General features: G+C 45.9%; 2 long non-coding RNA genes across 2 annotated transcripts in view; one reads left to right on the top strand and one right to left on the bottom strand.

The window, feature by feature from the left end:
* LOC110124274 (uncharacterized) overlaps nucleotides 1–3,577 on the top strand; it is an 8,479-nt gene extending 4,902 nt beyond the window's left edge. Inside the window, exon 3 of the long non-coding RNA XR_002309737.2 lies at nucleotides 3,515–3,577. This is a non-coding gene — a long non-coding RNA (uncharacterized lncRNA). The remainder of the gene's footprint in view (nucleotides 1–3,514) is intronic.
* A 23,995-nt stretch (nucleotides 3,578–27,572) lies between these two features.
* Nucleotides 27,573–48,656, bottom strand: LOC139038738 (uncharacterized). Its single transcript, XR_011491889.1, has 3 exons — nucleotides 48,519–48,656; nucleotides 46,792–47,127; nucleotides 27,573–35,863 (listed from the first exon to the last, which is right to left on the bottom strand). It is a non-coding gene; the product is annotated as an uncharacterized lncRNA (long non-coding RNA).
* Nucleotides 48,657–64,523: the final 15,867 nt, after the last annotated feature.

A 64,523-nucleotide genomic window follows, 5' to 3' on the forward strand; every position in this document is an offset into this window, starting at 1 on the left:
TCCTCCAGGGCCCCTGGCCCATCTCCTCCCTTCTTGCTCCTATGAATTCTCAGAGATCAAAGCAGCAAGTTAGCCGAAGCTTTGTTTGCCCTGCATTCAGAGAACACCTTAAATTCCCAGCTTGAAAGGAGGCCAAAAGAAGGTCAAACATACCCTATTGTTGAAACACTTGCAAACAGGAAGACATGACCAACCTATTAGCAGAGGAACCTTCGTGATTTCTCTGGGCTTCCTGGTCTTGGGAAGGGAGGGACGTCCCCCTGCAAATTTAATATAAGACTCTGATGGGAAGGCCACCAGAATTTTCCTTGGAGGTCACTCTGAGCTGACTCAGGCAGTACACTGATCCTGAGATGGAAGCTGGGAGCTCCTGCCACAACCCAAAGGGTCAGTCCAAAGGTTAAAAGGAGGACTGAAATGCCCATTCTGGATTGTTCTTCTGTTTCGCTCAAGCCCATCTTCTGGACTGTTCCTCCTCCCCCTGGCTTTTGTTCACAAACTTATATGACTTTTTAGAACTGAAAGGTCATCTAGTCTGGAGATTGTCAAACTTCTTGGCAGCCGATAACGTTTTTCCAAAGAAAACCTTAAAAGAGACCTCAATGTAAAGCAGAGTCAGGGGCCCTGGGGAGGGCGGGCTGGGGCAAAGCCTGGACTTCCACCCACTCAGCCACCCCTCCACCACTGTGGCTTTGGGCTCCCACAGTTGGAAAAGCCTCCGATGAGTCCACCCCTTCGTTTACACGAATGCCGAGAACCAGAGATGGAAAGGGAGCCGCCCAAGTGTCTGATGCTCCACGTCTTCATCCTCACTGAGAGCTTGCGCTGTTGCTCTGCTTGTTTAAAAAGTCCCCAGAGTGGTCAATCCTGCTTTCAAAAACGCCCTTTTTCGGTTCTCACCATCTCTACCTCCCCTACTGGGAAACACCTGGGTCAGTCCTCACTGTCAGCCCACCTGCTCCCACCCCCAGACCCTTCAGTTGTGAGATCTTGTTTCCTAAACCCAGTTAATCATTAGAATCACCAGGGAGCTCGTTAAAAATATGGATTCCTAGGCTCAGCACTAGACACAGTAAATTAGAATTTCCAAGGGTGGGTCCTAAAATCTGTAATTTAAAGAAGCACCCCAGGTGATGTTGATGACTGGCTAGCTTTGGAAAGCACTGTATTCAATGAAGCTGGATTCCTTCTTCAATCAAAGGTTAGGAATTCTTCCATGAAATCCCAGCCCTTGTTGCCGGTAGGACCATGATTTCATACAACTTTCTCCGGACTTCCTTTTCAAATAATGGGGGAGAAAAATCTCTACAAGTCCTTTCACCCCAGTATTCTAAACAAAGATACAGCCATAGACTTGTGAAAATATTTTTCTGTGGGGATGCAAATCACTGTACTAATAAAACAGAAATGTTCAACAATGAGATGATCAAGTCTATGTTGGCATGTAAATATAATATTATATGTTTACTAAGAAATAATGTTTAGAAGATTAATAACATAAATATGCTCACAATATATGTGCATATACATGTTACATGTATGTTACATGTTATGAGAACAAATGTACAGTAGGATTCCATTTTTCATATGCATAAAAAGCTAGAAATTACAAACAATAAAATGTTAATATTCTCTCTAGAATGATGGTGGAATTAATGTCAATGCTTCTTGCTTTTATGCTTCCAAAATTTCTATAGAGAACCTGAATTTTGAAATCTTAAAAAAAATTATCTTAAAATGATCTTTGGGAGAGACAGAAAAGCAAGAGATGGAATCAATATTATGATTTAAGTTATTAACTACTTTAACTCTTGCCCACATCTCTTAAAATAATAAGCAATAGTTTTTTGGGTTTTGTTGTTGTTAGAATAAATTCATAAAAATGCTGAAAACCAAGAAGGCACACCATAGAGAGACTAGATACAATAAGAAATTCCTAGAACGTAGAAACCAAATGAGGTCCCTAGAGACTTAAGGAAAAGAAACCATGCGAAGGATAAGACCTAAAACAAGATATCTAAGTACATAAGGAAAAAAGTAGGTTTTATATAAAACCTGTAGTTATATACATTATAAACCTATATATAAAAGGTAAGTTTTATAGGTATATATAAAACATATATATATAAACTATATATATATACAAAACATATATATACATGTACATATATATATATAAAACAGAAAAGTTAAGATATTTGAAGAATCTATCAAAGAGGTCTAACTCTACTTGGAGAGGAAAAGAGAAAATGAGAAAAGGAAAAAAATCAGAAAACTAATAGAAAAAGTGCTCAGTGGAAAAAAGAATGAGCATTTAGATTAAAATAGCTCATTGAGTAAAATGAAGTAAATAATACAATGCCTAGAAAAACTTGTCTCTTTCAGAGCGAGGCACTGGGCTAAGTGATTTCCATACAATATATATCTTAACCCTCATAGAAAACCTGAGTTTAGAACCAGCATTTTCCCCATGTTACAAAAGAAGCAACCAATTAGAAAAATGCTAACAACTTTTCTCAAGTACTTACAACTAGCAATTAATGGAGCTATGTGCCTGATTAAATTTTAGTACACCTATGATCCAAAAGAAAAAAAAATTCCTTGAAATGGCCAGAAAGGAAAATTATCTTTAAAAGATAAAGACACAAGAAACAGACTGACATAAAACTCTTCTTCAACAACACTGGATTTTGGAAGACAAAAAAACCAAATGAACAGAGAAAATTATTTTGAACTTAGAAGTATAGATTTACCAAAACAACCATAAAATAAAGACATTTTTAGTCATTAAAAGCTGAAATGAATAGTTGCTATTTCAAGGGTAATTGTTTTTTGGTCCCAAAAGCAAATATTTTCCAGCATAATTCCAATCAAATACAAGAAACTATCAAAGCCTTTTGTTGAACCAAAGCGGAATTTTACTGTACTGAATAGTTGAAAAACAAATAGAAATTTAACTAAAAAAAAAAAAAAAATTGCATCAAGACTTCCACTGAAGAATTACTCAGGAGTGCTAAAGGGAAAAAACTGAAAAATTAGTTTAAAAAGAAAGATGTGCAATTTAAGAAATAATGTTAAACAAATAAATGAATAAAGCTTATAATTTAGTCTAAATAAATACTGAAGCAATACTGGAAGAAGAAAAAGAAGTGGAAGAAGAAGGAGAAGAAATAACAAACTCTCTTGGTAATAAAAACATGAGAGGAGAGTGATAAGGAAGAAAACAAGAAAATTTTTAAATATTAATAAATAAATGATAATGAAGATACATATCAAAACTCATGAGGTATAAATAAGGCAAGTGTTACAGAAAAATATATAGCTGTGTGTATGTGTTTGCATAATACTCATTTATATCTATGCATACAATTTAAAAGTAATTAATATAAGGAGTATTTATCAGTGAAAACAGTGAAATAAGGACCTCTGAAATTCCTCCTCTCCTTTAAAGAATCTTTAAAGATCTTAAAGAAATTAAGATCTAGAAAAAAATTGTTAAAATTAACTTTTTCAGAATTCTGGAAGTTAACCAAAGTCTGGTAGCAGTCCCTGAGGAAGTTATTCAAGAAAAATGGCTAAATCTCGGTAAGAACAGTGAACTTTGTGGTATTTTAACCTGCCCTATTCCCAGCCCCTTCTCCCCAGCCTACTTGTAGGAGCCTTGAAAAGCAACACTCTAGCAATCACAATGAGAAACAGCAGCCTCGCAGCCCTTGGAAAAGATAGAATGAAATTGGAACTCTTCCAAAGCCCTATTCCCAGAGAATTGTCATAATTTGTCCTATCTGGTCCTCTCCTGGAAAATTCCACTCACAGGGTTTTTCTTTATTTGACCTGACTCAGAGCTTGCTCAGTACAAATAGGATTCCCCTGAGCTTTTATTTAGGAAAAAATAATCAGCAGCAATTGCTTAACATTATAGCTGCCTGAGGCAGTAATAACAGTGGCAGCAAATAACGATCTGATCAAAAAAAAATCTTAATTAAAAGAAAAAGTTTTGGAGTGAGATGTCCATTGGAGTTTTCAGTTCAGTTCAGTTCAGTCTCTGTGTCATGCCTGACTCTTTGCAACCCCATGGACTGCAGCATACCAGGCCTCCCTGTCCATCACCAACCCCTAGAGTTTACTCAAACTCATGTCCATTGAGTTGGCGATGCCATCCAACTGTCTCATCCTCTGTCGTCCCCTTCTCCTGCCTTCAATCTTTCCCAGCATCAGGGTCTTTTCAAATGAGTCAGTTCTTTGCATCAGATGGCCAAAGTAGTTTCGGAAAGGTTTTGGAAAGGCCCGAAATATTCTTGGGGTGCTGAAGGGTCCCTTGCACGCACAGCTCTACGCATGTGCCTGTGAACAGTCACACATCCATGAAATACCTAAGAAGGCTAAAAGTTCTCATTTCTCACTGAGTCTGGTGCTCTGCACAACAAGAGGTGAAGGCTAAGGCAGAGCCATAAACTGCCTACCTGAGTAGTGAAGTGTGCTCCCAGAACAACCCATTGCCCTTTGGCAAATACTGGGAGATTTACTGGTTTCAGACGTTTAAGAAGATCTCTATCCAATCATTAGGTGACTGCTAAGCTAACTCAGTACAGACTTCAAAGACTACACATACAAAGAAAACAGATTTTACAGAATGAGATCCAACAAACAAAATTATTACAAGTAGGAGGGAAAAAAAAGTCTTGGGGAAGGGAAACATCATTTCCAAAGCTGTCACATTATGTGCTTATAAATGTCCAGTTTTTAACCAAAAAAAATCACAAAACTGCAAACAAAGTATGGCCCAATCACAGGAAAAAAAGTTAACAGAAATTGTACCTGAGGAATCCCGATGTAGAGAAACAGTCTTTACATATATTTTATTTTATTATTCTTAAAGAATCTGTGAGTTCTGTGTTTTTATTTTATTTTTTTTACTTCTTATTTTGTATTGGCGTATAGCCAATTAACAGTGTTGTGATAGGTTCAGGTGAACAACAGAGAGACTCAGCCCTCTGAGCAATCAAATCCCTTATGATTATACAATGGAAATGGCAAATAGATTCAAGGGATTAGATCTGATAGACAGAGAGTGCCTGAAGAACTATGGCAGAGGTTTATAACATTGTACAGGAGGTGGTGATCAAAACCATCCCCAAGGAAAAAATGCAAAAAGACAACATGGCTGTTTGAGGAGGCCTTACAAACAGCTCAGAAAGGAAGAGAAGCAAAAGGCAAAGGAAAAAAGGAAAGATATACCCATTTGAATGCAGAGTTCCAAAGAATAGCAAGGAGAGATAAGACTTCTTAAGTGAACAATGCAAAAACTAGAGGAAAGCAATAGAATGGGAAAGACTAGAGATCTCTTCAAGAAAATTAGGGAACATTTCATGAAAAGATGGGCTCAATAAAGGACAGAAACGGTATGGACCTAACAGAAGCAGAAGATACTAAGAAGGGGTGGCAAGAATACACAGAAGAACTATTCCAAAAAGGTCTTAATGATCCAGATAATCACTCACCTAGAGCCAGACATCTTGGATGTGAAGCCAAGTGGGCCTTAGGAAGCATCACTATGAACAAAGCTACTGGAGGTGAGGGAATTCCAGCTGAACTTTTACAAATCCTAAAAGATGTTGCTGTTCAAGTGTTGCACTCAATATGCTAGCAAATTCAGAAAACTCAGCAGTGGCCACAGGACTGGAAACGGTCAGTTTTCATTCCAATCCCAACGAAAGGCAATGTCAAAGAATGTCAAAAAATGTCTAAGAATGTTCAAACTACCGCACAATTGCACTCATCTCACACGATAGTTTGAAAAGTAATGCTCAAAATTCTCCAAGCTAGGCTTCAACAGTGCATGAACCAAGAACTTCCAGATATTCAAGCTGGCTTTAAAAAAAGCAGAGGAACCAGAGATCAAATTGCCAACATGCACTGGATCATAGAATAAGAAAGAGAATTCCAGAAAAATATCTACTTCTGCTTCATTGACTATGCTAAAGTCTTTGACTGTGTGGATCACAACAAACTGTGGAAAATTCTTAAAGAGATGGGGATACCAGAATACCTTACCTGCCTCCTGAAAAACCTGTATGCAGGTCAAGAAGCAACAGTTAGAACTGGACATGGAACAAACAGCCTGGTTCCAAATTGGGAAAGGAGTACGTCAAAGCTGTATGTTGTCACTTGCTTATTGAACTTATATGCAGAGTATATCATGCCAAATGCTGGGTTAGATGAAGCATCTAATGTAGATGAAGCTACAAGCTAAAATCAAGATTGCCGGGAGAAATATCAATAGTCTCAGATATGCAGATGACACCACCCGTATGGCAGAAAGTGAAGAAGAACTAAACAACCTCTTGATGAAAGTGAGAGGGGTGAAAAATCTGGCTTAAAGCTCAACATTCAAAAAGCTAAGATCATGGCATCTGGTCCCCTCACTTCATGGCAAACAGAAGGGGAAACAGTGGAAATAGTAACAGAATTTATTTTCTTGGGCTCCAAAATCGCTGCAGATGATGACTGCAGCTATGAAATGAAAAGATGCTTGCTCCTTGAAAGAAAAGCTATAACCAACCTAGACAGTATATTAAAAAGCAGAGACATTACTTTGCCTACAAAAGTCCATCTAGTCAAAGCTATGGTTTTTCAAGTAGTCATGTATGGATGTGAGAGTTGGACTATAAAGAAAGCTGAACATCGAAGAACTGATGCTTTTGAACTGTGGTGTTGGAAAAGACTCTTGAGAGTCCCTTGCACTGCAAGGAGATCCAACCAGTCCATCCTAAAGGAAATCAGTCCTGAATATTCATCAGAAGGACTGATCCTGAAGCTGAAGCTCCAATACTTTGGCCACCTGATGCAAAGAACTGACTCACTGGTATATATCCTGTTGCTGGGAAAGAAAGAAGGCAGGAGGAGAAGGGGACAACAGTGGATGAGATGGTTGGATGGCATCACCAACTCAATGGACATGAATCTGATCAAGCTCAGGGAGATGGTGACGAACAGGGAAGCCTGATTTGCTACCATCCATGGAACCACAAAGAGTTGGACATGACTGAGCGAACAACAACAAAACTAATTCAAATACACACAAAGAAATACACAGCACTGATAAAGGTAACTACAGATGTAAATATAAAGGACAGTATAAGTTTATTTTGTAAGACTTTTTTTCACATGTATGATTTAGGAGACAATTGAATAAAATAATTTAAAAATGTTTCTATAAATTATGAAAGTATATTAAAAGTTTTTCTAAAAATTATTATGAATGTACTATGCTGATGGTCATTAGTATATCTAATTTGTGATTATAGCATAAGGGAGGAAGGAGATATAGCTGAGGAAAATTTGTATTAAGATGGTATTAATCAGAACTGCTACTGCTAAGTCACTTCAGTCGTGTCCGACTCTGTGTGACCCCATCTCTGGGATTCTCCAGGCAAGAACACTGGAGTGGGTTGCCATTGCCTTCTCCAATTCATAAAAGTGAAAAGTGAAAGTGAAGTCGCTCAGTCGTGTCTGACTCTTTGCGACCCCATGGACTGCAGCCTACCAGGCTCCTCCATCCACGGGATTTTCCAGGCAAGAGTAGTGGAGTGGGGTGCCATTGCCTTCTCCAAACTAGATTGTTATAAATTAAGATATTCTGGTAAGTCCAGGCAACCACTAGGAAAGTAACTCAAAAAATATATAGTAAAGAAGCAACAAGGAAATTAAAATGGTACAGTAGAATATATAATTTAACACACCAACAGGAAAATGACCAAAGAATATGAATAAGTAATATTCAAAAAATGAAAGTGGATGATAAATACATGAAAAGTGACCAGCCTCACTAGTAAATTGGAAAAAGTTTAAAATGGTGGCATGTTTTAAATTCATCAAATTAATAAAACTGAAAGACCATGTTGACAAAGTATAGGAAAATGAGGACCCTTGCACCATAGATACGGGAGTAAAAAATCAGTGCAGCCTTTGGGGAGGCATTTTGACTGAGTACATAAAAGTTTAAAAGTGACACGTTCTTCGACCCAGTGAGAACATGGCCTTGAACAAGACATATCTCTGAGTGTCCTAAAAAATTTGTTCTGATAGCTGATTAAAATGAGAAATGTACAAATATTTTATAAATTCCTAACTTTTATAAACAACAATATATGTCACAGCAGTCAGTAGAAGAATCCTTGTGGGCAGATACTCACCTTCTTTGAGAAAAAGTGAAAATTCTTTGCTTAAAATGTTTTAAGGGTAGGATCTGAGCTTCTCAAACATGAATGTGGACAGACATCTGCTAACAGGATAAAATGTTATAGAGCAGAAGGAAGAAGAAAGGAGGGGCAAAATAAGGGGGACAAATTTATGAGGGGCTTCCCAGGTGACACTAGTGGCAAAGAACCCGCCTGCAAATATAGGGGACATAAGAGACTAGGGTTTGATCCCTGGGTCGGGAAGATGCCCTGGAGGAAGACATAGCAACCTACTCCAGTATTCTTGCCTGGGAAATCCCATGGACAGAAGAGCGGGGTGGGCTACAATCCATTGAGTCGAAAAGAGTTGGAGACAACTGAAGCGACTGAGCACGCACACATGCATCTTTAAAAATACAGAAAAAGTTCAGGAATATAATGGGCTTTGATAGAGGTACCATGAAGTTTGGTCAGGTTTGAATTTCTTAAGGCTTAGATTATAACGTTGGAGCTCCTGGTCATGCCTTGTTACCTCCCTTTAAGTGACCACAATGCTAAATTCTATATAGATCAAATCATAATTCTCATGCTTAATTTTAGAGTGTTACTACTTAGTACCTCTAAAGATGGTAATAGCTCAATAAACACCCAGGCATCCGTAGTGTGCTTTTTGTGCATTGTGGTGTATGGCTATGGTCCATGGGTCTCAAGGAGACACAACTGAAGCAACTCAGCATGCACATGCATACTTTATGGTATGTCCCTTCTCCAAGACTCTTCACCTGCTTTTCCCCTAAAACCTCAATAGCAACATGACTGAATTCATCTGAAACTGTGGATCCACCACAATTAATTCCTGTGCCCTATATAAGTCCTTATGCATCCCTAGGCTGTAAGCCCATCTCACACACACACACACTGCCCCGTGATCGACCCACCCACCAATTACCCAACACACATAATATTGGTTCTCACTTAGTTAATAATCTCATAGACCACATGGAGTTTCCAAAGGCCAGATCATTCCCATCATAAAGAGACTGCTATAAAAATAATGAAAGATCCCTCTTCTGGTGTAGCAGAATTCTCTTTATTTTCTGTGCTGGTAAATTATTAACAGCTGTAGCAAATCAACATTAGCTGGCTCCAGAAGACAGGATGCTCATATCTGTGACATCATCCAGTGGCCTTGGGCTTGATCCACGTGGCAATGCAAGGTCAAGGTCATCTGCACTGTACAGAACTGCTGCTGCTGCTGCTAAGTCGCTTCAGTCGTGTCCGACTCTGTGTGACCCCATAGACGGCAGCCCACCAGGCTCCCCCGTCCCTGGGATTCTCCAGGCAAGAACACTGGAGTGGGTTGCCATTTCCTTCTCCAATGCATGAAAGTGAAAAGTGAAAGTGAAGCCGCTCAGTCGTGTCTGACTCTTAGCGACCCCATGGACTGTAGCCTACCAGGCTCCTCTGTCCATGGGATTTTCCAGGCAAGAGTACTGGAGTGGGGTGCCTTTGCTTTCTCCGCTGTGGAGAGCTGTTCGATGCCAATTCTCGGCTGGCTACGAATGGCAGGAACCATTACCTGTGGGACCTTGAACGGGTTACTTCTTTCCTGAGATTGGAATGATAATGCAACGAAATGATGTAGGTTGAACAGCCTCATGCCTAGCATAGGGAAGATACTGAGGAAAATAAATATATTTTTGCTTAATAAACAAATAAGCAACCTACTTAGTAAATTCACTTAGGACATTGCATGAAGAATCAAACTGTTGGCATTAGCACCAGTTTGTATCAAAATGTAAGGTCTTCTCTTGGAAGTATCAAAAGGTAAGGTCTTATTTATCCTGGAAGAAAAAAAAAAATCTCAGAGAAAGATTCAATTTTATCTCAGAAGATAGGGACTAGTCCATCAATGATGGAAATCTAAACTGTGGGGAGGAGGAGAGAGGCAGAGAAGGGTAGAAAAAGGAGGAGGGGAAAGAGGACAGAATGGTGAGGAAAGGAGAGTAGAGAGAAGGACGAAGGAGACCAAGAAATAATATTACATGAAACATTTCCACTGTACCTCCTGCGTGCCAGGCACTGCTCCAAGTGCCTGATATATATTATTACCCCATTGAATCCGTACAAAAGCCCATGCATCAGGGACTCATGTTATGTCGATTTCACAGATTGGTCAGTTGAGGTACAGAGCAGCCAAGTCACCTACTCAAGAGGTACAATGAGCCAGAAGTTAAACTGCTTCCCTGCAGCTCCAGAGTCCAGGCTCTTTGTCACTGCACCACGTTGCCTCTCAGAAAAATGGAATATGGAGAAAACTTCCAGTTCTTCCGTTGTCCTCCCAGAAGATGAAAACTTCCTTTCCTGTGCCTGCTCACTCATGGCTCCGATGGTACTTTATTGGAAATCTCGGCTCACGGGTCTACCTCCCGCTAAACTACTTCCCTGCAGGCAGAAATGCATCTTCCATCTGTGCAACAGGATTTGCCACAGGAAACTCCTGCCTGCGTCCTAACACCTGCCATTCATTAGACACTGAGTTAGTTCAGTGGAGCCGTTGCGGGGTCTGGAGTCTTTAGACCGCCAGCACTGCATTTCTTGGAGGCTGCTGTGTTTGGAATTGTCTTGTCATTCTGCTGGAACCCTCTAGCTTTTCCAGCTGTTCCGGAGAGTCACCGTTCAACAATGCAACACTCCTGACCCCAGTCCCAGTGCAGACTTCATGATTCCTTAGGATGGTCCCAATTTCAGAAAGCTGACTTATGTTTAATCAAAGCAATTTACTGAAGTGTTTAAGAGTTCTAACTGTGATTTGTTAAATCAGTATAAAATTTCTGAGATATTTAGATAAATTCACAAGTGGGAGAAAATCCTTCCTTAGTCCACAGATCTTTTCTCAGCCACTTTGCTAACAATATTCAGGAAGCCATATCCTTAAAAGTCAGTTTTATATATATATATAGAGAGAGGGTGGGAGTCGGGGCAGGGGGGATCTTCCCTAGTGCCTCAGATGGTAAAGAATCTGCCTGCAGTGCAGGAAACCCGGGTTCAGTACCTGATTCAGGAAGATGCCCTGGAGAAGGGAATGGCAACCCACTCCAATACTGTTGCCTGGAGAATCCCAGGGGCAGAGGAGCCTGGCAAGCTACAGTCCACGGGGTCACAAAGAATCAGACATGCTTGAGTGACTAACACACACGCATGGAGACAATAAGGAGTAGACAGACAGAGTTGAAAACACATTTTTAATGTTTTCATTTTTTAATTACAGAAATATTCTAAACAGGAAAAAAAGAACAATAAAAAATAGGAAAAAAAATAAGCAAAAAAGAAAAGGGAAGAAAAAATCCCCTTCAAAAAGTAATTACTATTAATACTTTTAATATATACTCTTTCAGATATTTCTCTGTACATGCATATCTTTACAACTGAGTGATTCTACATGCAACTTTTAACCTGCTTTTTCCCCTTGATGTTGTGAATAACATTGTTCAAGTTTTTCCTCCTTTTTCCCATTGCTCTGACTGCACTTTATTGCAACTTTCCATCATTCTTTATGACCTCAAAGTATTCTACAAAATGAATGTATTCTGTTTACTTTACCAGTTCCCTCCTCTTAGACATCACATTGAATTCAATTTTTTGTTTTTCTTATAAATAATTCCTTAATTGTCCCAACATTCTGAACAAATGCCACTCATCTAAAAGAATGGAACCCCAAAACTACACTACCAGTGGTGGTCTGAAACTGTATGGAGTCCACTCTTGTCCCAAATTTCACTTTCTTTCTTGACTTTTTATTTCTAGAGCCCTTCTTTCCTATCACCAGACCATTTTTACCCATCCAAACACTCCCCGTCTTGATCCTTCACTCCCTTCCTGGCTACTAGCCTACCAGTTTTCCTGACACAAGTTTGTCTGTTTTATTAGCTCCATTTCTGCATAGGTTGTCCTTTGCTTTCATCCACTCACCCTTTGATCCTTTTGGCCCAGTCCATCCTTTGAAGACTGCTACACAAAAGACACATGCAAAGCCCTGTAGGGGTCAAGGGCTGAATTCAGCACATCCCCAGCCCTAAAGGAGTTTGGAGATGCAAGGTGCACAGGCACAGTGGTCTCCCAGTAAACTGGCTCTCCGGAGGGTTGGGGGGCTGGGGGGTTGGGGAACCTTGATGTTTAGGTTTACCAGTTTCTACGCCATAAAATGGGCTTCTCCAGTGGCTCAGTGGTGAAAGAATCTGCCTACAGTGAAGGAGACATGGCATACGCCATGGGAAGATCCTCTGGAGAAGGAAATGGCTAACCACTCCAGTATTCTTGCCTGGAAAATCTCATTGACAGAGGAGCCTGGTGGGGCCCCAGTCCATGGGATTGCAAAGAGTTGGACATGACTTAGTGACTAAACACACATGCCATAAAATTTTCCTATCATGACTGAGCTACTAATATGACATTCGTTACAGAGCCCAGAGGTTGGAAGAGATAGATTCAGATAAACCATCTCCAGAACATGACTGCATGTGCATGAAAAGCTAAAATATATACGTGCACATACATATGTATCCTGGAGTAGGAAATGGCTACCCTCTCCAATATTCCTGCCTGGAAAATTTCACGGACAGAGGAGCCTGACGGGCTACAATCCATGGGGTCACAAAAGAGTCAAAAATGACTTTCAACTAAACAGTACATATGTATGTGTGTCGTAGACATGTGTGTATATACACACAGTGTATGGATTTCAGTTTTTCATATACATGCAGTCCTGTATGTATGTGTTTACAACCAGACTAGACAACCAGAGCACATATTTGTGAGTAGACAACTGTGTCAACATCTTCTTCATCAGTAACAATTACTGAGTATTTGTAATGTGTCCAGCCCTGTGTTCAATGTTTTACATGCATTGCCTTATAGCACACTCCTAGGATGAGGTATCCTTACTTACTATTGCCAGTTTTACAACTTTACTCTTGCAAAATGGCAGCCTTGAAGAGGCAAACCATTTGCCCTTAGACATTCGATGCAGTAAGTGGTGAAACCAGGATGAAATCAAGGTTCATCTGATTCCAGAGCCTGGACTTTGATAACTGCACTCTCCTGCCACTTCCTGTGAGAGGGCCAGGTCTCAGGGCCCCACGCTATGGATTCCAAGAGGCCAACTGGCCATGAGTCCAAAACAGCAGACTGACGTTTCTGTCAAGTCACAAGACCAAGCTTGCTTCCCCGTTACGTCGTTCCTCTTCTCCAGCCACCGTGAAGCCTGATGGGTAATCCCCAAAGTTGCCCTGCAACTGAATACATCATCCTCTCTTCCTTTAGTTCTCTTGTATTTCCTCCTGACGTCTTTTTTTTTAACTTTTGCTTGTTTGTGCTTATCAGTTTACATTTGTCTCCTGAGCTCTTTTTAAATATCTATCTTCTTCTCAATTATCATTGATAATTCTTCATTACAAAATCCAGGGAACAAAGCTGGAATGACTAGAAGGAATGCATAGACATAAAGAGGCAGATGAAAGGCCCAAGGGGGTGGCCTGCTCAAGAACTGTCGGCAGGATAAGGCTCCATCCAGAAGGCACACACGTGTATAAATGGGTGTGTCGGTAAAAGAATTCTGCAATGATTCTCTCTTTCCTCAGCCTTGGGGCATGAGTCTAGCACTGCTTCAGAGGGACTTGACAAAATTGGAGAGGATTCAGCAGAATACCACAATAGGATTAAAGAATTGAAAAATGAGACTAACAATGGCCAGTTAAACACACCCGGAACCATCCTGCTGATACAGTAGGCTGAAGGGAGAATGAAAAATTATTTTCCATTGGAGGTAGATGAAGATTTCTTGAGTAGCTACCTTGTGCTGAGTACTGTGTTTGGTATTATACCTACATTTTCTCAAATGACTTTCAGTAACACTTCACAGTCAGCTTGACTAAACTCATGCTTTCACGTCAGTCATGCCGTGTCCACGGGGTTTGAGAACGTGTTCGCGGCTACACAGCAGACACAGGAAGAGTCAGAAGGCAAACCCCTGTCTCGTGGGCTGAGTCCCCTATTTTTTCTGCTTTGAAGTCTGCCTCCCATTGAGGTGGCAGGGTTTCTCCACTGTGGCACTGTTGACGTTTAAGACCAGATGATCATTCTTCGGGGTGGGGATGGTGCTGTCCCATGCACTCTAGGATGATCAGCAGCAAACCTGGCCTCCACTCACCAGATGCCAACACCCCCAACCCTCACCAGCTGTGACAACCAAAAATACCTCTTGGCATCGCCAGAGGTCCCCAGACCACAAACTCAACTCGGGCTAAGAACCATTAAGACTGAAGTGGACGTGCCTGGTGGCTCAGTGGGTAAGAATCAAGCTGCCAGTGCAGGGCACACTGGTTCAATCCCAGTCCGAAAAGGGCCCTTATGCCACAGAGCAGCTAAGCCCGAGCGAGCTGTGCTCTGGAGTCCGCACACCACAACTGCTGGGCCCCGTGCCCCTCTGGAGCCTGTGCCCCAAGAGAAGCCACCTCAGGGAAAAGCCCGTGCTCCGCAGCTAGCAAGGAGCCCCCGCTCTTACAACTAGACAAAGCCCACACACAGCAGCCAAGACCCAGTGCGGCCAGGAAGAAATCTTTTTCAGTTAATTTATGTACAGAAAAAGACTGAGGCAGCTGACACTTTACCCAGTGTCTACTGTTCTCCATTTCCCTTGGGGATTTCAGGCAGTCGTTTTGGCCAGAAGGAAGTAAGAACATACTGACCTCGCAAGCTGTTACCTTCAGCACATCTTACCATACAAGGTTTGGGCTTCCTGAAAGCTGCAGGATGGACAACATGACCTATAAAACCCTTTCCCTCTCAAAGATAATCTTTTTAAATAAAGCTAACACACATATATATACTACTGAAACTATACTGTTATTGCTGCTAAGTCATGTCCAACTCTTTGCAACCCCATGGACTTCAGCACGCCAGGCCTCCCTGTACCTCACTATCTCTCAGAGTTTGCTCAAACTCACGTCTATTGAGTCGGTGATGCCATCCAACCATTTCACCCTCTGTCACCCCCTTCTCCTCTTGCTCTCAATCTTTCCCATCATCAGGATCTTTTCCCATGAGTTGGCTTCACATCAGGTGGCCAAAGTATTACAGCTTCAGCTTCAGTATTAATCCTTCCAAAGAACATTCAGAGTTCATTTCCTTTAGGATGGACTGGTTGGATCTCCTTGCAGTCCAAGGGACTCTCAAGAATCTTCTCCAGCACCACAATTTGAAAGCATCAATTCTTCGGCGCTCAGCCTTCTTTATGGTCCAACTCTCACATTCGTACATGACTACTGAAAAACCACAGCTTCATATGGAAATTCGTTGGCAAAGTGAAGGCTCTGCTTTTTAATCTGCTGCCTAGACTTGCCATAGCTTTTCTTCCAAGGAACAAGCGTACTATGTATAAAATAGATAACTAGTGTAGCACACAGAACTCTCCTCGGTGCTCTGTGGTGATCTGAATGGAAAGGAAATCCAAAAAAGAAGTGATACATGTATACATGTAGCTGATTCACGTTGCTCTATAGCAGAAACTAGCACAACATTGTAAAGCAACTATAATAAAAATTTTTAACTAAGTAAAATAATTTTTTAAAAATTAAATAGCTTTAATACTTACTGAGCAATTGGGTCAGGCTGGCACTATACTAGGTGCTGAGTATGTATTAACACATCTAATCCTGATAACAGCCTATGAGGTAGGTAGCATGAAGTGAAGTGAAGTCGCTCAGTCGTGTCCAACTCTTTGCAACCCCATGGACTGTAGCCTACCAGGCTCCTCCGTCCATGGAATTTTCCAGGCAAGCATACTGGAGTGGGTTGCCATTTCCTTCTCCAGGGGATCTTCCTGACCCAGGGATCAAACCCGGGTCTCTCACATTGCAGGCGGACACTTTACCAACTGAGCCACCAGGGAAGCCAAGGTAGTATAAGCATTCTCATTTTACAGACGAGGAAACTGAGGCAAAAGGAACTAAGGAAATTGCTCACGGTTTTACAGTTAGCAATAAATATCTATGGGAGGAATGAAAGCAGGAGGGAAGGAAGGAGGGAATTGGTATTAGACCAACCGAGTGACAAGTGAAAAACAGAGGTTCCAATGAGCCTGACCCCTGACCCTCATATAAAACAGCTGATGAATCCCAAAAGAGGGTTTTTCTCCTGCAGCAGAGGCTCTAGTGAGACCCGCCCCTGCACATCCCAGCACTAATTGGGAGGCCTGATTTTTTCCTCTGCTTTTCTTAGATCTTACAGTGATTAATGGGTGGCTTTATCACTAGGCAGTTAGATCATATAGGAGCATTCAAGACTTATTTGGGGATTTCTGCTCAGATGACAAGATATATGCAAATAATCAGGGGCTTCCCTGGGGGCTCAGATGGTAAAGAATCTGCCTGCAATGCAGAAGACCTGGGTTTGATCCCTGGGTCAGGAAGATCCCCTGGAGAAGGGAATGGCAAACCCACTCCAGTATTCTTGCCTGGAGAATGTCATGGACGGAGCCTGGGGGGCTACAGTTCTCGGAGTCTCAAAGAATTGGACATGATTTAGCAACTAACACCTTCCCTTTTTCACTTTCGTAGTTGCTTTATGATGTTGCCTCACTTCATTAGTTTCTGCTGTATGAAGAAGTGAATCGGCTATCTGTATACATATATACCCTGTTTCGTGGAAGTCCCTCTCACCCACCCACCCACCCCACCCCACCCCCCCATCTAAGTCAGAAAGAGAATAACAAGTATCAAATATTAATGCATATGTGTGAAAGCTAGAAAAATGGTACCAATGAACCTACTTGCAGGGTGAGAAAAGAGGCATAGAGAATGGGTGTGTAGACACAGGATGGTAGGTGGGTAGGATGAATTGGGAGGTTGGGGTTGACATACATGCATACACTACCAAGTGTAAAATAGCTAGCTAGTGGGAACCTGCCCTATAACACAGGGAGCTTAGCTCTGTCCTCTGTGGTGAACTATACTTTTTAAAAATTTTTTACTTTGTCTTGGGGTATAACTGATTAACAATGTCGCGCTGGTTTCTGATGAACAAGGAAGGGACTCAGCCATATGTATACAGGTATCCATTCTCCCCCAAACTCCCCTCCCACCCAGGCTGGCGCAGAACAGTTGCGCAGAGTTCCCTGTGCTGTACGATAGAGCCGTAGAGGTTTTAACTATAAAAGGCAGAAAAGAAAGACACGGCCTGGGGCCGTCACGGCCCTGTGTGTACCAGGACCCGTGAGCCTCCTCCTTGGGGCTCTCCTGGCCAGAATGTCAGTTCCTTCCTGACAGGGTCACGGGTCCCTCCTGCTTCACACTGAGGTGCGGCTGTGGGGTGGGGGAGGCTGGCCTGGGCCGGAAGCTGCCTGACGGGAGCTTCTGGGAGCAGACAGTCCATGGCCCTGGCCGCTCTGAAAGGTACTCTTCTTTCCTCGCAGTTCAGAAGCCGGGGCTCCCTCTGAAGCCACCACACACATGGCAAACCTCTCCTCCCCGAGCCAGCCCCGCGTGGTTCCCTCCAGCGCGCCAGGCCCGGGGCCTCTGTGTTTACGCCCTGACCCGTGGCTGAGGCCTCTTTTCCCTCCCAGGCTGTGACCCGACCTCCCAGGATGCCTGCCCTGCGTCTGTTGATTTTTCTCCTTCCTGTCTTCTCACATCTTCCCCATCTGCAAATGGCATTTCTGGGGATGCGAGAGCGGCCCCAGGCCACAGGTATGAGCCCTGTCCTTGCTGGGCCGCAGCCCTTTGCAATCAAAGGCAGACGCCTGCGGTGCCCTGTCCTGGCGGGTGCACAGCCGTGTCCTGTCCTGGCATGCGGTCAAAGGAAACTTTGTGCTTGGGGGGCTGCTCTCTCCTTCCCTTTCAGTGCTATGGGTTCAGAAAGACCACCTCCCCTGTCTGGGGGCTCCTGCCCTGCCCGGGCAAACAAGGTAGTGCAGAGCTGGAACTCAGCAAGTGAGTTAGAACTCAACAGCCACGGGTTCGAATCCTACACATCATTTCTTTCTTTTTGTTTTTTTAAACTTTTTATTTTGTGTTGAGATATAGCCCAATGGGACTTTCCAGGTGGCACTAGTGGTAAAGAACCCACCTGCCAATCAGGAGACGTAAGAGACACGGGTTCGATCCCTGGGTGGGGAAGATCCCCTGGAGGAGGGCATGGCAACCCACTCCAGTATTCTTGCCTGGAGAACTCCATGGACAGAGGAGCCTGGTGAGCTATAGTCCACAGGGTTGCAAACAGTCAGACAGGACTGAAGCGACTTAGCACACAAGCTCGCATAGCCCAATAACAATGTTGTGATAGTTTCAGAGAGACAGCGAAGGGCCTCAGCCATACATATACAGGTACCCATTCTCCCCGACTCCCCTCCCATCCAGGCTGCCACAGGACATTGAGCAGAGTTCCCTGTGCTGCACATTAGATCTTTGTTGCTTATCCATTTGAAATGCAGCCGTGTGTACATGTCGATCTCAAACTCCCTAACTATCCCCTCCCTCCCTCCTTCCCCACCAGCCTCCCCAGTAACCATAAGTTTGCTCTCTAAGTCCGCCACACATCCTTTCTTAGCTGCCCCTAACTCCCCTCCTCTGGGAGGCAGGGAGGCTGCGTGTGGATGGCAGGGATGCAGGGCCGCCCTGGCAAGGCTCCGGTCAGGATGCAGCGGCAGAGTCTGCTGGAAGTCCCAGTGCCTGGGGGGCACTCCATCATGCCAACCGCCTTCCCGCCTCACCTCACAAGGCCTGGACCTCCCCCAGGGCAAAAAAGCATCAGGTACCCGGTCCCTTGTGTTCCCACGTGACCTGCCACTCTCCGAGTGAAGCTCCATCCTGGGGAAGCTGCCCCAGAAAGGAGGCCCCACCTCAGTCTACATGAACCTCTGGTGACCCAAATTTCTGTTTCTTAACAGCATCACATTGTCACATTTTATGTTGAATAATAAGGTCCTGTTTTTTTTAACCAGAAATAGAGATATAACAATTTGTAAATAGAAATCATGTTTCTGCCCAAACTAAGTATTTTCTACTTTGGGATTTGAAAGGTTCAGAGTCAACAGGATCCACAAAGCCCCTACCTGCTCTGCCAGGAAAACTAGACTAACACCCTCTGGATAGCCAGGAGGGGACACATCTTGTTGATGACACGTGATCATGGTGGGGTTACATCAGTACTCCCCACCTCAAACATTCCCTCCTTTCCCCCCACCACTCCTCCTCCCCCCCTACACCCTACCCAGTGCATTTCATGATGCATCTGCCCCTAATACTTCTGAGAGGCTCCTACTGGTGGGAAAAGCCCCACTGTTTGAGTTCAAGCCCTTCAGGTTCAAATTATAGCATAATTCCTTACTGGCTATGTGACTTAGGGAAGTTGCTTAACCTCTCTGAGCCTCAGCACCCCCATCTGCAAAATCAAGAGAGCTGATGGCAACGTACTCCTCTTGGGGCTGATGGGAAGATGGGGTGAGATGTGGCTCAGAAAGACTCTGGTACAGGGTTGGAACTGAGCAGAGGGTCGCCTCTATCATCAGATTCTGCACTCTGTCCCCATTCCAAACCAACAGACACTGCCCAGACCAGCCCCTCCAGCAGGGCAACCAATGTCCCAGGCGGCAGGACCCACCGGATCCTCAGACGCTGTCTGTCCAGCCCTGCAGGCCTCCCCCAAGTTAGCCCAAGGCAGGACTAGCCAGGATGGCCCAAGAGGGGCCGGGGAAGGTTACCTGAGAAGGATGGAGTGGGCAGCTGAAGGAGATGGGGAAATAAGCTACAGACACAAATTCAAATTTTCATTAACTCTTCCCAATTTTAAAAAGTAACGCTGTGTGGGAAATTTAGGAGGGTATTACAGAAGATCTACAAAGAACAAATGAAGTAAAATTAATGTTTAAAAGCTTATGATGTTCCCACGCTGAGAGCAGCCTTGTGGGGGGCTGAATCCTTTCTCACATCTTGTTCACTAGTCAATGACATCCCGTTGTCACCCAGCTTTGCATCCTGACTTTGGACCCTGATGTTAAATGGTCCCAAGCAGGAGGAAGTGATGTTACTAGTTTCCAATTCTGCTGATAAAGCTTTCCAGGCTCCAGAGACCTTGGCCAAGGTCACTGAAGTCAAGGTCAGATGGAAGAGCCACTTACATTCTATCCACCAGCTGCTGGTCTTGGTCTCCACCTCTGGAAATAACCCCCAAAAAAAGCAACAGAATTAGCAGTTAACCCCTGGCTTTGGAAGAGGGCTTTACTTTTTCAGAAGGACTTTTGTGCTGCTGTTTTTTCCTGTCCTTCCAACACCCCTGCAAGGTACACGGGGAGGCTACCGTTATTCCCACTTCACAGATGAGGCTCCAAGAAATTAGTGATTCTGCTGTGGTTACAAAGATGGAGGTGGAGATGAAAGCAGACTCAGGTTGTCCCCTGGAAACTGTGGCAGCCCCAGGGTACTCCAGGGAGCTTAGGCAGAGTGAAAGAGGGAGCAAATCAGGAAGGCAATGTCCTCAAAGAAAACGCAGAGTGAGGACCACGGATAAAACATCTCTGCCCACAATTCTTCCTCCGCTGCAGAGTCCCCAGAGGCAATGTCCTCAACAGACTCTGAGCTCCCTGCTGCCAGAGTATAAGCAGCCCCGCCCCTCCCCTTTGGGCCAAATATGCCCCCATAAAGCCTTTTTCCAGGTTAATTGATTGTGGGTCACAACCTTAATCAAGCTCCCATTTCACGGGAACCATTGGTGATTTCAGTCCCATGCTGTAAGCCTTCCTTTAAATGCAGGGGGCCTTGACTTGTTTTTTCAATTTATTTGGCTGTGCAGGGTCTTAGTTGTGGGAACTTTTGGTTGCAGCATGCGGGATCTAGTTCCCTGACCAGGGATTGAACCCAGCCCCCTGCATTGGGAGTGCAGAGTCTTAGCCACTGGATCTCCAGGGAAGTCCCATCTTGACTTTTGAAATGACAGCTTCCAGGGCGCTTTCCAGAGACACTGGCATGTCCTCGAATTCATGTTGTGCACCTGGCAATGAATTTTGACTTGTGTTCACACCTGACTCTGGCCTCCAGCCAGGGACGCTGGAAAGGATACGCATCCGGTCCCGCACCAGGAAGATCTCGCGAGAGCAGGCAGGCCACACCCGGCTCCTACGGGAAGAAGGCGGTGTCCTCCTGCCCTCATTCCCGACCAGAAACCTGACTAGGGAACTGCAGGGACGGGGCAGAGTCACGACTGGCCAAGAGACCCTCTCCTCCATGAAAAGAGTCGCTACCCTTCTCAGGCACTTACTCAGCCTGACACTCAGCTAAGAGCTTTACTGTTTTTCATCATATTCCTTCAACTGTAACAGAAGCTATTGAGAAGTCACCGGCTCAGGTGACCCGCAGGCCCAGGGTTGGTCCCAAACGGCATGAACAGTGAGTGGTGTCATCAGACGCTCTCTTGCGCACACTCTCTTTCTCTGTGTGTCTCTGTTTCTCCTTCTTTCCCTTCAGTCTGCCTTGCTCTGTGTCTCTGTCCCTCTCTTATCTCTCTGTCTCTATATATCACTCTCCGTGAGTCTCTCTGTGTCTCTGCTTCTCTCTCTCTCTCTGTCTCGTATGCTCAGAGGTATTTATGCTACATGGATGTTTGCACAGTATTTTCACATCTGAGTTATCATCTGGGATTTCTATCAGACTCCATCTGTTTCCAGAACTGTGTGCAAACAGCTCAGAAAAGGGGGGATATAAAGCATTTTAATTTGCTCTGACCTGAAAAACCGTAAGATCCAGAATGTGTGAAAGGAAACCAGGAAAGGGAAGGAAGAACAGATTGGTGGGCCTGTCACAGTCCACAGGAGCCTCTCAGACGCAGTCGGACATAAAACCAGCCCCCAGCACACGCCGCCGTGTGCAGCATGGCAGCTTTCTGAACCGTCGCGCCTTCCTTCTCAGAAGCACACACTCGCCTGGGGTGAAATGCTGTGTCTGCAGCTTTCTAGGGTGTGATCTTGTGCAAATGACTACTGCTCTGAGCCTTAATTCCCTCCCCTGAAAACAGGGCCAGTCATTCCTACTGTGGTGGAGTGTTGTGAGGGTTACACCCATGTGAAGCCTTTAGCATGGGGTTTGGCATGTAACAAGGGCCTCCGTGAAGGGGATGGTAGTGGTGGCTGTTGATGAGATGGCCGTGGGGCCGGGAGTGGAGATGGGGGTGCTAGTGATGGTGCTGACGGCAGTGATGGTGGCTGTGTTAGAGACGATGATGAAAACGGATCTGTTGGTGGTAGTGGTGATGGTGGTAACGCGCTGGTAAGTGCAGGGGCAGAGGAGAGGTGGTTAAGATGATGCTGGGGGCAATGGTCCTAGAGGAATCTGCCTGTTCATTCCTCTAGTTTCTACAATGCACTTGTGCTTTAGGAAGACCAGCTGTGTCTGTGACTGAGCTTTCTTGCCTGCAAACTCACTTCTCCATAAGGGACTCCCAGAATCACCAGTCAGCATGCCAGCCCTTTCCGCCCAGTTCCCACGGTCACTAAGCCGGAGCCACTCAGCTTGGTAAGTACTAAGCTCGGTCTGGCTGGGCCCTGGGAGGGCCAGTATGGATGAAGACACGCTTGTCTCTCTGTCTTTCTCGCCCCCTCTCCCTTTCTCTCTCTCTCCCCCCTCACTTTTTCTTTCCCTGACTCTCTTTCTCTCCTTTTCTTTCTCTCCCTCTCCCTCTCTCCCTTTATTTCTCTCTGTCTCTCATCTCTGTGCTCATCATTTCCTGCCTCTTAGGCACTTAGCTTTCCAAGCACACTGTGGCTTTTTTACCAGCTCCCGCTCCTTTTTCTGCCCATTTCCCTATCTGCTCTGAAGACCTAATTCTTGATTTCTTGCTGTGCTTGAGATCTCACACTAGGGAAACACAAAGTAAAGTCCCCCAATACAGATTTTCCTCTCAATACAAACCAAGAACTACCTCCTGTCCTGCCCCCAAAGTTATCATGAGGAAATTCCTCAACATTCAGAAAACAAGCTCTGAGAACCTAGGTGAGCCTAAAAATGGCAGAACCAAACTGGACATGGAACAGATGCATCAAGAAATTAGTAGCAAATTGTAAGACACTATTGACCCAAGAGGCATTTTACCCTTAAGCCATTGAAGGTTCTGGAGAGATGCCATCCCAGCAAGTGTTACAGAAAACACATTGTCTATGAGGATTTCAACAAGGTTGATAAAAGGGGAGGAAGCATCAGGCCTAGAACCAGAAGCCTAGGTTCAGGTCCTGACCCTCTCACTCTCTCCCCCGGGCCTCAATTTCCACGTTGCAAACTGGAGATAAGCATGAAACCGACCTCCATCAGGGTGAAGGGACTGGCGTTTAAACCAGCTCTACAAAGATGAACCTTCTTTATCCTCCTAGTCATCTGAACATCTTTCTACAACAACCCAACTTTCATCCTTCAGGTCGGGGCTGTGGCTCCCTGCTCTCCCAGGGCAATTATCCCTAGTCTCAGTCTGTTTTGAAGCCCCTTCCCCAAAACCTAAATTGTAATGAGGTCAGTGATCAGCTCCTTTGCATGAGGGTTGGGGCTAAATTGCACTCAATTGTGATCTGGGATGAGCGTTATTAACAGAAACCTCTGGTGCATTGAGGATGGAGATCAGCACATATTTTGCATCCGCGTGTGTCTTCCGGGCCTGGCAGTCTCTTCCTGGGGAACTTTCTAGGAAAACAAAGAATGGAGTGACTTTTTTTTTTTAATCTACTAAGCTGTTGTCTAACAGTTCCATTCCCACCAGCCTGGAAATTTGTATAGAGTAAGGTGGCTTCCCAGCTGGCTCAGCAGTAAAGAATCCACCTGCCAATGCAGGAGATGTGGGTTTGAGCCCTGGTCTGGGAAGACCCCCTGGAGAAGGGAATAGCAGCCCACTCCAGCCTGGGAAATCCCACGAACAGCAGAGCCTAGCAGAACTACAGTCCACAGGCTCGCCAAAGAGTGGGACATGACTTAGCAACTAAACAATAACAAAGGTGGCAAGAGTAAGCCGAGTCACACCAAGTATTTCAACTCAGGCCCACTTAGAGAACATTATTGTAACCCAGCATGAAGGGCAATGCCTGCTATGTCTTTTGAGAAACGGTTGAGCTAGCTGATTGCTGAGTAACTAAACGCCTGCCCCACTCTTCCCTCCGCCTACAATTTCCACTGTCTTGACTGGTTACTTTTTTTTTTCAAAGCTCAACTTAAGTTTTGCTTCTCTGGGAAGCCTCCAACCATCATCCTACGCTCCCATTCCCTCCAAATGGTGCCAGAACAGCTTGGATACATATCTCTAGACTCCTGTCCAGCTGTAATAGAATCATTGCTTAAGCAGTGTTCCATCCACCTGACTGAGATCCTTAAAAGTAAAGACAGTGCTTTCTTTTTTTTTTCTTTTTTTCTTTTTTTGGCTGCTCTGGGTCTTCATTGTTGCATGCAGGCTTTCTCTAGTTGCGGCAAGCAGGGAGTTACTCTCTAGTTGCAGTGCTCGGGCTTGTCATCGAGGTGGCCTCTCTTGCTGGAGAGCACAGATTCTAGGGCAGGTGGGCCTCAGTAGTCGTGGTTCCCGGGCTCCAGACCACCAGCTCGGTAACTGTGGTTTATGGTCCTTAGTTGCCCCACAGTGTGTGGAATCTTCCTGGACCAGGGATCAAACCCGTGTCCCCTGTGTTGGCAGGCGGATTCTTAACTGCTGGCTCACCAGGGAAGTCCAAAAACTGTGCTTTCTTTCCTATGTTTCCATATCTCCAAATGTGAGGAAATTGGAATGAAGCTGCTGGTGTCAAGGGCCCGCTTAGAATCTGTTCTCTCCAAGTTCCAGTACTGGAGGTGACAATTCTGTCAGTGGAGAGATAACCCAAAGCAAAGGTGAACATTTTGCCTGGAAATTTTTTAATTGAAGTCCAGAAGTCAGTGGTGTCAAAGATACATAAAGTCTTCTATCCATGCATGAGGGACAGGGAGGCCTGGCATGCTGCAGTCCATGGGCTTGCAAAGAGTTGGACACAACTTAGCAACTGAACAACAACAATCCAGGCATGGGCTTAAATACCATGAGCATCAAAGGAAATGAAGCCAAAGTCTCCCAAGGATCGAAGCCTGCAAAGGAGATGCTCCAGTGATCCTGGCTTTCTCAGCACCAGGGTGGTCTGCCTATGGTTGGGCTGGCTGAGACATTTGGCTTCCTCCTTCAACCCACTAATGATCTCTGACTCCTGAGAGGACTGTAGGGTTCTCAATGATGCAAATGGACATCTGTCCCAACCCCCATCTGTAGCTCACCACTTCTTAAAACATTGGCTTAATTGCATTTCTAACACATGGGAAAATATCCTAAGCTTCTCATAGCCACGTGGTGTTCCCCAAATTCTCCCCCCATTCCACCCCATGTCTGCCACTGTTAGAAGCTGGGTCTGGTTGAGAGTCAAGAAATTCTCACGAATCCCAAACCAGAAAACTTTTTTGCAACAATCTGAGAGTAGGAACGTTCTCCACTGCACGTTCATACTTTCCAATCCCAAGGCTTGGCCAATGTGTGTCTTCCTGCAAACCAGATGTCCATCTGCTGACTGAAGAAGAGAATCTCTTTTAAAATCATGGCATAGTTACTTCCCTGGTGGCCCAGTGGTTAAGAACTCACTTTGCAAAGCAGGAGATGTAGGTTTGATCCCTGGTCGTGGAATTAAGACTCAGTTGGAGCAACTGAGCCTGTGTGCTCCAGCTAGAGTACATACACCACAACAGAAGATCCCACATGCCACAAGTAAGACCCAAGGCAGCCAAATAAGTAAATATTTAAAAAATAAAATCACAGCGCATATTAACACAGCAGAGGAAAGTGGCTAAGTGGAATTGGGCAAGAGATTTAACCTCTCTCCGCTCAGCTTCTTCATTAGTACAATAGGGGAGTTTGTGATACCTCCCTCAAAGGGTTGACATGGGGATTAAATGAGGCAGTTCAGGAGAAGCACTTAGGACAACGCCAGGAACAAAGCAAGTATCAACGAATGGTAGCTATCATTATCATAATCACTATCACTATTCAGTGATCTCAAAAGAGCAGAGCAGCCCAAGTTGAAGCAGTGAAACGTGGACACCACCTGCCTGTGAGCCATGCGCTCTGGCAACAGACTTAATGAAAGGAGCCAAAAGAGCAAGTTCCCTATAGTGCCTCCACCACTGCTAAAACAAGAAGTGCAAGGCAGAGATTAGTGATAGTCTTTTTTTTCCCTCTCACCTCCAGGAATGGAAGGCAATAATCAAACATCTCCTGATCACCAAGCCTGGTGTTAGCGTATCGTCCCCAGCATCCTGTGTGTGTTGTTGCTATTTGTGCTGTTTGTGTGTTTCTCCATCACTCTGGCAGGGCAAATTTGATCTCCTCATCAGCAGCTGGGAAACAAACCAGCTGTAATCTCAAGTCTTTGGAAGGTCAGGTGGAGAAGCAGCATCTTCCTAGCAACAGTTGCCAGGGAAGATTATGAGGGTGGACTCAACTCCCAGTGGAGATGAAGACGTGGAGGGCTCTGTAATTGGCATTTGTTTGAGTGGGGCGGGTGGGGGAGACTTGCCACTGTGAAGGGCACATTCAATCTCTTTGGTTACTGCACTCTTCATTCTTTTTGTTAAGAGTTCTGGCTGGCTGTTTTGTTTCATTTGATGTTACTTCATTTTCCTAAAATATTAGAACAGAAAATTATCCAGTCCAAAGAGTGCTAATCCTATTAGACCCAAGACTGTATTTTTATAGCAAATATTTTGCAATATCTCTTTTGCTAGTTTTTTTTTTAATTTATTGACATATAACTGATTTACAATGTTGTGCCAATCTCTGCTGTATAGCAAAGTGACTCCGTTATACACATATATATGTTCTTTTTTATATTCTTTTCCATTATGGTTTATTACAGGGTATTCAGTATAGTTCTCTGTGCTGTACATTACGACCTTGTTGTTTATCCATTCTAAATGCAATAATTTCCATTTACCATCCCCTTTCCTAGACTTAAATGGAATTATAGATGTATAACCTACCTAAGTACATAATTTTTAAAATAAATATAACACTCTGTGCTATAAACAATGAGAAATAAAGCAATTTACCACACAATAAGATGAATTTCAACCTTTCAATGTTTGTGAACAAATACACTTAGAAGAACAAATATGCTTGCTTCCCTGATGGCTTCAGACAGTAAAGAAAGTTCCTGCAATGTGGGAGACCCAGGTTCAATCCCTGGGCCAGGAAGATCCCCTGGAGAAGGGAATGGCAACCCACTCCAGTATTCTTGCCTGGAGAATTCCATGGACAGAGGAGCCTTGTGGGCTACAATCCATGGGATCGCAAAGAGTCAGACACAACTGAACGACTAACATCTCATTTTATTTTCGTTTCACACTTAGAAGACATAAAGAACAAATCAGATGCTTATATCTAGCTTGATATATTATCCACGTTTATTCTTTCTAGCTGACATTTTAAAATGAGAGCTAAATAAGTACATTAACCATTGGTATAGAATCACCACGAACTCAGCCTGCAACTGCAGGCAGTCTGAGACAGTATTGTCACATCAGACGCTAGAAACAATGCTGTCGTCAGTGGCATTATTTTTCAGAAATGGGGAACAACTCTTTGCAGAGCTGCAGACAAAACAAAGTGTCAACATATGCTTTCTTCCATTGAGGTGCTACTTGCCTCTCTTGAAAATTCAGTGTAACCATGAAACAATGGCTTGAGTGTACAAGCAAAACAGAGTTGGGTTTCAGGCCCAGGTGACTACACACAAGTTTGTTACCTACTTGAGGAAAAGTTGGTGGGACTGACTCAGGATGTCTTGTGCAGGATAGCATCATTCTCTGGTCTCCACCCCCCAAATGCCAGTGGAACCCAGGCCCATCCCTGTGACCATCAGAAATGTCCCCACACACTCTCAGACTGTTCCCTGGAAGCACCAGTGATCTAGCCCAATCCCCCCCCATTATAAAGGGGGATAAACAGGTTCAGAGAGAAAAAGTGACTCATTCAAGGGACAGCCAGGATGAAATGGAGACCCAGCTAACTCTCGGGTGAGGGTTTAGGACAATTAGCTGAAATTTTGTGAATCTCCTTCACTCTTCAGATGTGTCAACATCAAGCTATGAGTTACACTGGCATTATTCGTGTTTCTGTTTATCTCCTCTTCTGTCCATTTTCAAAGTTAATCTTGATTTCTTCTTGCTGGTAATTTCTTGTCCTGTACTAAGCTGTGAGCAATCTTGAAGCTCCACTTTTGGCAAAAAAGCATTATTCTTTGGAGAAAAGAGTCATTTCTCCACCTGGTCCTTATTTCACGTGGATCAACAGTAGAGTCTACCAACACTCAGCCAATGGAAGAGGATGGAATAAAGACCACACAGTTGGTCCCAGTGAAGAGTTATTTCATTTTACATGTAAAAAAAAAGATGTGATACTGTGAAGTGATGAACATTATGTATTTGACTTTCATCCCCAGTTCCTGGACAAAGCTCCTGAGGCCCTTAGAATTTCTGAATGATGGGGAAAGAGAGGTGTCTTTTGTTACTCATAATAAGTCCCTTTCAGCCACACCTGAACTTATGCTAATAGAATGATGCCTAGAGGATGCAGCCTGGTTGCAAGGGGAATGAACCGCAATATTAGAGGGTTAGAACTTTCAGCCCCACCCCTGACCTCCTAGGAGACGAGGGAGGCTAGGGGTTGAGTTAACCACTAATGGTTAATGATTCAATCAATCATGCCTATGTAATGATGCCTCCATTTTAAGAAAAGAAAAAAGAAACTATTTGCAGGACAGGAATAGGGAATAGAGAAGTAGACGAGAGAGTGGACATGAGGACCTGGGGGGCGGGGAAGGGCGGGTAGGATGATTGGGAGCTGAGGAGTGATATTTGTACACTACCGCGTGTAAAAGAGCTAGCTAGTGGGCCGCCACTATACAGCACAGGGAGCTCAGCTCGATTCTCTGTGATGACCTAGGGCAATTAGCTGAAATTCTGTGAATCTCCTTCACTCCTCGGATGTGTCAAGGGCCTGGGATGGGGCCGGGGATGGGGTGAGAGGGAGGTCCAAGAGGAGGGGATACTGGATGCGTATAGCTGATTCACCACGTCACACGGCAGACACTAATGCAACGGTTTAAAGCAACTATATTCCAGTTTACAAAAGAAAAGATAACCCTCACCTAAGGATTTTGGAGTCTAGACTGCTAAACATGAAGGAGCTGGGAGACTGGTACACCTGGGGAGAGCATGGAAGCCTGAGACCCTTTCCTCTACCTCTCCCTGTAAAGCTCGTCTGTCTAGCTGCCCTTGAGTTGTATCCTTTCATAATAAACTGGCAATACAGTAAGTAAACAGCTTTCTTGAGTTCTGTGACCCATTTTAACGAATTATCAAACCTGAGAAGGGGGGTTTAACTTGTAGCCAAGTTGGACAAAAGCAAACAGTAATTTTTGCATTTAAAAGGCATTGCCATGTTTCAAGAATAAGAATTTGATTGTCTGGCTTACTTTTTTTTTAATTATTGAAGTCGTATAGTAATATAATCAGTATTATTTGGAAAGCCTGATACATGTTCAAAGGCAATGTCCCGGATGTTAGGGGGTTGGAATCGAGGAGAAAGGAGAAGGCTGAGGTGCTGCTGCTGAGGAATGGAGGTGGGGTAGAAAAGGAGGCTCAGACTGAAAAGTGTCCAAGAGACTCGCATGCGGAGATACCCAGCAGGCCTCTAGTGATGCAGTCTGGGCTTTGCAGTGCAGAGGCTGGGCTAGGGTTTCACAAGGAAAGGAGAGTTGATACAGACTAAATTAAATCACCCTCAAAATATGTGCTAAGTAAAACAAGAAAGACAGAAGTTCCAGGAAAGCCCATGTATGAGGCATAGATAGAAATAATATGCCAAGAAAGGGTGGTGAGAAAGAAAAAACTGAAGAAAAATAAAGAGACTGATGTCAAAAACAAAAGAAAAAGTCACCCAAAACAAAGTCTTGGGCTCAGTGCAAAACAACACACACTATCCTGTTTAATCCTCACAGCACTAACCGTGAGATAGCATTACGATCCCCAATTTACACTTGAAGAAACCACAGCAAAGAAAAGGTAAGTCACGTGCCCCAAAAGGCACAGCTAGGAAGGAAGAGGCTTCAGTAGAACTTGAAACCGAATAGTCTGAGTGCAAAGACTATACATTGATTTCCAGCTAAATAAGAGAAAACCAAGGCATCAAATGTGTGCTTTGGGGCTTCTCTGGTGGCTCAGTGGTAAAGAATCTGCCCACCGATGCAGGAGACCAGGTTCGCTCCCTGGTCCGGGAAGATCCCACAGGCGGTGGAGCAACGAAGGCCATCCACCACGACTATGGAGCCTGCGCTCTAGAGCCCGGGAACCGGAACTACTGAAGCCCACGCGCCGCAGAGCCTGCGCTCTGCAACAAGAGACGCCAACACAGTGAGAAGCCCGTGCCCCGCAACTAGAGAGTTGACCCCGGCTCGCCACAACTAGAGAAAGCCCACGAGCACCAACGAAGACCCAGCACAGCCTAAAATAAATAAACTAATTTTTAAAAATGTTTCAGTATGCCTTGGCTCTAGATTTACAGCAAAACGCTAGTAATATAAATAAACAAACAAACATAAAAACCAAGGTTTCAGCTCAGCTGAGTTGGGGGCTATGACACCTCTCCTAGGAAGCCCTTCAGGCAAGGGGCAAAGTCAAGGACCAGGACAGGCTCTGCCAGTCTTCATCACCACGCTTCTTACCCTCACACAGTCCTCAGCAGAAGCGTGAAAATGGAAAATTTCTCATTATGGATTACACTGTCTTGTCAATAAAGCAAAAATTACTCCCCAAAATAGATCTTCCCAAATGAGTAAATGGATGAACAAAGAAAACATATTTCCAGACTATTATATAGAGCAAATGAATTTGTTCTTAAAATGTGGAAAGCAAAATTGATTGAACCACAGACATGGATATAATTTCTCCCTCCTATCTTTAAGGCTTCCCTGGTGTCTCAGCAGTAAAGAATCCACCTGCAATACAGGAGACTCTGGTTTGATACCTGCGTTGGGAAGATGCCCTGGAGAAGGGAATGGCTACCCACTCCAGTATACTTGCCTGGAGAATCTCATGGACAGAGGAACCTGGCGGGCTACAGTCCATGGGTTCACAAAAGAGTCGGACACAATTGAAGCGACTGTGCACACATGCACACACCCTTAGCAGTCAAGTCACCCACATGAAACAGCAATGCCTACACCCTCAGGAAGAGTTTTCTGGTAGGTGGCAAAAGATGAACTCCAATCCTACCCCACAAAAGAAAACCAAGCCTGCACTAATTTGGCCCAAGCCATCCTGTGTCTGTGGTTCAAGCCATCCCACAAGAATGGTTTTCTGCCATATTGAATGAAGCTCTCCTTAGAGCAGAGATGAAATCCATTGCTTGTCTTTGCCTTTGTGGGATACTTGGCTTTCCTAATCTCCTCCAGTAGAGGAAAAGGCAGGTGGTGCTCCAAACCGAAACAGTAATCAGAGGTGGCAGTGATGGAGATTAAGCAAAGTAGATAGGTTTTGAGAGAAACTCCTAAAGAAGTGAAAGTTGCTCAGTGATGTCCGACTCTTTGTAACCCCATGGACTTCTCCAGGCCAGAATTCTGGAGTGGGTAGCCTACTCCTTCTCCAGCGATTTCCCTGACCCAGGAATCAGTTCGGGTCTCCTGCATTGCGGGTAGATTCTTTACCAACTGAGATATCGGAGAAGCCCAAGAATACTGGCGTGGGGAGCCTTCCCCTTCTCCGGGGAATCTTCCCAACTCAGGGACCCCAAGAGAAAGGGGAGTGTCGAGGATGATATTGAGGTGTTCCCCCTATAAACTGGGGTCAGTCACTGATTTGGGAAACCTGGAAATTGACAGATTGAAGCAAGATAGATCACAAGTGTGGTTTTGGACATTCTGATCTTGAGATGCCTTTGAGAGCTCTGAGAGGGGGTTGGCAATTGCTCAGTAGTTCTGCGGAGATACCTACAAATGACAGGGCTATACTCAGATAAGTGGTACCAGACTTACATGACTTCACACTTAAGGCTTACACCTGAGGTAATGAGACCTCCCAAGGATAAAGAAGAAGAGGAGAGAGAGCCTAGGACTCAATTCTTAAGGAGTTCTGACATTTAATAATGCCAATAGAAAGAAAAGGGAAATCCTGCAAAACCAGAAAAGTGGAATGTCAGGACAGTCAGAGGAAGAGAGTGTTTCAAGAAAGAGGGAGGGATCATCATCCTTCAACCCCGATGACAGGTCAAGAAAGAGGACAGAGAAATATCCTGTGTTTGCAGTGACAGAAGGTAATGAATGCTCTTAGCAAGAACTGTATAAGGGTGAGGGGTAAGAATAGACGCAGTAAGAAAATAAAGATGCAAGTACTACAAAGAGCCCCAAACATATCTTCTCCAGCATTTAGATGAATTAAGCACACGGCAAGTTTCCTGTGCACACACGCTTGGGTACAGGCAGGGCGTGGTCAGGCTCTGTTCCCTGCCGCCATGCACCACTACCCAGGGAAAGGTGAGCGCCCACCCCAATATCCACCACCCTCCATCTGTTTCCTCCACGGGTAGAGGCGAGGACAAGACAATATCACATTTGGGGATGCATAAATGACAGGTAGTGGGAGCTACTTTCTGGCCACCAAGCTGAGCCCAGCTGACAGGCAGCAGAAACTGCAGGGTTTTGCTTTCCAAACTGAAATTCATTGTTTTAATGAAAAGCTTCACTGTGTTTTCTCATATGCCCACTGGTTTTCATATCAATAATGCTAATAATAACCCACCCTTGGAGCCACTGCTACTCAGACTGGGGTTTCCAAGCAGCAGCCCTGAATGACCAGCAAACTGGCTAGGGATGAAATTCCCCAACCCAGACCTGCTGAATGAGAATGTGTAGTTCAGCAAGACAGCCACGTGGTTCACGGGCACTTTCAAGGGTGAAAGCGTTGGTTTGGAGAGTTATTGAAAGTGAAAATGTCAGTCACTCAGTCGTATCTGACTCTCTGTGACCCCGTGGGGTGCAGCCCAGCAGGATCCTCTGCTTATGGGATTTCCCAGGCAAGAGTACTGAGAGTGAATTGCCATTCTCTCCTCCAGGGGAGCTTCCCAACCCAGGGATGGAACCTGGGTCTCCTGCATCCACAGGCAGATTCTTTACCATCTGAGCTACCATGTGCATTTACTCTTTATTCCTCGAGACAACCCTACAATCCGGTGGATTGTCCCTGAGGACTAAGATTGCTGCCTGCCAGGTTAGTATACAAAAGATGCTGGAGCCATCAGCTGCTATAGATGCCCACGGTGAGCCCTGAGGGAACTTGGGATGGAAATAGAATGCCCACCAAGTCACCAGTCACTGCAGCCACCACCAGCCCCGCAACAGAGCGCCCTGAGGAGACTCAGGAGGAGGTGCATATCAAAGGAATGATTTCAGGGAGCACAGACTCTGGCATCTTCCCATACATAGAAAACTGATAAATTCCCTAACTTGAGCTGCCTGTTTTTCTCTAATTAGAATCTTTTCATGTTCCAACTACCTAGTCTTTGTGGCAAAAACTCCTATATGTCCTGGCTCCTCCCTGACCTCTTTGGAGCAGGCTCTCAGAGCTACGGAATGCTTTGTCCCAGGCTTAAGTCCTCAGTTGTGGCCACCAACTAAAACATAACTCTCAGCTTTTAGGCTGTGTGTTTTTTTCAGTCCACATCCTCATTTATACTTGGGCAAGCACGTTCCTAATGGTTGCGTGCACAATGCTACAGAGCCAGGGCATAGAGGGGCCAGGGTTGAACCTTCTCTCTTAGTCACTCTACACTGCTGTTCTTGCCTTCCTCAGCCGGGAGCAGGGGCCAGCAGGCAGTGCGCCAGCCGGGCCTGGGCTGTGCAGAGGAGCTGGCCTGCGGGGCCTCCTATTCTAGAGGGCACAGCTGTATCAACAGACTGCACTGATTCATACCCAGTCATCTCTGAGTATGCCATGCATGCTCAGTCGTGTCCGACTCTTTGCAGCCCCGTGGACCAGGCTTCTCTGTCCATGGGATTTCCCAGACAAGAAAACTGGAGTGGCTTGCCATTTCCTCCTCCGGGTGGTCTTCCCGTCCCAGGGATCGAACCCAGGTCTCCTGTATCACAGGCAGATTCTTTACCATCTGAGCCACCAGGGAAGCCCTCATTTTAAGCTATAATCCCACGTAAATTCTATGTAGGCGGCCCCCAGAAGGAGTCCTGAGAAACATAAATAAGTGGGTGCACTTAGTGACTGGGCTGTTGGGAGGAAGAAGGAGGAAGTTGCAGGAAATGAGAATGGAAATAAACAAGGCCTTTATTCCCGGGGGCTTTGAGGTCAGGAGAGAGAAGGTCCAAAGGGTCTGAGTTCAGGTTGTATCTCAGAAAGAGCAGGCTGATCACTGGCTGCCTTCCACACCAAAATAGAAGCCCTGGGGTCTGTTTTTGCTGCCACTGTATTGCTATCAGACTGTTTAGCACACAGTAGGTGCAAAGTAAGTATTTCTGGAAGAGAGGGAGGTGGGAAGAAAAGAAGGGGGAGATGGAGGGGAAGGGAAGGAGGATGGGAGGGGAGAAGGGAGGGAGGCAGAGGAGTAGAAAAGGAAGGAAGGAAGGAAGGAAGGAAGGGGGAGGGCTGAACAATGGCAGAGTAGGGAATGGTCTGGAAGGAGTCCGGGCCAGGAAATCGCCGACTGTGGCCCAAGCCCAGGATAAGGGCCTGTCTATGGCCTGGGAAGGGGAGTAGGGAAAAGGGGCAGAATTCACAATCACTCTGGCATTTTCAAGGCCATCAAGGCCTCACAGGGCCTCTTGGAAGCATTTCTGTATTTCTGGCATATTCGGGAATGTCTATGAAACTGAAAGATTTATGAGTCGTAATCGGGACTGAAGTGCACTGCAAAGCCGGTCCTGCACCCCACCCCGACCCTGGGAAAGCTGCTTCTTCATGCGCAGACAGCAGGGCAGGGCGCGGGGCTCCAGCTCCATCCAGCCCGGAGCACACCCAGGCCAGGCAGCCGCCCTCCCAGCCCCTTCAAGCCAGAGGCTCCATTCTGGGTTTGGCAGGCATTTGGGGGTTTTTGTGTCCTGGAGACATTTAACTCTGTACTTAATTTATGTTTAATAGGCAGCTATTACATTAAATAGAGACCAGCTGAACTGATTATTTAAGACATCATTATGGTTGCTTAACAACTGTGTGGTTTGACTGCTACATCTCAATAAAGGTTTCCCAGTATTCAGCTATTATTACGGTTTTGCACCGGATAACTCCCCGCACCCTGCCACTGATCTCTCTTTAAATATTGCCTGAGGGCCTGGAAGCTCCCAGCGCTGCTTCTTCCCCTGGTCCCCAGACCGCTGAGCGCCTGCGAATCCAGGAGAATCCAGAGATGGGGAAGCTGGAGCTGAGACCCTGTGCGGTTGAGCAGGAGGGCCTGGCCCTGCAGACAGTGAATGGGATCGTGGCTGCCAGCCAGCTCCAGGTCCAGCTCCTGTCAGCAGCATTCGGGGCTTGCCTCTGATGGCAACGTGGCTTTGCGGGGAAACTCGGAGGCCACAGCTGAGCCCAGGAGGTGACTAAGACCTAGGAGAAAAGAATCTGTGTGTTAAAAAAAAAAAAGGAGAACCAGGAAGAAAACTATAGTGGTACTAAATTTTCTAGAAGTTTCCCCTAGTGTTACTTAAAATGTGATTCACAGACCAGTGCCTCTCTGAAACCTGTTCTTAGTGGTCCACAAATTGAGAATGAGCCTTAGGGAACTTGTGTGGCAGTTTGAAATTGCCATGATATCCAAGCAGGAGATCAATGGATCTGGCCGATGAATCCACGCGTAGACTTGTTTGGGCGTCACTGAACTCACGTACAGAGGTGCCCGTGGCCCAGGCTACGATGAGCCATGTGCCCTGGGACCTTGTACTGGTCTACCAAGGGCTGGACATGTGAAAACTGGCCTTTCAGCTCAGTATCTTTGAAAACCACTGGCTTAGAGTTGTGTCTCTCAGCTCTCGTTTCTCCATCCTGCCCGAACATTTGGGAGCACAAAGCAGGACTTTGAAAAATTTCCTTATGTACATTTAAAACATTAAGAAAGACTAAGTATAATAAAAATCACTGGGCTGCACACTTTAAAAGAGACCCCAAGACCATCACCAGCATTAACTCCCAAGCTCATGATTCGTATGTCCAACCTGCCCACTGAACACTTTTCAGAGATCCCAAAAGTGCCTGAGAACGCCTCATACACACGGCTGAGGCCAGGAACCTGGACGCTCACCGTACCCTGCCTTCCTTCATCTCCAGAGGCAGTCAGTGATCCAACCTCCCTTACCTTAAATCCCATCCAATTTTAAGAGTGGATTTTAATTTGTTTATCTTAAGTTCCATCCAATCCGAGGATCCAGATTTCATGGGGATTTGAATACATTGTATATGCTTGGACAGTGGGCCACCAATGGGAATATGAAACACACAAAGAGATTTAAGTACTGGATAATTTTTTATCTTCTCTCTTCACTGCCAATTTTTTTTCCATTTCAAGTATATTTTTGTCTCATTTTAAAACTTGACACCGTGTAACAAACCGTGGTTAACGCCAGTCCCCTCCATCAGCAATTCATTGAGGAGCAAGTACATTGACCCAATTCCATCAGTTAATGAGATATGAGAGAAAGTTTTCTGGGACTTTTGGAGACGTCTTCTTTGTTCGTAAGGAAAACCAGATAATGAAGTGGTCCCTTTTTCTCCCACTAGAGGTGTATTTGTCACCAGTAACTCCTGGCAGCCCTCTTACAAACACCCAAGGAAACAAGCTTAGCAGAAAGCCAGCTGCACTGGTTTTCCATTGCTGTGTAACCAAATACCGCAAATTTATAGTTGGTGGCTCAGATAGTAAAGAATCTGCCTGCAATGCGGGAGACTCAGGTTTGATCCCTGGGTCAACTAGATCCCCTGGAAAAGGAAATGGCAACCCACTCCAGTATTCTTGCCTGGAGAATTCCATGGACAGAGAGCCTGGTGGGCTACAGTCCCTGGGGTCACAAAGAGTCAGACACGACTGAGCAACTAACACTTTCACTTCTCATTTTTCACAGTGTAAAACAACACTTGCATTATCTCTTGTTTTTCTTTAGTCTGATTATAGTGTGGTTGGATTCTCTGGTTAGGGTCTTACTATGGGAAAATCAAGATGATTCTAAATAGGCAAGTTCTTTGTTGTTCTTGATAGTAATACTAATGACAATAATAATAACAGCTAACACTAGAATCAGCTCTTTGGAGCAATGGTAAAGAATCCACCTACCAATGCAGATGTGAGTTCGATTCCTGGGTTTGGAAGATCCCCTGGAGTAGGAAATGGCAACCCACTCCAGTGTTCTTGCCTGGAAAATTCCATGGACAGAGGAGCCTGGTGGGCTACAGTCCATGGGGTCACAAAGAGCCAGATATGACCGATCACGCATGCATGGGTGCAGCACTTTTACCTATTTTAACTCATTTAATCCTACAATTAGTATACTTCTACCCCATTTCACAGATGATAGAACTGAGACAGAGAAAAGTTAGGTCACTTGCTGAAGGCAATACAGTTGTGTATGCTTGGACAGGGGGCCACCCCACTGTGGGTCTAAAATATAAACCCAGCTAGTCTGGCTCCAGAAAATGCACTCACTGCACCTCTTCACAGCTGGCAATATTCCATTCCTCCCTTTTGCCCCTATATCAGCCAATGCACCTCCTTATTGTTTAACCTGGCTCTCAATGAATTTTCTTTACTTACAGCCCAAAGCATTTAAACTGATATACGTGCTATCAATAAAGTATTCATTATTCAAGGGATCCCCTGGTGGCACAGTGGATAAGAATCCACCTGCCAATGCAAGGGACTGACATGCATGCTCAGGCGTGTCTGACTCTGTGCAACCCCATGGACTGTAGTCCGCCAAGCTCCACTATCCACGGAATTCTCCAGGCAAGAATATGGAGCAAGTTGCCAGGATTTCCTTCTCCAGGGGATCTTCCTGACCCAGGGATGGAACCTGCAATTCCTGTGCTTCCTGGTAGAGTCTTTACCACTGTGCCATCTGGGAAGCTGCCCATGCAGGGGACATTGGAGCAATGGGTTCGAGTTCCCTGGTCTGGGAAGATTTCACATGCAGTGGGGCAGCTGAGCCCCTCAACACAACTGCTGAGGCTGCGCGCCCGAGGGCCCGAGCTCTGCTGCAGGAGACGCCACTGCGATGAGCAGCCCGCTCACTGCAGCGAAGAGCGGCCCCCACTTGCTGCAAACTAGACAAAGCCCGAAACTGGAGAAGGCCCTTACAAAGCAGTGAAGACCCAGTGTGGCCAAAAAAATAAATGTTTCAGAGTACTCATTATTTGAAAGACAAATGCCATATGATTTCATTTACCTGTGGTGTCTAAAAAGAAACAGAACAAATGAACCAACGTAACGACATAGAAACAGACTCAGAGATACAGAGAACGAACAGGTGGTTGCTGGGGGGTGGCGAGTGAAGTAGGTGGCAGAGATTAAGAGGTAGAGATATCCAGTCGCAAAATAAATGCAAATGTTCTCAACAAGGACAGAAATTCATAAAAGGAGATTTGCAAGAAATGTGGGGAGGCTTTCACAGTGATACGACAGCAGCGCCCCAGGGATAGCATTCAGTGGCCAGGAGACAGGGACGCCAGGTGTCTCCGTGCAGAGACAGTTGTGCAGAATAAAGAATGACCCTGCGTCCTGTACAGTTTTCTAACGTACTTAGAGACAGTCACAGAGGTGAAAACTCTGCACACAGTATAGGAGCTTGAAACCTAACTCCACTTAGATATAAAAACAAGGAATTTTTTTTACATAGTTTTCCAGAAATGCAACTACTATTTGAAAAAAATGATTCTTTGCCTCATTTATTAAGCAATTGTGCCAAAAGTTGTTCACCATTTCGGAAAATCCTGTTCCGTACAGTATCATGGGATCCTGCTTCCAGTAAACACACCTGAATAGGTACGCATCTAAAGAAATTGTGTTCATGGTAATCCTACCACTGTGCATGAATATAAAAGCCCTGATTTTAAAAGGTCAAGTATTGTTAAAGTTTCAAAATTATTCAGTTGAATATTATGTTACATCTTAAAAACTTGAATTCATTCACTGAAACTCTTCTACTTCATTATTCAATATAAAATATTTTCTTATAAATATTTCTTACTAGTTCTCCCTTATACAACAGTGACAGCTTTATTTTTTCGGTTAGTGGGTGGGTAGGTTATATAAACTACAAGTTTCCGTTCAGAAGAGTAGACAGGACACAACTATATACTTGCCCTGGGGAGGGGGCAGGTCTGGTAGGTACCAGCCACCACCACCTCATGTAGATCACTGCAGGCCTAGATGGATAGTTTTTTTCTCTATATATATTACAGGAATATTATAAAAAGAAACAAGATGGTCAGTAAATTCTTTAGCAGATTCACTGTACAAGAATTCGGTGAAAGCATCTCTTATTAGCTCTTTTTACAAATGAAGAAACAAAGGCTTTGAGAAGCCAGGCCAGGCATCACCTAGTGCAGCCCTGGTAGCCCCATCGCTGTCCTCCCTGTACCTAGCATCCTGGCCCGACTGCTTATGGCCCACCCAGGACCGCCCTGGTTTGGGATAAATCCCAAGAGAGGTAAACAGCATCACAACAACACAGCTCCCAGGCTAGGGACAGATCATTCATTATCCAGAGAACAGAATCAATAGACGATCCCATGGACTGTAGCCCAGCAGGCTCTTCTGTCCCTGGAATTCTCCAGGCAAGAATACTAGAGTGGGTATTCTTCTAGTATTTCCTTCTCCAGAGGATCTTCCCAACCTAGGGATTGAACCGAGTTTTCCCTCATTCCGAGCAGATTTTATACTGCCTGGGCCACCAAGGAAGCCCAATAGATAGATGGATAAACAATAGAGATAGACAGATTAGATAGATGACAGGTAGATAACAGGTAAGACAGAGAGAGATTATACAGATTTTTGTTCTTGTTGTCATTCAGGTGCTAAGAGTGTTCCACTCTGCCACCCCAAAGCTCCTCTGTCCTCCACTATCTTCTGGAGTCTGCTCAGATTCATGCTCATTGAGTGGGTGATGCTATCCAGCCATCTCATCCTCTGCCACCCTCTTCTCCTTTTGCCTTCCATCTTTCCCAGCATCAGGGTCTTTTCCAGTTCTTTGCATCAGGTGGCCAAAGTATTGGAGCATCAGCTTCAGCAACAGTCCTTCCAATGAAGATTCTGGATTGATTTCCTTTAGGATTGACTGGTTTGATCACCTTACAGTCCAAGGGGTTCTCAAGAGTCTTTTCCAACACCACAATTCGAATTATAGGGATTGGTTTATACAGTTACAGACGCTGAGAAGCCCCAAAATCTATCTGCAAGCTGGAGAAGCAGGAAAGCCCATGGTGCAATCCAGTCCAAGTTCAAGGGACTGAGAATCAAAGGCCGATGGTGAAAGTTCTGGTCAGAATCCAAAGGCAGAAAAACCAAGAGTGCCAGCATCTAAGGGCAAGAGAAGTTGGATGTTTTGGCTCCAGCAGAGAGCAAATTCGCTCTTCTCCAACGTTTTCATTCTGTTCAGGTCCTCACCAGATAGGAAGATGCCCACCAGCGCTGGTGAGGGGCGTCTTCTTACCCAGTCCACTGACTCTCACCCTTCTCTTCTGGAAACACCGTCACAGACACACCCAGAGAAACCATTTTCCCAGCGACCTGGGCATCCCTTAGCTCAGTCAAGTTGACAGGAAAGTCACCCATCATACGCTCACTTAGTCATTCAATAACCATCTGTCGATTCTGTCTATTCCTCACCAGCCAGGAGACTGAAGACTGGTCTAGAACACACACCTCTGGGGTCAGTACATACCAGCAAAAGAGAGAAATAGATGAAAAAAAAAAAAAGAAAGATAACCAACAAGGACCTACTTATAGCACAGGGGACTATATTTAATATTTTGTAATAACCGGTAAGAGAAAAAATATGATAAAAAAATATATACATAAAACCGAATCACTTTTCTGTACATCTGAAACTAACGGAACATTGTAAATCAACTGTACTTCAATTAAAAAAAAAAAAGTGACTCTCCAGATTGAAAGCTTAACCAGCCATATGAACGAAGAATACTGAAAAGGAGTAATAAATGCTTACCTGGTTCACAGCAGGGACTCTATATGATCTCAGGCAAAGATAGACCAGTTCTCCTCTTCCGGGTAACACAGCTACATCTGGGCACAGCTGGGGGATACAACATTTTGACCTCAGGTGCTTTGTCTGGGTCCATCCATGAGCCGGCTCATCAAGCAAGTTAGCAATGCTCCAGCCCAGAGCTTTAGGGCTCTGTTGACTTGGATACACTGGGCTTGACGTCCTAAAGCCTGAGACAAATTTAGGGGAGGAAGTCCCCCCTGCGAGCCCATCTCAGGCCAAGATATTGAGCATCAGAAACATATCTTTTTAATCTGAAGCTCCATGAAGTGAAAAAGCTGAGGCAGCATAAATCTCAGGGAGAGCAACAGTTAAACAAGATGGCCCAGAAATTGGGGTAATGATGCTACAGCAGGATCTTTTCATCCATGGTCCAAAAGTGGATCCATGATCTCAACTGAACTGGATAGAGCTGTGGACAAAATAGTTCAAAAGGTCTTCAGCAGCAGCTTCTCAGAATGAGGGCAATCAGACTTTGGGAAGCAAGTTCTAAAATGGTGTTTGTTCCCTTGACAGCGGGCAGGTAAAGTCTTGGGGGAAGTGTAGCTTTCCGAACCCCAGGGAACAAACTGGAGGTCACTGTGGAATTATTTACACTTCATGGGTGGCCCTAGTAGTAAAGAACCCACCCGTCAATGCAGGAGACCCAGCAGACTGCAGGTTCGATTCCTGGGTCAGAAAGATTCCTTGGAGGAGGGCATGGCAACCCACTCCAGTGTTATTGCCTGGAGAATCCCATGGACAGAGGCTGGTGGGCTACAGTCCACAGTGTTGTGCAGAGTTGTGCACAACTGAAGCGACTGAGCACGCGTGCACACTCACCAGGGCCAGTTTTAGCATGGATGATTTAAGCCTAGAGACAGCCCCAGCATCCATTCATCTCCATCTCCACCAACCTTCCCCTGGCACATTTCTCAAAAGAACCATTTACAGGCCACAAAGTGACCCAACATCAGTTGCATCTTTGGTCCAGCAAAAAGCTCTCTGCCCAAAACCCTTATTTAAATTTTGTCCCAAATATCTCACTTTCTGTTTAAAAAAAAAAAGTTGTTTTAGTTAAGACAACTTGTAACTGAAACCACTATTTCTAATTTTTGCCAGAGAGTTATTGACTAATTGGTGCATCCAAAAGCTGGTTTTAGCCAGTTCTGGCCTCAGGGGGATGTGCCCCACCCCCACCCCTGCCTCACTGTGTTCCAGGCACGGGACTGTTTCATGAACAACCCCAGGCTCTCTAAAGCCAAGCCTTCCCTATAAATTCTGAAAGAAAAGACTGGCCTGGGTGACTGCATCACCCCAACCCGTGTTCCCAGACAACCCACAGGCATCTTGTTCTGCATATGTCTCCGCAAAGGCTCAACACTGAGGACCTGCCAACAGCTGAAAGTTATAAATAGGACAGTTAGAGAGGCTGGGGGATGGAGGAGCAAACTCTAACAAGCCTTCAGATGCAAGGGGCCAAGAAGGCTTTTTGGAGGGACAAAGAAGAAAATACCATGGTGTGCTTCTAAAACCAAACAGAACAGTACAATCTAACTTCATCTATCTAATCTGTTGGTCTCAGGGGATTGACTGTTACAGAGGGATTTCTCTAATGTAGTGATGTCACTTCCTCGAGTAAGATCCTATTTGGCTAAGTGGCTGGGGTGGGTGGGGGGGGTGGTACACCAATAAGCCCTCTAGAACAGGGGTTCTACAGGAAACTTGAACCTCAGCTTGAAGCAGGACCTTAAGGTGGTATGCGCATGGTAGGGCCAGTGATTAACACTGGGGTGACCGGTAAACATCTGTTATGATGCTAATCTCCCCACCTAGATCCCAGCTCCGTCTCCACCCCTTCACGCTACCCAATCTCCAGTGCCAACTACAGCGCCTGGTGTGTGGTTGGCGCTCACCATTTCATGCACTTCCTCACTCCATCGTGTGAGCTTTCCTAGTGGCTCAGATGGTAAAGAGTCTGCCTGCAATGCAGGAGACAGGAGTTCAATCCTTGGATTGGGAAGATGCCCTGGAGAAGGAAATGGCAACCCACTCCAGTATTCTTGCCTGGGATGTCCCATGGACAAAGGAGCCTGGAGGGCTAGAGTCCATGGGGTCACAGAGTCAGACACGACTGAGCGACCAGCATAACCCAGGCTCCACCACACGTCCTTGTCACTCAGAGATTTCATGGTGCTGAGATTCTGTGTCCCCTTCTGTTCCTCTTAGGCATTTTAAAGGCCCATCTTAGCTTCATAGCCCAGCTCCTTGCAGACCACCTGGCTCGTTCATGGAACAACTGAATTGCTCCCCAAGAAAGACACACATAATTTAAAGATCCCCGTTATGATGCTCTTCTATTATGTACATTAACAATTGAGGATTTCTCTATTTCTCCATGATGTCATATATTCCTTCCTTAGCAGTATCTTCGGCTTGGGAAATATATGAGTCATCTATTCCCTTTTTAAAAGGACCCGGGAGAGCTGAATTGCAGGAATAATGAGAAACTGTGTGAAGGAGAAGCAATCCTCTTGTATCTTTCTCAAATTGCTTCCTTAGGCATTGTTTCCTGACATGTCAGGGTTGCGGAGTTTTTCATGCTTGTAAGCGTCTCCACTCTGGGACCACCCCCCACTTCCTCTTACAAGAAGGTGAATCTCGGGATCTTAGGATCCACCTTGAAGCCCAGGAAGCAGATTCTTCCTTTTGTCCCCGATAGTAGTGAGGTTTATTCTTAGACCCAGGCTGTGAGCGGTCTCTGATTCCAGGCTTGCCCGCAATCCAGGGAGTCAGCGCCCTGGATGTCAGTTCCCCTCGCTCCACGTGGCTGACCCCGTGCCCCCGCGTGAAGCCGAAACATCCAACACAAGAAAAGTAACACTGGCCTGCCAGCGTGGCCCCCAGGCCTGAAAAGACTAGAGGGTGGGACCAAGGAAAGGGGGGCAGATCTGAATGCATCCGCCCCCCAAACTGAGGGCAGGAGGACTCACGGATTTCACCTGTGTTCTTCACATTACATTTTACGGTAAGGAGTTCAGCTTTAATCACCATCCAGTATATACTCAAACTTATTCTGATAGTTTCATGTGTCAGCTTGGCCAAGCTACAGTCCCCAGGGATTCAAACACAATCTAGGTGTCCCTGTGAGGGTTTTCTGGAAATGAAATTAAAGTCCATCATCCGTTTGTTTGGTTTTTTTTTCTAACTTTTGTTCACTTTATTTTTTTCTCATTTAAATTAATTTAATTATCTTAATTAGAGGCTAATTACTTTACAATATTGTGGTGGTTTTTGCCATTCATTGACATGAATCTGCCAAGGGTGTACATGTGTTCCCCATCCCAAACCCCCCTCCCTCACTTTATTTTTTAATTGAAGTATAATTGATTTACAACGTTGTGTTAGTTTCAGGTGTACACCAAAGTGATTCCGCTTTATATACATACATATTCTTTGTCTGGAGAAGGAAATGGCAACCCACTCCAGTATTCTTGCCAGACAGATCCCATGGCAGGCTACAGTCCATGGGGTCACAAAGAGTCAGACACAACTTAGTGACTAACCAACAAACAATCCCTTATAGGTTATTACAGAGCATAGTTCCCTGGGATGTACAGTAGGTCTTTGTTGGTGATCTATTTTATATATAGTAGTGTGTGTCTGTTAGTCCCAAACTCCTAATTTCTCCCTCCTCCCTTTCCACTTCAGTAACCATAAGATTGCTTTCTGTCTGTGGGTCTATCTCTGTATATAAATTCATTTATATCATTTTTTTTAGATTCCAGATATAAGTGGTGCCATGTGATATCTGTCTTTGAATAAGTGGTCTGGATCCATCAATTGAAAGGCCTTAAGGGCAGAGCTCAGACTTCCCTTAAAGAAACCTACTGCTGCAGGGAGAAGTCAATTCCAACTCCACGTTGAAACTGTTTCCTTGACTTATCTTCCGTTGCTCCTGTTATTATAATCACGCATAAAGGATTATGCGTGATTATACTCAGAGGACCCCGCCCCTCTGCCTGCCTGTTACACTGAAGTGCCTTTGTTCAGAACCCTGTCCACCTGTAGACGGCAGGAAGGGAGAAACTAACACGGCCCCTGCCTGAGCCTTGCCATCCTAGGAGATGCTCGAGAGATGAATGGCCTTTTCTTCACTTTGTTTCCTCATCTCTGATCCGTAAAAGAACTTGGCATCCAGGTCCCAACAAGACGGCTATTTTGAGAGGTCGTTAGTCTGCCATCTCCCTGGTCAGCTGGCTTCCTGAATGCAGTTGTATTCCTTGCTTCAGCACCCCATCCTTTGGGTTCACTGGCCCGTCATGCAACAAGCAGAGTGAGCTTGGCCTCAGTAACACTGCCCGTATACAGAAGCTTCAGCTTGTGCCTGAGAGGTCCAGCCTGCTCCTCCTCCCGAGAACTGCCTAGGCAGCCCCTACAGTTCTGTCAACCAGTTCTCCAAAATCAATCAATCTGTATATAAAGATGGGCTTCCCCAGCGGCTCAGTGGTATAGAATCCACCCACAAGGCAGGAGACACGGGTTTGATCCCTGGGTTGGGAAGATCTCCTGGAGGAGGGCATGGCAACCCACCTAGTATTCTTGCCTGGAGAATCCCATGGACAGAGGAGTCTGGTGAGCTACAGTCCATAGGGTCACAAAAGAGTCAGACATGACTTAGCAACTAAACAACAAATATATAAAGATATATATATATACAGATATATATTTTTATACAGATGCCATTATGAATGCTGTTTACAGATAGAAATCAATAGATAGACACACACATCTCCTACTGGTTCGATTTCTCTCATGGACCCTTGATTGCTACCCATGGTTCTTGTGTGTGTGTGATATCATTTCTTTCTGCCTCGAATCATTTAATGCATGAGTGCTAACTCAATTCAGTCATGTCCAACTCTTTGCAACCGTTTGGACTGTAGCCCACCAGGCTCTTCTGTCCATGGGTGTACATACCTACAAATAAGTGGATACTCAAGACACTACTTATTCTTCCTATTTATAATGAACTTCTATATATTTGATGTTGGTCCAGACCTCGAAATCAATTTTATGTATTATTAAAGGATCATAAGTTGCCATTTGAAAAACTATACAATAGTGAAACTTCATACACCCCACTGGGAGGTCGGGGAATTAGAAAAGATAACTTCCTCAAAGGAGTTATTGAGGGAAAATGTATCCAGGCTGTAGCGATGGTCCCACCCACATCACATGAGCAAGGCTCTGCAGGGCAGCCTCTGGGGAAAGGGGGATTCCTACCTCCAGGGGAGGGGTTACCCAAGAGACAGAGAGAAAGGTAGAGGCACTGAAGCGCTCCCAGGCCATTCTCCCCAGGAGCGGAGACCAGGCCAGTTGAATTCTCGACAGAAACACATGGAGACAGCATCCTGCAGCCAGGAGACAAGGCGTTGGCAGCGGACGGCGGGCTTCTTGGCAGCAGGCTTCCCACCGAGACAAGAACTCCAAGGACCTCACCGGCTGGGTGGCTGGCGCAGTGCAGGTAAGTTTCGTTGTTCACATACATCCAGGTGAAGGATGCCAAAGAACAGTAATGGGGAAAGAAATCTGAGGGTTTTCGTTTTTCATGGGCCCAATCTGAGCCGATTGAGTTAAAAAAAAAGAAAAGAAAACTGTCACAAGTTGCAAATAACACAGACCACGCTACCTAGTTTACACAGAAAGGGAGTGAGGTCCTGACAAACTGCTGGCGGGGCCAGAGGAGCAGGCCCGGGGCCGAGCCTCCGGAATATACTCCGGCCGACCAGCTGCTGCCGGGGTCACGGCCAGGTGACGGGGACACCACGGTCCTGGCCACCCGTGCGGAGCCGCTTCCCATGCTGCTCGGGCTCCTGGACCTCGGGCGCAGCCGTCACAGCCCACGCCTCCCGCAATCACCCTCTCCTTCCCGATCTCACGGGCTGCGACGTTTGGGGGCAGCTAGACCCAAGCTGCAGGGACTGTGGGTGATGGAGCCCTCAGCTGGGCTGCCTCTATGGTGGACCACCGCCGCTCACACCCCCCTTCCTGCTTGGGAACCCAGGCACACACAGCAAAGCGAGCTGACGAACAAAAACCCAGAAACTTTGGGCCTCATAGCCGACCTGCTGCAAAAATCTTAGAAGAAATGATAGCAGATATAAGATCTATACACTGTATTTGGGGCACAGTCAGTGGAAGGAGGAAGGCAGAAGGCTTTGTTTTGTGTGAGAACTAAACATATGGATTAAAAGGAAATAAGGAGATGCTTCTTGGGGATCAGACAATAATGCAACTATCTTGGACAGAGGGGTGCTGTTTTCAAAGACAACCAGTGTTCTTTTTATTTTCACCTCCCAAACCTTCCCTCCAGCCGACCTGCAAATCATCAACACAGATGATTTTAATGACCCAGGCTGTGGAGGCAGATGGCCTGAGCTTGAATCTTGGCCTCACCAATTAAGCTGTGTGACTTTGGACAAATTCTTAACCTCTCTGTGCCTCTCTTTCCTTTTCTGATGAGGGGGAAAGAAATGAATAGAAAAGAAAAGATCATTGCATTTATCTCCCGAAGTGAATTAGTATATAAAGCTCTTAGCAGAGTGCCCAGCCTCTAGTAACAATCAGTAATTATTAGTTGTTGCTATGATAGATTATATGGGCTTCCTAGGTGATGCTAATGGTAAAGAACCCAGCTGCCAATGCAGGAGACATCAGAGACACAGGTTGGACCCCTGGGTCCAGAAGATCCCCTGGAGGAGGGCTTGGCAACCCACTCCAGTATTCTCTCCTGGAGAATCCCGTGGACAGAGGAGCCTGGCGGGCTATGGTCCACAGAGTCACAAAGAGTCAGGCATGACTGAAGCTTCTTAGCATGCACACATGATAAATTACATAACCACTCCAAACTGAAACTCACAGTCACGAAAGGGCAGGAACTCGAATCGGATGGGTCTGAGAAGGTGGCATCAATTTTAACACATTTTTAATCATGCAAAGAATACACTCACCAGCACCATGTCAGGCAGATAGAAAATTGAGGTCCTCTGAGAACTTAGGAGCACACGTCAGTGTCCGTGGGATCCCACACCCTCTTATCTCCAGCTTAGGCCAGGAATGGTCAGCTGCACCCCCCACCCCAGAGTGAAGATCCTGGAGGAGAGAAGACAGACAGCTTCGCTTGCTGACGGGTTGCTCCCTTATAGCTATGATTGCTTCCTGTGGGCATGTACCTGGGCAACAAAGGCCACATTCTTGACCAGCTCCGGGATTCAGTTCCATGGGCAAGTACCTCATGTGGGTGTGACCTTCGTGGTCCAGTGCTGGGTGTCTGAGGCCGTGACCACACAGGTAAGTCATCAGCAACAGTCCACGCATCTGTGTACAGGATTATTTCACTAAACTTGGAGTCAGTGTATTTTATGGCCAGGGTCCCAGTGTAGTCAGTGCACTGGGCAGAATTTTCTCTGCCATGGGTCATCAGCGATTTAGCTCCATTACAGTGGAGTGAGTGGGACATCCCAGAGGATTTTCCCATCTCAGGGAGGGCTGTTTCACCTGTGCTCTCTTGTCAGTGGCCAGTGTTACAGGAAGACCCTCCTCAAAGCATCGGTTTGGGTCAAGCAGTAGGTGAGGCTGTGTTGCAAGCTAATGTAGACAGCCACCTCTTTAGGATGGCTGAAGTTTCTAGGCCAGGTTTGGCCTTTAATTGGATGCCATTTCCATCTCACAGTGGAATATTCTAGAATTTGTGCCACCTTATGGGAATTGAGTTCCCCCAAGTGTCCCAGGAGAAATCAGGACAATTAAAGGCATGCTCTTTGCAAGAGGAGCCTTCTGGAGGTATAAAGGAAGCAAACAGACCTCAAGTTTGGCCAAGGTCACTTATCAAGTGCGGTAGCAGCCACTCCAAAACAAGCAGATGGGTTTGCTACAGCCGAAATCACTATGGAGGGGCTGCTGATCCGGAAGAGAAGGTTTGAGCTCTTCTAACTACAGGAAAAAATCTGCAACATTGTTACATTTTGTGGCTGAGAGCCGGAGGACTAAAAGAAAGGTACCAGGCCATCATCTGAGAATTGTCATAGATTTAAATATTCGTATTATTTTAAAATACTAAATAAACATTCAACTGGAGAATTTTTAAGCCCAAGGATAGTAGATGAGAAGACATGATAAAACAGAACTCAGAGAAATTAACCACTGTAGAAATGAGTGGGAATTCCAAGACCAGGTTCTACAGACTTGCATTTGGGTAGAGAAACCTCTGAAAATCCTAATACCAAAAAGAGAGAGAGAGACCACAAAAAATACATAGGAATGAAAAACAAGACATAAGATATGCAAGGGTTGGTTTTTTTAAACAAGACAGAAGAACAGATATGGAAGGGTTTTTTTAACTATAACAGAGTAAGGTGGTACAACTCTATGTTAGTATATTTCACAGTCTCAAAGAAGTGGATCATTTTCTGGGAAAACACACATTACTAAATTTGTCTCAAAGAGAAGTGAAAAAATTGCAATGACCAGCAAGCATGGAAGAAAGCAAACAAGTTTCGAAAAACTGCCTCCCCAAAAAAGGCGTTGGGGTCAGACTGTTGTCACAGCATGTTCTTTCAAATGTTCATGGAACAGATAATTCTCCCATTATGTAAACTGTTCCAAAGTAGAGAAAAAGAAGGCATACTCTCTCGTTTATTTTATAAGTCTAACATGGCATTAAGAATAAAACCTACGAAAGGATATAGCAGAAAAGCGAATAAAGTCATTTCAACAATAAAGATGCGAAGCTTCTAATTAAATCCTAAGTAGACACGAGCACACACACTGAATTCAACAGCACAAAGGAGGACAATGTCGGCTGCTGGGGAGACACGCCAATTGCACACACATTCCTGCCACGTGCCCCGCTAAGGATGCTGGCGCTTGTTGGGGGGCAAACGGCACCTGCTGGGAGGCGGGGGGGAGGTGTGCAGCCCCCTGAGCAAGGACCGCCCACGCCGCCCCCAGCAAAGCGCAGAGCTGGGTCTGTGGGTGACCTGACAGGGGATAAAAAGAGCCGTGTCTCCAGCACCTGGGAACGTGGTTGGGGAGCCCCACAAGTCTCCCAAGTATCTCCTCGATGTGCCCGACAAGGTCCCCAGCATTCTCATGCCTGACACAGAGCACCCACACCAGTCAGGACGGGAGCAGGGGCAGTCCCGGCGAGCGAAGGCCTTTCCGAGTGCCCACCCCAGGGCTCTGGAGAGGGAGGGGAGGACAAACAGGAGAACCAGAGACCCAGCGGGAGCCTGTGAAGAGGGAGGCAAAGAGACGGGATTTGTGCTGATTCTGAGACCAAAGAGTTAATGTGGGCTGAACTGAGTCACAGGGAGGAAGCTGAGTGCCCCAGAACCAGCAGAAGAGGCAATCCAGAGACAGTCTGGCTGAAAGAAGTGCCCAACAAGCTACTTATAATTGTCTTTTTTTTTTTTTAAGTCACATCACATATACGGGATCTTAGTCCCCCAGCCAGGGATCAAACTCTCACCCCCTGCATTGGAAGCACGGAATCCTAACCGCTGGACCACCGGGGAAGTCCCTTGTCTTCTCTTCACCATCTGTGTTTTCCTGATTTGCTACAACAGGCATCTTATTTTTATAAACGGAAAAAAAATTTAAGATTGAAACTGACACTGTGGATTGTGTGGAAAGGAAAAGTATGCCATTTAGGGCATGTTTGAAGGAGGCTATGATATTGTGCCCCGAGAAGATTTAGAGGGTGTTTATCATCACATACCTACAGAGGTAGGCTTTGTAACTGTCAACTCCATAAAAATGCAAACTATAAATAACCATCATAAACCCTGAAGAAAATATAGGCTTACTCTGGGATCTTGCAGACGCTGGGACAATGGCCATTGATTTCAAACGTCAGGGAGACAGATCCCAAGTTCAAGAAAGGAAAACCTCGGTCCGCCGGGACAGCCCAGCGTGGATCAGTCTCCAGGTTAGAGAGTTACAACTCCATCTGCCCCCCAGGCAGGTATGAGTGATGTGTGGACTCCTCAATGGGCAGAGACACCCCGCCCTGGCCCCTGCTACCCACCCAGCCTCAGCACCCACGCCGTTCCTCCAGCTGCTGCCCACATTCCCAGTCCTCCGCCAGGTCCACGATGGACCCAGGACCCCCTCTCGAGCTCCCTGCATCACCGCTCAAGAATCCCTTCCATTTTCCTGAATGTCTCCTTACCCGTCCAAGTCACATTTTGCCCTTCCCTCCCTGTCCTCTCCTAGTGGCCTGGGCACGCCTCCCTCCCAACCCTGTGACATTTTCTCGCCATTGGCTCCCACTAGGCTGTGAGTCCCCCGGGGGGGTAGCACCTCTGACCTTTCAACTCTGAATCCCTAGGACCGCGCCTGGCACACAGCAGGCTCTCAGCAAGCACTGGCTGGCTGACTGAATAACCACATCATCCAAGGTTCTTTTTTTGAATCCACACCGGGAACAGTATCCTGAATGTGTTTGGCGGCAGCGAAAACCCTGCTTGCCCACTAACCCTCTTGCAATTCTCAATGCCCCATAAATCAATCGAGGTGGACATGATTATTGCGCACTTTGGTTAATTGCAAACCCAATCATTTCCCATTAAAAAGAATGGCATTTTACATAAAGTTGAAACGAGCCACTGGTTTTGAAAGTGCATGCAATGTGGTTTTCTGATGGGCAGAGGAACTTCAGGGAAATATTTATTGTGCTCACGGATGACATTCTAGCTATTGTCCGCATTCCTCTTTATGGCATCATAAAGATTACTTTTTACGGTCAGGATGGCTGACATCTTCATCAAATCCCCTAATGTGCACATTCACCAAGGATCATTTGTGCCAATGAGTAACATTCAGCAACATTCAACAAAGGTTTATTGAGTGCCTGCTATGAGCTGGGCTCTGAGTACCGGGATTTGTCTCCAAAGCTTTCAAATCTGCTAAAAATATTCTCCATTTCACCAGCAGGCAGGCCAAAAAAAAAAAAAGCAAGTTTGCTCTCGTCTCCTCTCTGGGGCCCACTGGGTGAAAATGCGCCTAGAGCTGCCCAGAGAAATAAAACCTTCCTTCAAGGACCGTCCGGATCTCCCGAAGGGTTGTTTGCAGCTGGCTGCGGGGAACACAAGCTCAGTCTCTAAGCACCTGAGCTGTGGGGCAGGCTGCAACCCTCCAGCCCTGGAGACCTGCCTGGCCACCTCCCAGAGACAGACTGCCACCAGCCCTGGCCTGGCCCTGGGTCCACATTCAAGGTCACCTTCAAGGCAGGGAGACAACACACTTAACGCGCACCTCTGAGGCGCGTCTTCATCAGCTGATGGGACAGTACCACCTTACCTCCCAAGAATGTGATGAAAGTCAAACATAAAACCTATCTGACTTCCCTGGTGGTCCAGTGGTTAAGACTCAGGGCATCCCCTGCAGGGGGCACAGGTTCAATCCCTGGTTGGGGAACTAAGATTCCCCATGTGCTGAGGGGCGCAGCCAAAAAAGCTTTTAAAAACAAACAAAAACTATGAAAGATAAACTACCTAGGTTACTGCAAGTCATCAAGGAGATGTCCATAAAAGGTTCATCTCACCTAGCCTGGGGGCTCTGTGATGGCCGAGAGGAGCATGATGGAGGAAGGGGAGGGAGGCTCAGGAGTGAAGGGAGATGTGTGTATTTATATAATTATGACCGACGCTCGTTGTTGCACGGCAGAAACCAACACAGTGTTGTAAAGCAATTTTCCTCCAATTAAAATAATTTTTTAAAGGCTCATCTTTTTGTATTTCTTCCAGCCATACTATGGCCAGATAAGACCTCACCCTCCCCTCACCTCAGGTTGTCACACCAAAGTGTCAGGGAAATGGAGAAAAGAGGACGGACAGAGGGGAAGCATATTAGGAGACTCAGCTGGCCTTGGTGACAGGCCAAGCGTAGGAAGGGAGGGGAAGAGAAGGTTTGATGCTGGGCCAAGGCTTTAGCTATCTGACCATGGAGATGGTGACACCAGAGACCCCACCCCACATCCTTCTTCATTCACCAGACCCGTCCCCCTTGCAGCCGCGGTGTTTCCTCCTCCAGGAAGCCTTCCTTACCATCAAAGGGGGAAGGGAGCCTCTTTCCTATAGTGTTGTGTTGGTTCACAACCTCAGATAGGCAGATGATACCACTCAAATGACAGAAAGTGAAGAGGAACTAAAGAGCCTCTTGATGAGGGTGAAAGAGGAAAGTGAAAAAGCTGGCTTGAAACTCAACATTCAAAAAACTAATATCTTGGCATCCAAGTCCATCACTTCATGGCAAATAGAAGGGGAAAAAGTGGAAGCAATGACAGATTTTATTTTCTTGGCCTCCAAAATCACTCAGACAGTGACTGCAGCCATGAATTTAAAAGACATTTGCTCCTTGGAAGAAAATCTTTGACAAACCTAGATAGCATATTAAAAAGCAGAAACATCACTAATTGGTGACAAAGCTTTGTATAGTCAAAGTTATGGTTTCTCCAGATCAATTCAGTTCAGTCACTCAGTTGTGTCCGACTCTTTGCAACCCCGTGGACTACAGCACGCCAGGCTTCCCTGTCCATCACCAATTCCCAGAGCTTGCTCAAACTCATGTGCATTGAGTCGGTGATGATGTCTAACCATCTCTTCCTCTGTCGTCCCCTTCTCCTCCTGCCTTCAATCTTTCCCAGCATCAGGGTCTTTTCCAATGAGTCAGTTCTTTGCATCAGGTGGCCAAAGTATTGGCGCTTCAGCTTCAGCATCAGTCCTTCCAATGAATATTCAGGATTGATTTCCTTTAGGACTAACTGGTTTGATCTCCTTACAGTCCAAGGGACTCTCAAGAGTCTTCTCCAACACCACAGTTCAAAAGCATCAATTCTTCAACACTCAGCTTTTTCCAACTCTCACATCCATACATGACTACTGGAAAAACCATAGCTTTAACTAGGCGGACCTTAGTCACCAAAGTAATGTCTCTGCTTTTTAATATGCTGTCTAGGTTGATCATAGCTTTCTTCCAAGGAGCAAGCATCTTTTAATTTCATGGCTGCAGTCACCAACTACAGTGATTTTGGAGCCCAAAACAATGAAGTCTGTCACTGTTTCCATTGTTTCCCCATCTATTTGCCATGAAGTGATGGGACCAGATGCCATGATCTTAGTTTTTTAGGTTTCTCCAGTGAAAGTGAGTGAAGTCACTCAGTCATGTCTGATTCTTTGCAACTCTGTGGACTGTAGCCCACCAGGCTCTCTGTCCATGGGATTCTCCAGGCAAGAATACTGGAGTGGGTTGCCATTTCCTTCTCCAGGGGATCATCCTGAGCCAGGGGTTGAACCCAGGTCTCCCGCATTGCAGGCAGATGCTTTAACCTCTGAGCCACCAGGGAAGCCCAGTAGTCATGTACAAATGTGAGAGCTGGACCATAAAGAAGGCTGACTGACGTAGAATTGATGCTTTCAAATTGTGGAGAAGTCTCTTGAGTCCCTTGGACTGCAAAGAGATCAAACTAGTCAACCCTAAAGGAAATCAGTCCTCAATAGTCATTGGAAGGACTGACGCTGAAGCTGAAGCTCCAATACTTCATCCACCTGATGTGAAGAGCTGACTCTTTGGAAAAGACCTTGATGTTCGGAACGACAGAAGGCAAAAGGAGAAGGGAACAGCAGAGAATGAGATGGTCAGGTTAGCATCACCGACTCAATGGACATGAATTTGTTCAAACTTCGGGAGATAGAGACGGATAGAGGAGCCTGGTGTGCGCCAGTCCACGAGGTGGCAAAGAGTCAGACACGGCTTAGCAACTGAACAACAACACTGTTCCATCAGCATGGATTCTGATCCCTCTCCACTGGTAGAGGCAATATGCCTGGATGTCTGGGACAAGCAAGTGGAAGACCGCCAGCGCTGAACAAACCACGAATGAACAAATCGTATCGATCAGCTACGCAGCAGGAGCCAGAATCTATCTGGGGCGATTGAGATGGCGAGGACCAACAAAGGAGACCAAAGTGCCCAGGGGCCCATGCCAGGGAGGCAGGTGCCACCCTGCCGGTTGGGGAGCGATGTTACCAGAAGGAAGCAGTTTGGGGACAGATGCTAGGGCAGGAGGAAGGTGGAGCCAATGGTCCTCACTTCTCCGCCACTCCCTCATCTCCAACTGTACCTCCTGCTGGCTGTGCTTAGGGACTGGGTTACGCCTTCGAAAATTCAAATGTTTAAATCCTAACACCTAGCACTTCATAATGTGACCAGATTTGAAGATAGGGCCCTTAAAGAGGTAATTAAGGTGAAATGGGGTAGCTAGGGTGGGCCCTCATCCAATGTGATTGGCGTGTTTATGAGAAGAGGAGATTAGAATACAGACACAGGGCTGGGGGCATGGGGCACGGATCGTGTGAAGACAGGAGCAGAAAAAGGCGGTCTCTGCTGGTCAAGGAGAGGCCTCAGGAGGAACCCACCCAGCCAACAGCTTCATCTCAGAGTCTCCCGCCTCCAGAACTGTGAGAAAAGAATTTCTGTTGTCTAACCCAGATGCTGGGACGTGTTCCGGGGGCCTGAAGAAGGTAATACAGACACCCCGCTGGAAGCCAGCATGCAAAGCGATATGCCCACGTGATCCTTAGGGGTCAGCCTCCTGGAGCCCAGAGCAGAGAAGATAAGGCCATGGAGGGGGCCTGGGCAGGGGGCAAAGAAGAAGAATCTAAGCCCAATGAATCATCAGTTCATTCTGAATGCTGAGTGCACAGCTGAGAGGAACCAGGTCTGCACTCAGAACTCAACACGTGCCTGGAAAGTTGGAACCGAGTCAGGGTGAAATGCCTTCCCCACCAAGAGTCAGGTGCTGCCCTCAAGGAGAAGGGAGGCCCAGGGCTGCGAGAGCCTGGGTAGAAGTGAAAACAGCTCACAGTGCAGGTTCCTAGAAGCAACGGGCAGGCCGGGTGACGCCAGCAGGCCCAGTGGGCCTGATCCAGGGACCCTGGCTCTGGTGCCATGCAGAGCAATACCAGGACTGAGGTGCTGGCATTCTCTTTATCTCCCAAGGGCCAGACTGTGCACTGCATTTCACATACATGATTCTCGTGATCACATCCCAAGATTTCATGATCCCAAGTTGTTGTTCAGTCGCTAAGTCGTGTCTGGCTCTCTGCAACCCTATGAACTGCAGCATGCCAGACTCCTCTGTCCTTCAATTTCTAAAGTGAATTTGCTAAATTCATGTCCGCTGAGTCGGTGATGCCATCTAGTCCTTTCATCCTCTGTTACCCCCTTCTTTTTTTTCCTTCATTCTTTCCCTGCATCAGGGTCTTTTCCAGTGGGTTGGCTCTTCACATCAAGTGGCCAAAATATTGGAGTTTCAGCATCAGTCCTTCCAAAGAATATTCAGGGTTGATTTCCCTCAGGATTGACTGGTTTGATCTCCTCGTAGACCAAGGGAGTCTCAAGAGTCTTCTCCAACCCCACAGTTTAAAAGCACCAATTTTTCATCAATCGGCCTTCTTCATGGTCCAGCTCTCACATCCACCAGTGTCCACTGTCCATGGAATTCTCCAGGTAAGAATACTGGAGTGAATTGCCACTCCCTTCTCCAGGCGATCTTCCCAACCCAGGGATCAAACCCAGGTCCTCTGCATTGCATGCAGATTCTTTACCATCTGAGCCACCAGGAAAGCCCCGATAATCCTGAGATTTCTAAGCAAATTCTGGGTTCTAATTTGCAGCTAAAGAGACTGAAACTCAAGATAGTCCCTTTCTTGTACATGCCAGGAGGGAATCTTGACTTTGTTCTATAGCACTGGATCCCAAACTGGGGAAATTAATAATTACTTGAGGAGTGCACTAAAATGCAGATTCCTGGGCCCCAGAACAGGAATTCTGATTCCGTGCATGTGCGGTGGAGCCCCATAATATGCACTTTAAATTAGAGCCCTGGGAGGCAGGCGGTCTCGCTGCCAAGTCTAACGGGGACAGAGAACGCATCTCAGAGCTACAGCCAGGCCTGATGCCACGGGATGTGATGGCGTGAATGTGTTGTGGGCAGGAGGTGGGGAAAGCAACCACGAGGGAACTCAGGAGAGAGATGCCCATGATGATTACAGGAGCAGAGAAGCATGAGGATGAAGAGCAGAATTGTCATACCTGGACGTGTTAATCAGAAGTGGGAGTGATGGAGGGGCCCGCTGTGATGACTTGGTGGACGGCAGCACCAGTTACCAAGGCAGCAAGCACGGGATGGAGCTCAGGCGGGAGTGGGGTAAGGGGCTGCGGCCTCTCCAGGGGGTGCATCCAGAGGCAAGGCCGGGCAGAGGTCTGGGCAGGCAGCTGATTGTGGAGGCGTCCGAGCGTGGCTGTGGGTGACCAGGAAGTGGGGGATGGACAGGAAGGAAAGGAGTTGCCATCAAGCAGAATACATAGGGCTTTCCAGGTGGCTAAGTGGTAAAGAATCTGCCTGCCAATTCAGGAGACAAGAGTTCGATCCCTGGGTCAGGAAGATCCTCTGGAGGAGGAAATAGCAACCCACTCCAGTATTCTTGCCTGGAAAATTCCATGGACAGAGGAGCCTGGCGGGCTACAATCCACGGGGCTGCAAAGAGTCAGACATGACTGAGCACACATGAATGCACACATGCACACACACACACACACATAGAGAGAGAGAGACAAAGAGAAAGAAATAGGAGAGGAGCATTTAACCACATGCAGAAAGGTCAAGAATGAAAAAATATATGCATTCAGCTAAAAGAGGTCAAATCCAAATAGCACCATGTAGAATGAACTTCTGGGATCCAAAACTAAATCTCAAAGTCCATAAACATTCATTGTAATTACTTTTCTACTATAAATTTATTAATAGTAATCAAATTGTAGGAGATTGACAGTGTACACTGTAGGTAAATAATTACTTGCACACACACACACACACACACACACACACACACACTGGAGCCATTAGGAGGCTAGTTAATTGTTGTCTAGTTCTTCCAGAATGGAGTGCTGTTGATGGCGATGTTAACACAAGTTGGGACACAAGTCTCTTCTTTCTAATACATAGTGACCATCCATGGAACACCAGTACAGTGTCTGCCCTTCTGCCACTGAGAAGACAGCATTTTTATTCCTTCCTTGCCCACGCTTTGCCTTGTGACTTTGCAGGCCCTCCCTTCAGAGCCCCGCCCTAGCTGACTGAGCCCACCCACGTGATCTGCTTTGGCCAATCACACACCAGCAGACTTAGCAGGTGCAGAGGCTCTACATGTGCTTGGGTGACTTGGGTTGGTTTGGGTTGGCCTGGAGGCTGGTTCTACTGCATGAGAACTCACCCTGCAGAGCCACTGGGTTCACGGCTGCTCCACGTCTCCAGCTTCAGCAGACCAGAACCCAACCTGAAATCTGGGGTCCTAGCAGTATCCAGCCAAGCTCAAGTTCATCTAACAATACAGCAATATACTAAACAACTCCGGAAAGACTAGAATTATGCTGTGCATTACATTCTATTATCTTTCCTTATATGTGTTAGTCGTGCCTGACTCTTTGCAACCCCATGGACTGTAGCCTTCCAGGTTCCCCTGTCCATGGGATTCTCCAGGCAAGTACACTGGAGTAGGTTGCCATTCCCTTTTCCAGGGGATCTTCCCGGCCCAGGGATTGAACCCAGGTCTCCTGCATTACAGGCAGATTCTTTACCATCTGAGTCCCCAGGGAAGCCCATCTTTTCTTACATCAGTTTAACTTGTTATTAACTTTTGTAGGCTTTAAAACAATATATTTTAATAAATAAAAACTAAAGTAAAAATAAAACTTAGACTCTTTTAATATTTCAATTATCTATTGCTCTATTTCCCTATTCAGTCATTTGAAAGTCCTTCATAATTGGATTGCGCGTGTAACAAATGACATTTACAATCCTCAATGATTGCAACAGTATTGACACAGTTAATAATAGTCCATTACATGACACATATAGGAGATCTTCACTTCAGATCCCACCCAAATCCCTGCCTATGTTTGAAAAGACTCTTTTGGTATCAACCACAAATCTCAGACACCTACTCCCACCCACTGGAAATATTCAGGCATCCTTCCTGCTATCCCAGACCCATCTAAAACCAGTCTCCTAACTGAACCCCAATAACCCCAGAGGCCCCATCTGCCCCCAGCAAGCTCCCCACCCCATGACACTAGGGTCTTCTGTGAACGGAGTGATGGCCAGAATTACGATGCAACTCAAAGCTTTCTGCTACCAGACCCTTCCACATCTCATTGCAAGACTACCACTTGTTTGGCTTTTACATTCAACTCATCCAGGGATCCACTATTCTTTGGGGGTACACCTCCCCCATTCTCATCCCCGTCCATATCATTGTGTTGGGACTGCCTCCATCTCTCCTGATCTCAACAAGGAAACAGCCAACTCAAGCCAGATCTATCCAAGTGTCCATCCTTGCAGCTATGGTGATTGGTTTGGGCATGGACAAGAGGTCCTACCGACACAGATGAGATTTGGTGCTGGAACTTCAGCCAGAACTTTCAACTGATATCGTTGTAAAGCTGGACGAAAGAAGCTACAGCTGCCAGTAGCCACTGTGTGTGAAAAACCTGTCCAGCAGCAGAGTCACACAAGGGGAAGAAGAAAGAGGTGAGAGACAAAGTCTGCTAGACCTGAGCACTGTAGCCAGTCATGCCCGATGCTGGCCAGGCATCTCGGTAACATGAACCAATGGCACTGCTTTACTTACCAGTTGGAGTTGGAGTTCACCATGATCCTCTTCGCAGCTGAACAGTGCCTGACCTTGCTTTGCCCTTACTTGCCCAGACAACTTTCTGGCATGAAGTCCCAGCACCTTGCCTCCTGGTCACTGTCTACAGGGACATTCCCTGCCCTTTTCTCCTCCAAGGGCCGTTGTCACAAGGAAGCTCAAGCATTCATCTGCCCCACACTCATCTTGCAATCAACAATGGCACCTCTTTTAGTCCTGAACTCAGTAGGATTTGTCTTTGGTGACGGAAATAGTAATGAAACACTCCACTCAGAAGGAAAGAGCAACATTCCATGTGTCTCTTTTCAGGGCCCATCACACTTAGCACTGAAGAGCAAGGGCATGTGAGATGGAGCAGATGGTGATGATAAAACTGGTGGGAAAAGCTATTGACTGTTGACATGCTGCTGGCTCCTTAGGTTTAGAATATCAATAGCTCATCAGTGCCTTCTTCTGAATATTTACCAACTTGCCTCATTCTCCACTCCTGATAAAACCAGTGCAGCTCCAACCTCGGACAGAAGCAAGAGCTAAGCTATGTGGCAAGGGGAGCAGATCTTCTTTGATTTTAATGATTTGTTTCAAATGATCAGGGCTCAGGGTTTAGCCACCAGGTCTCCTCGTTTAGATATTCATCCCCCTCTCAACCACTCTGAGACTGAATGCACTGAATTCAAACCCCCGTCCCTCTGCTGACAAACTGTGACCCTGCGTCCCCAGTGTCCTAAACATCACAGCAAGGCTGACACGCAGGTCCACGGCTGACCCTCAGAGTGAAACAGTTCCTCACCTGGTTACCAAGGATTCAGCTGCCTCTCCATGCCATCAGGGCGCTGGATGTGAGAAATTTAACATGCAAACCATGTTGATTAATACGGGCCAGTGTCTGTAATCTCCCTGGGCAATCTCATCCATTATTGGTTTCCATTTCTGCCCTGAAGTTGATATTCCCTAGGTCTGAACCTATGTCTAATGGGATAATGTTTTTGAGCCCCAAACTAGAGCACCCTACCTTCAGAGCATCCTCAGGTGACCTGCAGACACCTCAAACTCCTGTGTCCAAAACTGAACCCTACCTTCTCCTGAAACCTGACCCTCTAACCACAACCCCTGTCTCCATCTATATGGAATAAGCTATGTGCCATGTTCATGAAAATTATTCTCAACTCTTCCTCTAAACAACCCACCACCACCTGCTGATACCTCTGTCATCCACTCCTCTGTACTCCACTGCGGCCTTGGCTGGGTTAGACCATCAGCCTTCTTTTTTTAACTTAATTTTGTATTTTATACTGAGGGTATAGTTGATTTATACTGTTGTGTTAGATTCAGGTGCACGGCAAGGCAGTTCAGTTATACATATACATAGATCTACTCTTTTTCCCATTCTTTTCCCATGTAGTTTATTACAGAATATGGAGTATAGTTCCCTGTGCTATACAGTAGGTCCTTGTTAATTATCTATTTTATGCAGTGTGTATATGTTAATCCCAAACTCTTAATTCATCCCTCCCCTACATTTCTCCTTCGGTAACCATAAATTCATTTTCAAAGTCTGTGAATCTGTTTCTGTTTTGTAAATATGTTCATTTGTGTTATCTTTTTAGATTCCACATGTAAATGGTACATGCGTGCTCAGTCGCATCCGACTCTTTGCAACCCCGTGGACTGTAGCCCACCAGGCTCCTCTGTTGGCAGGATTTTCCAGGCAAGAACACTGAAGTGAGTTGCCATTTCCTCCTCCAGGGAAACTCCCCGACCCAGGGATCGAACCCGTGTCTTCTGCATTGGCAGGTGCATTCTTTCCCACTCAGCCACCTGAGAAGCCCAGATATAAGTGGTATCATGTGGTTTTTGTCTTTGTCTGACATAATTCACTCAGTATGATAATCTCTAGGTCCATCCAAGTTGCTGCAGATGACGTTATTTCATCCTTTTATGGCTGAGCAGTATTCCATTGTGTGTGTGTGTGTATATATGTATATGTATACACACACCACATCTTCTGCATCCATTCCCCTGTTGATGGACGTGTAGGTCACTTCCATGTCTCAGCTATTGTAAATAGTGCTGCTATAGTGAACACTGGGGATGAACATATCTTCTGAGCCCTCACTTCCTCTCCAATCTGCTTTTCACTCTGTGGCCAGTGATCTTTTCTAAAATGCAGACCCAACCCTGCACTGACCTGCCCAGCACTGACCTTCCAGGGTAAACTTTGCTTCCAAACCTGATGCCCCAGCCAGACGGATCTGTCTGCAGCTCCCCACGACACTTCACAGCCCCAGGCCCTCGCTCAGGCTGTCTGCTCACCTGGGCCCCTCGCCTGACTCCTTTCCCTGCCCTCCGTGTTGATCTCCCCATCCTCTGTGTCCCTACCACTCGAGCTTTGCTCTAACGTGGCACTCATCAGATGCCTGGAGTCCTTCACTTATTAAGGACTTAAGTCAGGTCTCACTCATTAAGAGTGTGAGCTCCCTGTTTTACCCCTGGCTGAATCCCCAGCATCTAAGCAGCTTTCAGAAAATCCCTTCTTACTAAGGATTTGAAGGAGAGTTCCTGCCTCCAGCGATGTTTCCCTTCTGCCCTGGGCGGTGCTCAGAACTCAGCGGGTCTGGGTGTGCGGAGCCCTGCGGACAAGAACCCAAGGGGCAGATCAGAAGGCTGGGCTAAAGGACCATCCCCCAAAAGTCTGCAACCCTGGAGCCTGCCTTTTAGGGGAAGGGGGAAATGTCACAGACCCCTTCCCTCCCTGATGAACCCACTGTGCCCCCAAAAGGTCTCTGGGTCCCCCCAGGCATTTTCTCTGGTCACCTAGGAACACTGCTTGGTATTTATGAGTGTAGAGAATGCTGCTCTCACAGCTCTTTTTCCTTCCGTTTCATTAGCCAGGAGCGTTTTAATGGTTTGATGCTTACTCTTCTCAAATGCAGAAATGTTAGTGGCTTCCTACCGTGAAAAGCATTCTTCATTCCCAGGCTCGTTTCACCTTAAAGTAATCTACATGGGGTGGGGGTTTCTTCAAGAGCTGCAGCCCGACCTCTGGACAAAACACAGTATGTGGTCTTCAAAGCTCAAAGGACCCCGAATCAGAGCACAACAGAGCTTTCAGATGAAAATGAGCGATGGAGTGAAGGAGAAGAATCCACTCTTCCCAACAAATTCCAAACTTTACCACGTGATAGTTCCTCGGAGGGTATCATAACAGAGATATGTTGAATTGATATTTTCAAATGAGTGTGTTCATCACAAAAATCACTGCAGCACTATCAACCTTTGATCCGAGCACTGGAATCCCAAGGTCAGCGATGGATCTCGGGGCCAGTGTCAGACAAGGAAGCAAAAAGGCCGAGGCAGGAGTAGAACCAGTCAGACAGTCAATCAACAGTTACTCAGCTCCCACTGTGTGCTGGACACATGGGATCAGTGGCAGACAGAACAGAATAGTCCCTGCCTAGAGGACTCTTGTTCTCCTGAGAGGGGACAGACCTGGAAAAGACTGGGAAGTGCTTCACAGCCAAAAGGAGCCTGGATTTCATTCTAGAGGGCATTTAAGGTAGAAAGTGACATTTTCTGGTTCATACTTTGAATGGGTCATCTAGCAGTTAAGGAAAGAATGGGTTTTTAGGATACACTCAATCCTTCATAGAATTAAGCTAAGAGTTATTGTAGTAGATCCAGCAACTTAGGAAGAGCCTTAGACTGGGGTAGCTCTTGGAGGTGACAGTTTGGGAGTGTATTTCCAGTGTCCTTTGGGGTCCACCAATGTGGGGGATGAAAGAAAGACGAGTGAGGGAGGTCTCCTTGATCCTTCACTTAGGCAGTGAAGGAACTGGGATGCCATTTATGGGAAAGGCTGAGCACACGGAGGAACCATTGGTGGGGAATGGGCAATCAGAGTCTTGGGTTGGAAATTTTGTAACATCTGTGTAGCGATGTTAAGAAAGCAGGTGGTTTTGATTTCTGTTTCTCTAATAATTGGTGATGTTGAGCATCTTTTCATGTGTTTATTGGCCATCTGTATGTCCATCAACAGAAGAATGGATAAAGAAAATGTGGTACCGATATTGTTGTTCAGTCACTAAGTCATTTCCTACTCTTTGCATGGGACCCCATGGACTGCAGCACTCCAGGCTTCCCTGTCCTTCACCATCTCCTGGAGTTGGCTCAAACTCATGTCCATTGAGTCGGTGATGCCACCCAACCATCTCATCCTCTGTTGTCCCCTTCGCCTCCTGCCTT

The sequence above is a fragment of the Odocoileus virginianus genome, chromosome 16, assembly GCF_023699985.2.
Source record: "Odocoileus virginianus isolate 20LAN1187 ecotype Illinois chromosome 16, Ovbor_1.2, whole genome shotgun sequence".
In the NCBI taxonomy this organism is placed as follows: domain Eukaryota; kingdom Metazoa; phylum Chordata; class Mammalia; order Artiodactyla; family Cervidae; genus Odocoileus; species Odocoileus virginianus.